This window comes from Nomascus leucogenys, chromosome 16, assembly GCF_006542625.1.
Source record: "Nomascus leucogenys isolate Asia chromosome 16, Asia_NLE_v1, whole genome shotgun sequence".
In the NCBI taxonomy this organism is placed as follows: Eukaryota; Metazoa; Chordata; class Mammalia; order Primates; family Hylobatidae; genus Nomascus; species Nomascus leucogenys.
In genome coordinates, this window is record NC_044396.1 from 70,832,897 (window position 1) to 70,904,985 (window position 72,089).

Below are 72,089 nucleotides of genomic sequence, written 5' to 3' on the forward strand. Positions count from 1 at the left end.
ATAAGTAGATATATCTAGCCAGAAAGGACCACGACAATCTAATCAAGTAGAATATGTTGATGAGGTACCTCAGGTTTATCTAGAAAAGTGAGTTATGCTCAGGGGTATAGGATGAGTAATTTCTTCACCAACAAACTTTAGAAGGGACCTAATGCAGGGTTTTAAAATCTTGCTTGCATGCCAGAATTATCCGGGGAGCATTTGAAAAATTCAGATGGCTAAGCCCAATCCTAGACTTATAGAAACAGGATGTTTTAAAATAAAGTGCAAGAATATGGATTTTTAGGTATTATATGGTTGATTCTAATGATTAGCTAGCAACGGTCAGGAAGTGCTGGTCTATTTTGTGCCAACATTTGCAGAACATTGAGAATATGGACATGAATAAAATACCGTCGATTCTACTCCTGCCTTATAAGACAGGTCTCTATCCTGGAAAACCTGATAGTCAGGTGGAAGGGATAGGCAAGGAAATATACAAAACCAGACAACATCTTAGACAGATAGATGTAAAGCGAGGTTGCAACACAGAGATGGAAAGGACCAACTCACTCTTGGGAAAAGCAGGAAGCTTCTTAGAAGATGGTGCATTTGAGATGAGATATAAAGGACTTGGGGGTTTCTCAAATAAAGGGGGTGAGAAAGGACATTCCAAGTGTAGACTTGAGCCTCCGGTTCCCACTAGACTTAGCCAGCAAGTCTAAGAGGTGCCTGAGTTATAAATATTGGGGCAGTTATACTCTGGGGCCAGGGTTTTAGATGTGTCTGAGGTGGAGACTGTGATGTTCATCATTTATGTCACTAATTTTCACCTGTTTCGTATACCATTTTCTTTTCATTCACACATTTCCTGGGTGCCTTTGTACCTAGGAAACATTCTCAAACAGAATTTGCAATGGGAACACACAAGATGGACAAGAATACTCTCGAATTTGAAGCCCAAGAAAAGCTTCCTGAGAAAGATGATACTAAAGTTAGTCTTAAAAGTTAGAGTTCTCATAAAAATGAGGAAAGGCAGAAAAGGGCTGAATTGTTTTGCAAATATTATACAATGCATGGAGATGAGAATGAATTCTGTACATGCAAGGACCTTCATGTCCTGTGAGGCTGGACCATGGCTTTGGGTAAAAGATGGTGGCTATGAATCAGCCTGGGGAGGAAGGTATGTTTCAGGCTGTTAAAAGGCTTCTTATGCTCTGCTGGAGTCTGGACTTCATGTAGGTGGCACTGGGAAACCCTAGTTATTTAATACAGGGCAGATGAGGTCTGATTTACTTTTCCAAAAGGTCATTCTGAGCACATATATATTTTCTTTCTTCAGCAGAATTGTAAACATCCTCTCAACAGACATCAAATCTTGATTCATTTCTTTTTGTTTCACCAGCAAGTGCTTAGCAGAGTAAGTGGCACACATGTTGAGAGGTCAATAGTTAATGGATTCATTAATTGATTGGGAGGTACAAACCCATACTTGAGTGAAGGCTGTAATATGGATAATATGGACTCTATATCCTATGCTGTGGCTAATAGTTAGATATCTCAAGCAATCTTAAGCTGTGCTTCTTAATTTTAACATGGACACAAATCACCTGGGGATCTTGTTAAAACAGAGTTCTCAATTTATTATATCCTGGGTAGGGCCTACGATTCTGCACTTGTAACAGGCTTTCTGATGTTGCTGTTCCTGCTGCTGATTTGGACTTCCAATTGTGAGTGGCAAGGATCTTAATACTGAGTTGTCTTATTTAGGAAATCTCTGATAGTGGGGTGATTTATGAACTGTGAAAGTTTTTACAGGGATTTTAGAAACGGAGAAGCTCCACCATGAGAGGCTCCTCCTTGACTAAGACGCCATACAGCTCCCTTGGGACTGGTTTTGAAGGCGATGGCAGGTCTTTGATGCCCCTGGGGTAAACATTGATATTATTTGCCTTTAAGGGAATTTCTGATGCTGCTGCCAGTTTCTTCTTTGCTCTGCCAAGTATTGAGTTCCACAAGAAAAATCCATTAGTAACAGCAGAGTTGATAATAGAACAGCAGATAAAGTCAAAGGGCTCTAAAAACAGCATGCTATCAGCGTGTAATTTGTTTAGGCCTATGTAGAATAAAGTCCTTTCTCATGAATTTTCAAGTTTGAAATTCGATTATGAACCAGTTTGTAATTTCTTGATATTTTTCTCTCCTTCCCTGTTCATTTTTACATACTTACTTGTCATATAATGGCATTCTGGATGTCCCTCGGACCTTGCCAGCTTGTAGACACAAAGGCAGCCACATCAGTTAGGCTGAATTCTGCTGGCTTAATGCCACTCATTACTGTGAGCAGGAGCTTGGTTCTCTGACCTCTCTAGTGGCTCTCAGAGAAGCCCCAGGCTATGTTCGATGTTAGTGTAGGTTGTTGCTTACACTTTTTTCATCATCCAGCAATGGACCCCCAATGGCTGCTCCATCTTCATATGGCTTCCAAGAATGCTGCCCTCTCCCTGGCATCCACTCCATGCACGGGTAGGGACATCCCTCCCTTGGACTGAAGCTGACCTTTCTGAGCCTAAGCTGGAAGGCAAATACTGCCCTTTCTGAGCCTAAGCTGGGAGGCACTCAAGGGTAGCAGTAAAAGGAATTGCCTCCGGAGATGGAATGCCACATATCAGCTACGTGATTTCGGCAAGTTGTTGAATCACTCTAAACCGCTGATTTATTACCTGTACAATGAGAATAACTAGAGTTCCATAATCTCAAGATTGCTGAGAAAATCTTGTTGGCACAAGATTATTGTTGGCACATATAAAGCAATACATGCTAACAATTATTCACTGGTTTTCTCTTTATCACTGTGTCCCAGCCTGAGCAAGCTTTATTTTTATTTCACCACAACACAGCTGGGACCAGTTAATAACATCTCATATGACATGGCTGATGGCTCAGGAATAAGAAGCCAAGATTAAAATCAGAGGAAAATGCAGCTGCTATTTAATATGGAGACTCTCAGCTGCAATAGCCCCAGGTGTACGCTTCTCGGGGTGTCTTTCAGGGACCTTTTTGCCTCCCTGCAGGACTGTCTTTCTTTGTCAGAAGACACTTTTGCCATAAGTCAAAAGAATATCCTTGAACTTATATCAACTTCTTGGAGTTCAAGCTTAGAGATGAGAATTGCCATCTTGGGGTTCATTTCCTTTTCTGGCATCATCTCCTTCTCAGGATTTTCTTACCCCACTGCCTCTAAAATGATTTTTCTAAAACACACTTATTACTTCACTTCCTCCTGAAAACCACAGATTGTCCCCCTGGCACTTAGGACAGAAAATTCCTATTAGCACAGGAGGCTCTTTATGTGTGCTGATCTTTCTTCGTGAGATGTACTTTCCTCCTGTTTTTTTTTTTTTTTTTTAATGTCCATTGAATGCTCATGGCCCGGATCAAACCTGACTTCCTCTGTGGATTCTTCCTGGAATTGTCTGGCACCCTATATCCCCAAATCTCAGCCAGGCTTCTTACTCCAGGCCCCCATGACACTCCGCACCTTACTGTGTTAATATCATAACATGTCATAATTTTCTTCCAGTCCTGCCTCTCCCATTAAAGTTGTGCTCTGTGAAAAGGGATGCTTTATCTTATTAATTGTAGTATCCAGTGTGGCGCACAGTATCTGGTCATAAGAGTGGCCGGTGAATAAAGTAATATTTACTGGGCATTTTGTGGGCTTCCCTTTCATCTACTCTGATCTGTACTGTAGATCTATGAGATAAGTAGGGCAAGTATTACTCCGATCTCCAGTTTATATATGAGAAAAGGAGGTTTATATATGAGAAAAGGAGGTTCACAGAGTCAGGTACCTTGTCCACAGTCAACTGGGTCAGCTAAGCCAGGTAAAAGAAGATAAATTTGGACTCAGACCTTTGACTTTAATTCCAGTGTCCCCTTTCACTACTTTGCACTGTTTCCTTTGGACAGAAATTAAATCCTGGTGGATGAAGGGGAAGACTTAAGGAAGACAAGACGAGGGACTGAGGAAATGTTGGGGAAGATGAGAACACCTCAGAAACCACAATTGAAGAATTCCTAGGACCCCCGGGTAAAGCTGCTTGGGTGTGATACATCCTTGGGCATATTGTTGACTGACTTTTAGACTTGAGGGAAGATACTCTTTGTTTTAAACAAGGTGGATGGAAATGAAGGTGGAGAGAAACACCATGAGAAAGATTTTAATGCAAAGCCAATCCAAGTACCATCTCTTAGAGCCTCATTTCTTTTCAGCAGCTCTCTGGATTGTTCTAAGAGGTGGTGGGTAATTTTATAAAAGTCTTAAGCTGTTGTTAAGAGATCTTTTTAAAGCTGAAGGCAAAACAAACAAACATGATGTCCTACAAAGCTGAGAATAAGCTCCAGAGAGAGGGAAGGCAGCAGAAATAGTTACTGGGATGGGGAAAGAGATCGCAATGTACCTTGTCTCAAGCCCTATGAACGCTGTCGCCTCACCCTCTTGCAAAGTCCCGTGGGCAGCCTGAGCTTGGCTGAGAGGGGAGGCAACAGAGACGCCAGGGTGGGAGAGCTCGCAGCTATTTCGGACTCCAGGCCAACATCCACGGAGACCTTGAGTTACGTCATCGGAACTGTCTGGACTTTGGTCCCCTTATGCCAAATGCGGTTTCCAGAAAAAGGATCCGCAGCGTATTTGGAAGCTCATCAACTAAAAGTTGTCTTGTCACTTTCATGCGTGAGATCTTTTCATTTGTGAAGAGCATATTATTTTGCTTAATTATGGGCTGCAAGGAGATGGCATAGAACAGTGGAAAAAGCCTGGGCTCTGGAGTCAGAGAGACATGGGTCTGAATCATGGCTCTGCCATCCACCAGCTACGGGACACTGGCCTGGTGGGCCTGTTTCCTTGTCCACAAACTGAGAATAATCTTGCAATAATTAACTATCTTGGAGGGAGTTTGTTAGGATAAGATGATAAATGCATGTCAAGAATCTTGTTCTGCTGTTCAGATATTTAATCATCAGTCGCTGTTATTAATAAAGTATCTGACTTTTCAGTAACATTTAGCATATGAGATTTCTTGTTCACTCTAACAGTGTATGGGTATAGTGGTATACATAATCTCCTTTTGATTGTGAATACTGCTAATATTAAATTTCCATTTCTCAAAGACATTTTCTTATATGGAGTCTTACTGATGATGATTTTCAGCACCCTGACAATTTGTTGTTTTTAAATACTTACAGTTTATTTTGTAATCATCTATGCCATAACTAATTACACTTTTTTTTCAAGGAAAGGGGCACATCCAGAAAGGAGATAATATCAGAAGCCTTTGTTTCCACTATTCAGCCACTCACTGCCTGAGACTTAACTTCATTTCAAGTAAGGGGATAATATTTGGCCCCTATGTATCTTACAAGGGTTTTGTTTTCCCTAAGAAAAAAAAAATTAGGTGAGATCACAAGTAAGAAAGGATTTTTTGAATTAAAAATATATGCAAATGCAAGTTATAACAATTTTTGTTCTGGATATTTTTACAGTAGATAGAAAAGTTCTTTGTGCTGTGGCCACCTGCCTAATGCTGTTGACTGGCTGGTAATAGATGCCTGGGAGTCATTTTGAGGTTACTTAGAGCCTCTTTCCACCACCAGATGGAAGGAAATTGGGCAACTTCTTGAGTAATTGGCTCTTCTGACTCACGTTTCTTGCATTGTGACCTGGGTGCTACCCAGGATGAGCAAGGAATTTCCTCTCTGGAGTTGTTTAAGGAATAGCCCAAACGTTCAGCTTCATCTTTTTTTAATGCCGCCTCTAACACTACCTGAGCAGCCACAGAAAAGTATTTGCTGCTGCAGTATTTCAAATCAGCTGAACTATATTTTGAGTATGTACTCTGGGAAAGGCACAGAATACTATTTGTTTACTGAGATTCTCTTCGAGGATTTCTGTGCCTCCTTAAAGACCTAGTTGGGATGGAGCAATGTATTTAGAACATGATATGAGTACCAACAAGGAGTCAGGAGACACATTTTAGCTGTACTTCTTTATCTTTCTCTCCTTGCTTCGTCTGTCTCTGGTTTCCCCTTTTGCATCTCTTCTTTTTCCTTTCTTTTCTTGTATTACTTTCCCTTGATCAATAGACCTGCCATAGCCTTCCCAGACATAAATAATCAGCTTCCTTAGAAGTACTTGGAATGTGAACAGCTGTAGCCACTTAGACCAGGTCTTAGATTCTCACCCCTTGTTGTGTATTGTAATTATCCAGGGAGCTTAAAAGGTACCGAGGCGTGGGCCCCAATGGAATCATTATCCCTGGGGGGTGGGGTGGGCCCTAGACCTGGTATTTTCAAAAACTTTCAAAAATGATCCTAACACATACGCAGATTAAACTGGTTGCAGACACTCAGGAAGCAAAAATATGACAAAACTACCCTAAAAGTAAAATAAAATAAGATTTTTGGCTCAAAGTGCAGTAATCCTGTTGTCTGGCCACCTTGTTTGTGTCCTATTCATCAAATAAGTAGGTTTGTTTTGTTTTGTTTTGTTTTTTGAGAACCACAGCAAGAAAAATTGGTCATGCCCAGGCAAATCTTCTAGGTGAGTTCTAAAGATAAGGCAAGTGGCCATAAAACACTTCTACAGCTAATATTTGTGGAGAGCATGTTCTGAGCCATGTGTTATGCAGAATGCGTTTACTATACATTGCCTCACTTAATCCTCTCAACAACTCTGAGGCACTATTATTCTTCTGGGTTTACAAATGAAGAAGGAGAGGCACCAAGCAATTGCTTAACTCACTCAGCCCCTGACCACTAGTTAGAAGTGAAGCTGGGAGATTTGAATACCAGCAGGTAGACTGCAGAATCTCTCTTAATCATCGTGTTATATCTCCTTTACACTGACAGTTAAGATAAAATTACAAAAATTCACGAGAGCAGTAGTTCTCAATCTTGCCTGCATACTAGAATTGTTGGGAGAGCTTTGAAAAAAAATCCTTTGCTCAGGTCATATCATGAACCAATTTAATCCATATCTGATATGGTTTGGCTGAGTGCCCATCGAAATCTCATCTTGAATTGTAGCTCCCATAATTTCCACGTGTTGTGGGAGGGACCCAGTGGGAGACAATTGAATCATAGGGGCAGTTTCCCTCATACTGTTCTGGTGGTAGTGAATAAGTCTCACGAGATCTGATGGTTTTATAAGGGGAAACCCCTTTCACTTGGTTCTTATTCTCTCTGGCCTGCCGCCACGTAAGACATGATATTTCCCTTCTGCCGTAATTGTGAGGCCTCCCCAGCCACATGAAACCGTGAGTCCATTAATCCTCTTTTTTTTCATAAATTACGCATTCTTGGGAATGTCTGTAGCAGCGTGAAAATGGACTAATATATCTCTCAAGAATGAGACCCTTGGGAGACCGAGGAGGGTGGATCACTAGGTCAGGAGTTCAAGACCAGCCTGGCAAACATGGTGAAACCCTGTCTCTACTAAAAATACAAGACTTAGCTGGGCATGGTGGCGTGTGCCTGTAATCCTAGCTACTCGGGAGGCTGAGGCAAGAGAATCACTTGAACCCAGGAGGCGGAGGCTAGAGTGAGCCAAGATTGTGCCACTGCACTCCAGCCTGGGTGACAGAGCGAGACTCAGTCTCAAAACAAAACAAATAAAAAATGAGACCCAAGCATTTTAAGTGTGCCCCAGGTGACTCCATGTTACAATCAAGGTTCAAAACTACTGGATTAGAGGAATGAGAATACAGAGGAGGATCATCAGGGAAAGCTTCATAGGTGAAGTGTTGCCAGAACTTGGCCTGTGGCAGGCAGAATAATGTTCTCTCTGACCCAAGATGTCCACATCCTAATTCTTGTGATCTTTAAGTATGTTAACTTCTATGAGAAATAGAAAGTAAGATTGCAGATAGAATGAAGGCTGTGAATCAGCTGACCTAAACTGGGAAATTAGCTTGGATTATCCAGGTGGACCCAATGTAATCACATGGGCCCTTAATGGAAGAGGGAGACAGAAATGAAAGAATCAGAGTTAGTGGCTTCAGAACGACTTAGCCCAATATTGCTGACTTTGAAAATGGAAAGTGGACTCCAGGAATGCAAGTGGTCTCTAGAAGCTGAAGAAGGTCAGGAATCAGATTATCACCCAGAGAGAGTAAGCAGAATGGACACATTTTGGCCAACATGATTCTAACCCAGTGAGACCCATTTTGGCCTTATGACCTCTAGAATTATATGGTAAAAAAAATTGTAGTGTTTCATAATGTTATTTGACATAGAAAATAAGAAGGTATATTTTTAAGACTTTGTGTGAGATTGTCAGTTTTAATCAAGAATAACTGGTTGAATTAAAGGTAGTGATGATTTTGGAGCAAAAAGTATTGTTAAGGCCACTGTTCATGGAAATTTGTTTCAGCAGGAAATTAGTACAGTGGCTTAATAAAAAGGGAGAATTTAGAGAAAATATATGATGAGAATGAAAAATATGCACTTAGCTACAGATTAGATTTTCTGTTGAAGCACAGTGTGTATTTTGGAGAAGTACATGAAGCCATTGATAGCTAAGCAGAAAAATGTGGTTATAAGAACAGAGGAGGCAAATGTATTGGAGTTTACTAATAACAATTAAGGTATGCTGTGGATCGTATATGTACTAGGCACCTACATACCTGCTCTATGGAATCCTTCTACAATGTAGACATTTGTAACTTGCAGTTGAACCATGATTCAAACTCAAGCCTTCTGGACTCCAGAATCAGTGTTCATTCCAGTTACCACACTGTGTGCTTTTCCTCATCGCTAAGACCATTTGGAACTCTAGTGATTTTTCTTATCTCCCTTAAGCACATGGCAAGGAACTGTGATCTCATAGAGGACCTCATGGTGCAGAGACAAAGGGTTCTTGTACAAATTTCTTAGAGGAATAATAAGTGATAACTACGATGTTTAAAGAAAATTGACCTGATAGTTACGTGCAAGAAGGATTGTAGTAGGTGAAGCTAGAGGCAGGCAGATCAGTCAGGAAGTTGGACAATAACTTAGACTCCTGAGGGTTTGAACTCTGAGTGGCGGTGAAAGTGGGAGTGAAGAGGAGATGAATTCAGGAAACCTTGAAGAAATTCAACTGAAGGGAAAATAACCTGCTTGAGAAGGGCAAAAGAATGGCATAGTCAAAGACAATTCCAGGTTTTCAGGTCTGGCAAGATGAAAAGATATTTGGTGGTGTCCCTGACAGAACTGGGAGTGTTGGAGAAGGGAAGAAGTTTGGGGGGGTCAGATGGTGTAAGGTGGTATTATGTAATAAAAGGTTTGCCTGGCCTCTGTCCCTAGTTTCTGGCATGGAGACTCTAAAGCCTTGGACCATCCCAGGTGATGAAGAGTGTCTTTGTTATGCTAATAAGATAACTTATGATAGACCCGTAGATGATTTTGAACAGGGACTGGTCAGCAGAAAGACCAATAATGTTGATTAGAGTATTGGAACTCTGAATTGTCCTGACTTCTGGGGAAACTGAGGACTGGAAATTGAATTCAGTCATGTGGCCGATGACTTAATCATGCTTGTGTAATGAAACTCCAATAGTAACTAAAAGGTGCAGCTTCCTGGTTGGTGCACACATTATTGATGTTCTGTGAGGGTAAATATGCTGATTCTATAGGAATAGGGTATGGAAGCTTTACATCTGGGAGCCTCCCGGATCTTACCGCTATGGATATCCTTTATAATAGAATTGTAATCACAAGTATAATGCTTTTCTGAGGTCTGTGAGTTGTTCTCATGAATTATCAAACCTGATGGGATTGTGGGAACCCCCAATTTGTGGCCAGTCAGTCAAAACTGTGGTGGCCAAGGGACCTTCTGAAACTTGTGACTGGCATCTGAAGTGCGGGCAGTCCTGTGAAGAATTTTGTCCTTATCTGGGAGATCTGCACTTACTCTGACTAGTTACTGTCAATTAAATTTTAGTTCACTCACTTCGGGGTGGAAACAGAATAGGTGAACGTTAAGATGACATAAATTCCTGTCTGTGGGCAAAACTCAGTTATGTGAAACCGGTTTCCACTTAATACTGAGGCAAAAAGAAAATCAGAGAAAATTAACTGCAACGTTTAAATATTCACTTCTTGATTTCTGATTGACCTCTCTGACTTCCCCAGTGACTTTCTGGGCCAATGTGATGGAATAAAACATCAGGGATTTTAAAGACAGAATTGAGTTCAAATTCTGTCTTTGTCACTTACTTGCTGTGAAATAGCGGGCATGTAACTTATTCTTTTTGGATCATAGACCCTTATCCTAAAATGGGAATATTAATGTCTAATTTGTAAAGCTGTTAAGAGGATGAACATAAAAAGTAAGCTCTTGGGACATGAGAGATGCACAAAGAATGTTATTTTCTGCTGTCCTCTAAGATTATTTCCAATTGGAATGGTTCTTTCTGAGAGAGATTCTTTTATCCCGATTTATCAAAAGGGAGTCAAAGTGATTGATGTGGTTTCACTGAGCTTTCAGCGAACTCTCTGACTTTGGGGGATATGCTAACTCATCCTCTCAAAAGTCAGTGGCTGTTAGAGAGTTTTGTTCTAAGAAGAGTTTTACAGTAATTGCAGAATTTGTAATCTCTGCCATGCATGTGAAGAGAGAACATCTCTGCAATGCCTGCATCAGCTTGGCACCACATTTGTCACTGACTAGCTGAGCTACAGGTGTTTTGTGAATGATCTCAATAGCACCATTGCAATAGTCATACCATATACTTAAGTGATGTTTTCCAAAGAGACCAGACAAGTCTGAAGCCCAGAATGACAGCCAGGCCCTTGGATTTGTCCTTGTATCCTCAGCTGTCCTCTCCTTACTTGCCTTTCTTCCACTTTGTGGTGAGGTGGTTACAGCTGTGAACCAAATAACTGGCATAGTTATCTTGAGGAATGCTCCTGAATCATCACCCTCAAAATGATTACATGAAATGGTTGGGCACCATCTCTTTTGTGAATTTATCTCTTGTGAAGAAATGTTTTTAATACCTGCTGTTACTGTGAAATACTGTGATAGAAACTTGTAGGGAATGTCCAAATAGGCTTTTGAGGTTTTATTCTACCTATTAGGCAGATAGGGAGGCTGAGCCACAAAGTAATCAAGTGACCTGCCCAAGCCACACTATTTAAGAGAAGAGACAGGATTTGAAATCAAATGTCTTACTCCGAAGCCATTTTTGAAAGACTGTAACTTATTTCTAGGTGGAATCTGCTTCTGTTTTCTTTTTATTCTCAGACTCTATCTGAGTTTATTTTTTCTAGACAATTTATTATGACTTTTTAATTCTTTAAATGTAGCTTAGTCAACAGAGCTTATTTTCAAATTGTTTGGAAATAATATAGTACTAGATATACCAAAGTGCCAGTCTGCTGGCTTTAAGGTTTTTTTTGTTATCGTTGCTGTTTAATACCTAGTTTCAAATTCAGGGTTTGGGTTTAACTGAAATTTATTCTGGAGGTTTCAGCAAGGTTTGCTTCTTTTGCCATCTCCTCTTAGTAAGCAAATCCTAGAGATTTTCCTTGCCACAAGAGCTTAATGGCAGAGAATATCTTGTCACCATCCAAGGCATATCCTTTTGAGTGATATATTCTTCTGGCTAGAGAGAGAAATCTGACCCAGACCCCACAAATAGCAGATTTATATTACATTTAAAACCATTACTCCGGGATTCCTGGGTAGGAGATTTCTGTTTTTCAGAATTTTTACTTTTTCTCTTTTGACTCTTGATGTCATCACATTTCAGGGGTTATACTTGACTTCTGAAGCTTAAATCCAAAGGTATAATCAAAATACATAATTGGTAGTATGTATAAAACTTGAGATCATTGGGACTAAGAGATTAGGCAAACGTGGTGCCCAGTCTAAGCAGTAAACAGGTGTACAGGTCCCAATAAATGGGTGGTAGGTGTCAGGGGAAGTCAGCTGCTAAAGCTGTTAGGATTTAATGAAGTGATAATGATGTAATAAATGAGCAGTGGAGGTCAGAGAGAGTCAGCTAATTGGGTCATTGGGATTTAATAAGATGATGTCTATAATTGTCTTAAGTGTAGGTCTGTGCTCCTTGCAATTTCTCAATAAATGACATTTACTATGAGTGCCAAAGTCAATGAGGGAGCAATAGCAAATCCTTACAAGATGAATCAGTAATCTCTTATTTTTTTACTTTATAAACATTGCTTTCTAGGAATCTAGCTGGGCCAGAGTCGGGGGCTAAAAGGAAAGCATTTAATAAATAATGTGATGATGATGATTATTTTCATTACCATACCAAAAGTATAGTAATGGTTATACACCAATGGTAACTTTGGCATTTAATCAAAGTTACATACCATATACTGTTGGTATATTTAACTTTTGGTTAAATACCAAAAGTATGGTAATGGAAATAATATGGTATCAGGCAAACTGATAAGTACAATGTCAGATTATAAAGTGCAACAATAGATGCATACACCCAAATAGGAAAGACTTGTTTTTCACCACCTTTATTAAGAGAAGTGCAAAGTTAAATGAATCTTATTTGGACTGATGGGTTTTAAGTTCTACTGCTAGATGTGTAATTTAATTTCTTGCAGATTTATCTGGATCCTTAAAGATAGTACAAAATGATAGTTCCTAAAATTGCCCAATAAGAATCCCAACAACCCACTTCTGACCCACAGAATCAAAATCAGCTTGGAAGATAAATTAGTAATCTGTTGAACAAAATCCCAAATGATTCATATTATCAGTTAAGTTGAAAAACACTGGGCTAGTTTTAGCTAGAACTGGGCTAAAATCTCCCCTGCCATGCTGTAAAATCTCAAGAGAGGGGAAGTTTTTCTCCCAGTCCCAATTCCAGAGTAAGAGCTATGGGTTCCACTGGCACACACGCTCTGTTTCTTTGTCTCTCTGTCTGTCTGTCTCTCTGTGCATGTGAATGCTTGTGTGTGTGTGTGTGTGTATGTGTAATCAATATAGTAATAAGATATTTAAAATTGTTAAATCCCAAGTTACCACCCTCCAAGATGGTTTTGGGTATGGCTGGAGCAAAGTAGGAGAAATGAACAGATGACCTCATTATCTCTTAGAAACCTATGATTCCATGAAAATGATACAGGTTTTATGCATGATCTGCCCTGTTTACCTCGAAATGTCTGAAGTCAGTGAGTCACAAAAAACCAAAATTGGTATAGAAATGCCAGTTTGGAAGACATCTTTGTTTTAGTTAGAAGGATTTTTGTGGAAATATGACTTAAGCCTTTGTGTCTCAAAAGATGAGGTGTATTTCCCTGGGAAAAGACTCAAGAAAACCCAAGGAAATGGAAGATTTATTTTCTATTAAATACTTGGAAAAAGACAGAAGTCTCAATCCATTAGTCACAACCAAATACCCAGTGATGAAGTTTCTCCTCTTATGACTCTTCTGGAAAGATTAATGGCTGTTTAATCTGACCCTTCCTTTCCACTCTGTGCTTCCACCTCCAGTCTGAGTTGTCTGTTTACTCATGACAGCTCTAACAGTCAACCACCTGTTTTAATTGTCTATAGCTTATTTCTGCTCTGATCCATTCTACATCCCGTGCCAAAAGAATCTTTCAGAAAAGCTGCTTTACAACTAATATCAACTTCAATAGTTCCCATTGTGTTTATAGATAAATATTATAGAATTAAAGATTCTCAGGTGGATAGTACCTCACAAATCACGACAGCTCCTCAAACCCAAGGATCTGTGTCTGACATTCAAGGCCTTCTTATGTACTCCATATATTAGTCAGGACTCTTGTTTACAAGAGAGGGACAGAAACCGGCTTGGGTAAAAAGGCAAATTCAAAATGATTCACAAAACTAAAAATGAGGAAGAAAAGCTATGGCTAGAACCAAGGGCCTGAACATTAGGATTCTTTACCTGTCTCTTCTCCCTAGTTTTAGATTTCTCTCTCTTTGGCTCCGGCATCCTTAGGTTCAACATCTTTACATCTTTTCATTAAACAGAAAAATCATTTTTAAGTAATTCCAAATGTACAGATCCTAAGAAAGGTCTCTGATTGATACACATACACACATACACACAAAATCATCTCTATACCCATGTGTAAATCTTGGGTTAGAGCTGGGGAAAGGTTGGGAATTATCAGTCCCCATTGGAAATATATGGTTAAGTTGAGAGGATGTGAGAGAGCAGTTTATTAAAAGACAAAGGTATTTAGCAAACAGAAATGAATGTTTCTGGAAAGATAAAGCAATTTACTTTTATCGACTACAACCCACAGTATATTATCAATCAGCTTCTATAAGCTTATTTTATACTACTCATTGAATTTTTTTTTTCTTTTTGAGACAGAGTTTTGCTCTTGTCACCCAGGCTGGAGTACAATGGTGTGACCTCGGCTCACTGCAACCTGCGCCTCCTGGGTTCAAGTGAGTCCCCTGCCTCAGACTCCCAAGTAGCTGGAATTACAGGCACCTACCACCACACCCAGCTAATTTTTGTATTTTTAGTAGAGATGGGATTTCACCATGCTGGCCAGGCTGGTTTCCAACTCCTGACCTCGTGATCCACCCGCCTCAGCTTCCCAAAGTGCTGGGATTACAGGCGTGAGCCACCGCGCCCAGCCCTCATTGAATTTTTATACAAACCACATGGATCTAACCAGTGTTTCCCCAACATGTTACATACATTTTTCCTACAAGACTTAGCTGAAGTTACTGCTTCTTGGTCTGTCCTAAGGTTGAGAGATGACATTTGATGACTGTGCCCTGTTTATACAACTCAATTGGCACTAAGCACATACCATCTGGTACTAGTAAACATTCTTTCATGTGTATATCCTGTTTCCCCAACTAGATTATAACGATCTTCAGAACAGATGTATTTAAACTCAGGTAGAGAGAGAATTGCTGCTAGCTATTATTAAGGTTAAATCCCTGTTTTATAATTTCCTAGTTTGGGAAAGAGAAATTTGAAACATAACAGCAAGGAAGTCATAAAAATTGGAGCATAGTTGTATTCAACACCGACAACTGGAATTACAGTAATTGAACAGATAATAGCCATTGGGAACCCTTGATCAAGGTAAGAGAATAGTAAAAGCTTGTCCCTTAGATTGAGTTTAGGCATTAATTAAGGAAACAACTCTGAAGGGACTAAGTGTTTCAGAAAGGAGACATTTCTGGGGCTATTGAGCTCCACATTGGTGAAGGTCTTAGAATTCTCTATCAGAGCATGCGCTCTCTTGCTCTCTCGCTCTCGCATACACACACACACACACACTCGCACACACAAAATCATCTCTATACCCATGTGTAAATAACTTCTGTTTGAGAATAATTTTACACATTACAAATTAAAACAACCTAAAACTCTATGCTCTTGAATGTAGTAGTGGTTTGCAACTGTATCTCTTGCTTAGAACTGGGTTTAAAGTACATTGTCTTGAGTACTCAAAAACCTTTTCAATAACTAACAAATGAGACTTTCAATATATGAATCAAAAACTGAAGATAGTCTATTGAATAAGATAATGAAAATAAAAAAGAGTGGACTTCATAAAATGTTTTGCTAACACATCTAGAATAAAGACTTCAATAGCGTTTCTTAGTTTTGATATTTTAGACTGTAATATTCATAAAATATTTCACAACTTACATAGGTTTCTAGATGAGCAAGAGGACACAGTGGATCTGAACTCATGGAGATAATTTTAGCTCCAAATCAATCTTTTACATCAAGTCTTTAAAAGATGAAATTGACTTGATATGCTCTGGCTCCCACCCTGGCATATATGAAACTGGAAAGTGTAGACAGCAAATATTAGTGATGTTCCCAAACTAACGACAGAAAAGAATCAAATTCAAGTTCAAAATCATGACTTTCAAAAACTCATTGGAGAACTGAGGTCACAGAACGAATAACTGGCCCCAAATCTAAGGGACAGTGACTCTGGAGAGAGAGGACGTACAAATGAGTGCCTATCTGAGATTGATACAACTGGACACGAGTAAGAAGAATTCAGTAGACTAGCTGAAAAAATCAATGTAGGCCTAGTGTGGGTTGGTGGAACAGTGTAGATATCCCTGGGTGTTAGAAAAACTGGGGGAATCTGTAGCCTTTTGCAGGATCTTTCTCCATTAACCCATTAAGTACTCAAAGATCAGAAAGAGCCATGCAATCTTTGAGAGCAGTTGCCCTGCACGAGAGCAGCAAATCTCACTCAAGAGTGTTTAATCTGTGGAGGGAAAGCAAAACTACTGACTTTAGGATATTGGTGACCACTCATTGCAGCTGAGGAAATGGAACAGGTTGGAAGAAATAAAAGTATATTCCTAGGAAGAGAAGCCAGGTTAAGTACAGAGCCCACAAATACAGCCAAGAGAAAAGCAGGAGAGCTGAAAACGCCACACACCCCAGGGAAACAGACATACTTCACACAGTCTTAATGAGAACAACAGAGACTGTACCTAACACCCTTCACCGTGAAGCTAAGAAGCTTCCAATAACAACTAACAGCAGAATACCGTTGAGAGAGGGATAGGAGAAGAACAAGAAATGTACAAAGAGAACCTCTTTGATGCACAGTTCAAAGGTAGATCTAAAACTCAGAATCAAGTAAACATTGCTCTGATATACATCCACCACCCTAGAAATAAGCTATCTATAGGAATTTGAAATCTGCGGTTCACTGAGTATAACCATAGCAACAACAACAAAATCATAAAACCTGTCCAATTTTCACTTGGATTAAGTCAAAACCCTCCATTAAGGTTCTAGCAGGAGGAAAGAAAGGCATGCCCATTGCCAGGTATAAAAACTATCTCCCAGACTTTCCTAACCCACCAGACTTTTAACAACAACAACAAAAATATGAGGCATACTAAAAGGCAAGAGAAAACAACACATTCCCAAGTAACCAAACAACCACCAAATACCTTCAAGACTTACTATAAAGCAAGTGTGACTAAGATAGTGTGGCATTGGTGAAAAGATAGATTTAATAAGTTAGTGGAACAGAATACAGAGCCCAGAAATATACTAGCACAAACATTTCAATCAATTTTTGACAAAAATGCAAAGGCAATTCAATGAAGAAATGCTAACCTTTTCAACAAATCACACTGGAACAATGGGCCATCCATATGCAAAAAGAAAAGAGAAGAATTTCAACATACATTGTATAAAAATTAACTCAAAATGGATCCTAAACCTATATTTGAAATGTGAAGCTATGAAAAAACAGAAGGAAATCTGTGGGTCTGTTGATGAGTATATAGATATGACACCGAAAGCACAATTCATTAAAAGAGAAAGATAAACTGTACCAACATCTAAAACTTTTGCTCTGTAGAACTCACAGTAAGAGTATTAAAAGGTAAGCCCCAGATTAAGCAACTATGTTTGTAAATTGCACACTTGAAAAAGGTCTTGTACCCAGAATATGCAAAGTACTCTTAAAACTCAACAATTAGAAGAAAATAAACAAAATAACTTTAAAAATGCGCAAAAGATCTTGACTGACATTTCATCAAAGAAGATATACAGATGGCAAATAAACATGCAAAGATGCTCAACATTATTAGTATTATGTAATAAACTGTCCCCAAAATTTATATTTAAAGCCCTAACCCCTATCATGTATTTGGAGATGGGGGTTATATGGAGATAATTAATTTTAAGTGAAGTCATAAGGGTGGGACCCTAATCACAGAGTGCTGGTGTTCTTACAAGAAGAGAAAGACACACGAGAGATCTCCCTCTGCATGTGCACAGAGGAAAGGCCATGTGCAGATACAGTGCAAAGGCAGCCATCTATAACCAGTAAAAGAGGTTCTGCCAGAAACCAAGCCTGAAAGAAACTTGACCTTGAACTTCTGGCCTACAGAAATGTGGGAAGTACATTTCTGTTGTTTCAGCACCCAGTCTGTGGTATTTTATTATGGCAGCCCCAGTAAACTAATTCAGTTAGTCATTAGACAAATGCAAATTAGGAGCACAATAAGATCCCACGAAACAATGTAAGAATGGCTAAAAAATAAATAAATAATAAAACTTGACCAAATGAGGTTCTGGCAAGAATGTAAAACAATAAGAACTCTCATTTATTGTTGGAAAAGCAAAATAGTACAGCCAAGTTGGAAAAGAGTTTGGCAGTTTCTTATAATTAAACATAAACTTATCATATAACCCTCCAATCTCATTCCTTGGTATTTACCCAAGTGAGTTGAAAATTTATGTTCACATAAAAATTAGTATGCAAAATTTATAGTAACTTTATTCGTAATCATCTCAAATAGCAAATAACTACGATCTACTTCAACAGGTGAGTGGAAAACTGAAACAATGGTCGTCTAATGGAATGTTACTCAGAAAGATAAAAGAGCAAACTATTAATTCACATAGCAATATGAATGGAATCTCTAATGCATTTCGCTATGTGAAAACAGTCACAAAAAAAGGCAACATTTTGTATGATTCAGTTTATATAACATTTTAGAAAAGGCAAAATTATAAGAATGGGAAACAGTTCAGTGGTTGCTAGGAGGTGATGGAGGGGGCAGAGACTAACTACAAAGGAGCTACCCAGAGATATTGGTACGGTAATGGAACTGTGATATATGACAATATGTTGGTGGATACATGATTTTATGCTGTTGTCAAAACCATTGGTTTGCCACAAAAAGTATGTAATTGTATGCAAATTAAATCATTCAGGATATAGGAGAATTCTCCACGGTAGAATGTAGACTGTAAGAATTAAATGTAGTTATTTCAATATATGATGTAACTTCACAGAAGGGGTGAGGACAAAAGAGTTGGCCCAAGTGACTTTGAAAAATGTTTTGAATGCATACTGTAAAGCTGAAGACGAAAAGAACTGTTAAATAATACTATATTCTAGTTGATAAATTTGTTTCTCACAGGGATACCTGTTAGAAAATCTGAAAATACTTTACATGCATCTGTGGTTAACAAATACATAAATTACATATAATGTGAGCCATGTTTCTCACTCTCAGAAGGATGACACAAATAATCAGGGGGAAGGAGAGTGAAGGCTAGAAATGAACCCAGTGACTTATATAGCTGTGTGTATTACACAGAATATATATGTATATAGATATAGAAATAAGTATGTGTAAACATACATGGGTTAACATACATATTATTTACTAGCTCTGTCTACTCAAATGGCCTAGAAGCAGTGATACCTCAGTAGCAAAGAGTGTACCTAGCACCCGGATTGTGGTTTTTAAATACCATTTTAGAACAAAAAGAAAAATGCCTGGTTCTAGGGTTGGGGAAGAGGAAATGCAAGATGAGCATGGAGAATCTAATAGTGCCAGAAAACACAAAATGCCCAAGAAAATAAGGATGGGGAGGGACATATTGAAGGGGCACAAGAGCCAATGGCCAAAGCTGAAACAATTTGAGCAACATAAATTATGATATTATTGGAATGTAATCCAAAGAATAACATTAATATTCTTGAGTCCATAAGCATATAAATAAATGATTGACACAAATAGGCAGAAGAGAATGAAAGCATTTAAATGTAGGGGGCATCAGGGAAATAGAAAATCCCCATTAGAAACACACAATAACAGTTGCTGCAGGCAAGATTGATTGATGAATGCTAAAATTAATGGAAGAATCTTTAAGGAGAAATGGTTTTTTCGAGCCTCTGAGAATCTCTTCCCTAAAGTGACTAAATCTGTGGTAGTTTTAATATATTACCACAAATTCCTTGATATCTCTTTCTCCAATATGAAGAGTTTGATTTTCCTTTCCTTGAATGTGGGCTAGATCTAACGATCTAACAAATAATTCTAATGAATAGAGTATATAAAGGGAAAAATAGTAACTTTACAGTGGAAAAACCTGGCAAAACCATTTTAATCAAGTCATCACGTTTAAACTAACATTAACAGTAATTAGTCATGCTGATCTGATTGGCCCCCTATCGGATGCAATGAGAAGAGTTATGGATTTCACAATATTCCTTCCCAAACCCATAATCTCAGTCTATTCATGAGAAAACATCACAAAAACAAAAGTTGAAGGATATTTTACAAAACAGCTGACCACTTCTCTTCAAAAAGTGCCAAGTTGAAGAAAGACAACATAGACTGAAAAACTGTCACAGATCACGGGAGACTAAGAGGTGATGACAAAATGCAACATGGGCTCTTCATTTGGTCTTGAAACAGAAGATGAACACCACTGAAAACACTGGGAAAATCTCAGTAAAGCTGGCAGTTTAGTTAATAGTGTTAGACTAAGATTAATTTCTTGCTTTTTTTTTTTTTTTTTTTTTTGAGACACAGTCTCACTCTGTCACCCAGGCTGGAGTGCAGTGGTGCGATCTTGGCTCACTGCAAGCTCCACCTCCCAGGTTCACGCCATTCTCCTGCCTCAGCCTCCCGAGTAGCTGGGACTACAGGCGCCCGCCACCGCACCTGGCTAATTTTTTGTATTTTTAGTAGAGACGGGGTTTCACCATGTTAGCCAGGATGGTCTCGATCTCCTGACCTCGTGATCCGCCTGCCTTGGCCTCCCAAAGTGCTGGGATTACAGGCGTGAGCCACCACACCCAGCCAATTTCTTACTTTTAATAAGTGAATAATGGTTATGAAAAATGATAATTTTAGAGGAGGCCAGGTAAAGGGTATACTAGAAAACTATTTACTGTCTTTTCAGTGATTCTGTACATCCAAAATGAATTCAGAATTAATTTTTTTAAAAAAATAGAGGCCAGGCGTGGTGGTTCACGCCTGTAATCCCAGCACTTTGGGAGGCTGAGGCAGGCAAATCATGAGGTCAGGAGATGGAGACCATCCTGGCCAACATGGTGAAACCCCGTCTCTACTAAAATACAAAAAATTAGCAGGGTGTGGTGGCATATGCCTGTAGTCCCAGCTACTCGGGAGGCTGAGGCAGGGGAATCGCTTGAACCTGGGAGGCGGAGGTTGCAGTGAGCCAAGATCATGCCACTGCATTCACTCTAGCCTGGTGACAGAGCAAAACTCCATCTCAAAAAAAAAACAAAACACACAAAAAAAAGGACTGGCATGATATTTACAAATTTTATCTCCCTTGGAAGAGAAGTTCAAGGTAAACTGAACCCAAAGGAGCAGCCAGGGAGGCCAATCAAATAAGCATTTGAATAATTTAGCCTTGATGCCATAAACTTTCAAACTTTTCTTAAACTTTGCGGAGTTGTGTAGGTCATTTCATTTTCTGCAAAGAACTTTGAGGGAAGAACTGGAGCTGCTGAAGGGAGAATGAAGTGTGTTAGTTAACTCTTGGCCTTCTGCTGCTACTATCAGCATGTATTCATTTTCTGCAAAGAACTTTGAGGGAAGAACTGGAGCTGCTGAAGGGAGAATGAAGTGTGTTAGTTAACTCTTGGCCTTCTGCTGCTACTATCAGCATGTAATTTCCACCACTTTTGTCATGTCCAATATTGCAACATTGGGAGGCCTGTTATGCAGGTTAGAGCCTCTTGACTTCACTTTCACTTTTAATTTTTCCAGGTTTGAGTCTGTGTGATATTTACCTAGATGTACTCTTCTGTCAAGGTGCCATAACTGATCTAATTTCACAAATCTGCTTTCACAGGGATGGTCTGTGTCAACTCTAAATTCTAATTCATAGTAAAGTGAGGAAGGCAATATACACTAGGAAGGGATAGGAAGTAGTTACTGGGCCCCATTCACAATGATATCATCTTCCTGGGAAGTACAACTGATAAACAAGGACAGACCCTCAATGGCCATGTCTTTACATCAATCTCAACCTAAGATCATTAGAATTTCCTTCCTGGGAATTTGGAATTTGGAACTAAAAGATACAAAGATGTTTGACTAGGAGGAAGAGTTGGACCTTCTGTCCCAAAGGACCCAGAGTTCTAGAGAGGCCTGTTTTAGTGCCTACTCATCTCCATCCTCCGGTGCCAGCCTCCTTGCCATAATTGCCTCATTGAGGTGTAGCTAGGTTTTTCTTACAACAGAAGACAGTCTCTCCCCTCTTACCTCAACTTCCTATTCTGGGGGTAAGGGGAACCAGTGATACTGAAGATGATTAATTGCTATGTTATGGGTTTGAATTGTATTTGGCTATAAAACAATCTTGTTTAGAAAAGTATATGGGGGAGAGGACCTCTTCCCACACACTCCTTGAGACAGATCCCAAATGGTCTGTGATCTTGTTTGCAAGAGATTCTGTTGGTCAAATGCCTAAAGATAAAGGTGGAATGGCCTTCAGATTGTATCAGCTTAGCTAGTATTGCTAAGCAACTGTTGCAAGCTCTGAAAATAAAAAAAATTTGAGCCATCACTCCCCCCACCCAAAAAAAAATTGATTCTGCTCTTTTTAAAGCTTGGATGCCATCTTCGTTAGTGTCCTCTGGCTGCTGCAGCAAATTACCACAGACTGCATGGTTTCAAACAATAGAAAGTTATTATCTGACAGTTCTGGTAGCCAGAATTCCAAAATCCGGATGTCAGCAGAGCTCCACTCCCTACAGAGGCTCCAGCAGAGTGGGGGCAGCCTGTTACTGGCTGCTCTTAGCTTCCTTGACTTAACAGCTATATGACTTCCACCTCTGCCTCTGTCTTCACATCATCTTCTCTTCTGTTTGTCTACTCTGTGTGTCTCATAGACACTTGTCATTGGATTTATGGCCCACCTGAATAACCTAAAATGCTTTCTTCATCTAAAGATCCTCAACTTAATTACAATGATACTTTGTTTTTTTAAAGTTGAGGTTTTTATTATTAATTCAGCTTTAGATGTAGTTAAAAATTAGTACAAGTGTGTGACACACTTCAGATAAATTTATGCCAAAAAATTAAGCAGCCTGAAATGGAAAGCTATTTATTTTTTATACTTATATCCTAGTTTATATTTAATTTATGCAATTCCCCAAAACCGGTTTCTTCTTCTTCTTCTTCTTCTTCTTTTTTTTTAAATTTAAGTTCTGGGATACATGTGCAGAATGGGCAGGTTTGTTACATAGATATACGCGTGACATGGTGGTTTGCTGCACCCATCAACCTCTCATCTACATTAGGTATTTCTCCTAACGCTATCCCTCCACTAGCCCCCCAGCCCCCAACAGGCCCCAATGAGCGATGTTTCCCCCCTCCCCCGTGCACAATGACACTTTTTCTAAATAAGGAAATGTTTACAGCTTCTGCGAATTATGAAAATATCTTTTGGGTGACCACCATTCAACTCAATCAGTACACTACTCTTCCAATTATTATTTTTTTATTTTTCTTGAGTGCTAGTTTCTCTTATTTGCTACCAAAATAGCTTACGTAGCTTGGTGTCTCAGAGTTAGTGGCAGCAGTTATAAGTGGCTCGCACTATCTGTAATCTAAGGCTGACTTCAGAAGTTCTCCAATTTTAGTGTAATACGAATTACTTTGGAACTTGTTAAAAATGCAAGTTTCTGCTCTCATTGCCAGAGTTTTTCAACAAATTGGTCCAGGAATCTGCATTTTTAACACTTCCCAGATGTTCCTGGTGATAACAGGGAAATTATGAAAGCTCAGACCCATTAATGTCCCATTCAAATAAAAGCAACAGAAAAAGCAATAAAAAATAATTTGAAAACTTTAATAATGTCATTTATATAGTTATAAAACCACAAAATCTTTTAAATAAGGTACATTCAATTTCTCAGAGCATCTAATATTCAGATAATTTATATTTCATACGTTTTCCAACATTAAACAATTGACTAAATAATGCATGTTCTATAAAATGATATTACAGCTTATGCAGATAAAATTATAAAAATACTCCACACAGAAAAAAATGGCAGTACCTATTAGAAAAATGCTACAAACTTTCCATTAAAAATATATATTTTATCTCTTTCATTTGTCATAGTAAACAGAATATAATTTTTTCTTTCTAAAATTAAGTCATACCATTTCTTTATGGGATGATAATATGTACAAATCTTATATCTGAATGAATATAAATAGCAATACTGTAATAGTGTTACAGATATATTAGTAACTTTTACAGAAAAAAATATGGCTTTCTAATAAAAGCCTCTAGCATAGCTGAAATCTCAAAGCTATTTAAGTTAGACACTCCCATATTTAGTAAGGCACAATGGAGTCTAGTTTTTTGTTTTTTTTTTTAATTTCCAGTTGAATTACTGCAAGCAGTAATAAGGGAAAATATAGTCAGTAGATAACGGACCAGATCTGACAGTTGGATTAACCATTTGGGGTTTATTGGAGGAGATGTTAGTTCTTTCTCCACATCATAGTTTCTTTTAGTACCTTGTGGCAAAATTAGTCATTGGTAATGAGAAAGATATCACTGAACGCCTCAAGTGCCTGAGAAACAGTTTACTCATCCATGGGATCTCGCCAATTGTGAGGAAACAGCTCAATGGCCATTTCCAGTTATAAGCAGCTTATTTTTACTGATTGGACCTGGTTACCTATCATTTCTAAAAATAACTTCTGATACAATTTGTACATTGTGAAGCTGTGAAGGAACCTGATGGTCTTCTTTAGACTCTGAGTGACGGTTTTGGGAAAGTGATACGTCTTCGAGTGCTTTAGTGCGTGCATTAGGCCCTTCAAGGTGTCTTGGTCGCCATTTTTTATTCTCCACAAACTGAGCAGCTTCAGAATCTGGTCACTGGATTTGCATGCCTTTGTTGTTTTTTCAATGTCTTCTGCTCCCACTTTCTTTCCCGGTAAGCTTTCCATCAAGCTACGAAGCTGCTCAAAGGTGAGGTTAGCATGTCCAATGTGCCGCTGCACGCTGTTTTCACAGAGGTCAATATCTGCATAAAGCAAAAGCCCAGATAAGTGCTCACATCATTTATATTCATCCAATGCCATTATAAAAGAAGTGTGAGGCAAAAGGTTCTCGCAGAATTTCATAATTATATTTCAATGATAACCTTTTCTTTTGAGAGGGAGTTAAGTGATACCATTTATTTCTAAGAACTGAGATAAATATTTTTTGTTATAATAAGATAATATGCTATATGTTTTTGACATCCAACAAAACTTTGGAAGAAGCCCCTAATTTTGAAAATTAACAGTAGAAAATAAGACACATCACTCTCAGTTTTCTAGGGAAAAGTTTGAGAAATTAAAACCATAACATTTCGGAAAAAAAGGAAGGTATTCAAATTAGCTACTTTGTAATATAAAGTTTCATTAGTAGGCACTAGTTGATAAGTTCATTGCTCTAACTAGCCTTTAAAGAATAAAAATAGCACCAGAGGACTACCTCCATAAGGAGGATATCTGAAAACCCAAAGACATGAGGTCAAGGAACTAAAGGGAGACACACAGCCTAGAGAATATTTCAGTAATAAGCTAGGGTATAAACCTAGGAGGGAGGAACAAACATTTCTATTAATGACATGAGTCATTTAGTATCTGTGAGCCCTAAGGCAAATCGGTTCATCTTTCTGGGTTAAAATGTCCTCATTTATAAAATAGGGAATTTGGTTGCTTCCAATTCTAACGGTCTCTGATTTTCTCTTTTCTTTTGGCTTCAGGGCTAATTATAAATTCAAAGAATACTTTTGGTTTGCCCAAAACATAATAAAAGTTTACTCTTTGCATAAATAAAAGCGTTCAGCTCTCAAAGACGTTGGTCTCCTAAAATCTGTTGCCTCGGTTTCAGATACTTGAAGTTTTTTAGGGTGGTGCAAGACTATACAGTCATTTAACTACTGGTGAGGACCAGAATGAATTTCTCATTGACCCTGTCTGCATTATGGAAAGCCTCCTTCCTTTTTCTTCTAGCATGTCCTCCCAATGCTTATTGAAGTCAGAACTCTTTCCATCATGTGTTGTAAAGCTTACAGTCCACGCTGGATGAAACTCCTTTGCTTCAGATTCTTTCCCACTTCTCTCCCTATCTCTGTTTCTCTCTCACACCATTTCTAAAGGAGAATCTTTATATAAACTTATAAGATGTGAGAATATTTTGCTGTAACTAGCTTTTTCCTACAAGAGGCTCAAACACTTTTCAGACTTTATCTCATTCATTCTCATAACATATGCCATTAAAATAATTTTAATACAGGCCATATCATGAGGATTAATAAGAGAATATTTGTAAGCTATGAAAAGCCTACCTGGAGAGAATTACCAAGTAAATACAACAGAGCTTCTTGGTAGAGATGCAATGTAAGATACAAAGCGGTTATAGAGCTTCTCCTTGGTGGTCTAGAGGGGCTGCTTACAGAAGAGTTAAGGGATCCGGAAGCGACTCCCTGAGATATAGTCCTGCCTTCAAATGCATTTCTCTTCTGTTAGAGTGTTCAACATACTTTACAAGGAAACTGGGGAGCAGGGGTGAGGACAAAACCTTGCATAACTGTTTTTGGGATCACATCTACATTATCAGTTGGTGGAAACTTTTTCAGTCCAACAATGATTCCAACAGGGAAACAAGATCCACACAACCAAACAGGCATGCAATCTTGTTCCTGGTTTATGATAAATAGGTGTCTTTGATTTCTGATTGATCTTTTTATTTTAGATTATCATACCTTGGATGATCTTCTTGACTATATCTTGGTCTTTGTTTTGATGTTTCCATAACTTCAGTAGCTGGAAAGTCTGTTCCTGTGAGCTGTGTCGCCGTTTTATCCTCTCTACACTCTCTGCGTTTACTTTGGTGCCAGGCAAATTGTCTACCAAGACACTAAGCCAGTTAGGCGTAAACTTTGTAGGAACAGCAAACCTGAAGAATGCCTCCTCACACAGGGTAACATCTAAAGAAAGGTTACAAAACCAAGAAGATTTACTCAACAATTGGATTTCTGAAAGTCTATTCAATACAAACAAAAACAAAAAACCAACACAATTAAATTTTCCAAGATAAAATATGCTAAAATGCAAAGTTTGAATAAAATCAAGCTTCTGTTGGCTGGTCTTAGTGGCAGAGACCAACTGAGCTTATGTGCCTTCTAATGTTCTTTTTTGGCCATTGTTTTCAAGAGAAAGATTAGTAAATGTCTAATTAGAATGAAATATTGCTGTAAATAAGTAACAGCCAAAAATTCTTACAATGAATATAAATATTAACATTCTGTTAAAGGTTTACCTACTACCCACGGGGAACTTCACGATTAATGTCAAAACAAATATTATCACTGACTTAAAGGAATTTGAACAGTAATTTGGAGTAGTATATTATTTTATGCCTGCATCTAGACACATAGTTTACCTTTGGAAACAAGGCAAGCGATAGATACAGATATATAAGTAGGCATTACATGGGAAAATAACCAAACATAAAACTATGTTATTTACATAGGCATTGCAAAGGCCAGAGCATCTGGGTAGAGTAAGTATGTCCCAGAAAATGGGAGTAATGGGGGTTTGTTTTTGGATTCATCAGACCTGGCTTTGAATACTAGTTCTGCCATTCCACTACCTATATTCATCTGAAGCAACTTTCACAGTGTTTTTGTAACTATTAAAGCCTCCATAGCACAGTACCACATAGTAAGTGCACAATAAATGAAAAACAGTGAAATTAAAAATGAATTAAAGGGAATGTTAGAATTTGATCACTCCTTTTAATACCCCTTCCTTCATTTTTTTTTTTTAGATAAGAAAACAAAGGCTAAATAGCTTGTCTATGATTTCGATTACACAATGAAAAAATGTTGGAACTGGAATCTCATAAATATATACATATATATCAATTCACGTTCCTATGCTTTATAAACTTCTTTATAGTACAAAAACCTGTTTGGAGAGAGTCAAGCTGGTTTATACCATTACTTGATTAAACACAAAAAAGCAAATCATCTTTAGTGTGATGCGTCTTTCAGTGAAGGTCTGAGATTAGTCTAGTGGTGGGAGTGACAAGGTGAACACACACACTAGCCTGATGAATTGTCATCACTGCCGTGGAATGCATTTGAATAACCTGAGCTTAATACTAGTGACCTGTACCCAATGAAGAGCTTAACACAACCAGAGTAGCTTGGAACTTCCATGCAACCATTCCACTAATACCATAGGTAACAAAGCCAAGTACACATTTCTAATTTGTCATGGTTTGGTTTGGTTTTTTGTTTTGTTTGTGTTTTTGTTTTTGTTTTTTTTGAGATGAAGTCTCGCTCTGTTGCCCAGACTGGAATGCAGTGGTACAATCTCAGCTCACTGCAACCTCTGCCTCCTGGGTTCAAGCGATTCTCTTGCCTCAGCCCCAAGTAACTAGTACTACAGATGCCCACCACCACGCCCAGCTAATTTTTGTATTTTTAGTAGAGACTGGGTTTCACCATGTTAGTCAGGCTGGTCTCGAACTCCTGACCTCAAGTGATCTGCCCACCTTGGCCCCCTAAAGTCTTGGGATTACACGCCTGGCCTAATTTGTCATCATTTTTATATCACTTTGCTTCTTAGTTGACAATTTATACTTTAGCTAATAATACAGACATTCTTGAAAGTAATAACACATAACTTGAATTCTACAATTTGGATTCTCCTAATTCCATCTCAGTGGGAAACTTGACACTGCCCTTCACCTATGGGTAAGATTTGATTTCAGTGTGAAAGGATCGAGAAAGTCGAGCTTTGAGGTGTTATCTGTGAGAAGATGACTTTTTGAGAGATTCTGAGTTGTAGCTTTAGCAGTGATGCATCCAGAGTAGCCTTAGATGGTTAAGATTCAAGAAAGGGAAAATGTGAGTTTGACCAAGAATGTGGCTGGAGGCCTTGTGTTCAACTCAGAGAGAGATGATACTACAAAATCGTACAAAGACGTATTTTGGAATGTAATTACCTATTCCACATTTTTGAGTTGATTCACTGTTTCCGGAACATATATTGTCGTGTGTTGCATTTCCTTTCTGAGTTAGCAGGAGACCAAAGACACTGCAATTTGTGTGTTTTCTACAGGGTGCTTTAGATGACGTCTCATTTGAGAAGGACCCATCTGGACATCTTTTGCAAACTGTATTTCGCTCTGGGGTTCCTATGGAAAATACCAAGCAATTTAGTACCTTCTCCTCAAATAAGGATTTGATGCCCTCTTAACACAGTTTTGGAAAGACTTTTCACTTGGTTTTTACTGCTACTATTATGTTGCACAAAACTCTAGCATTTTCATTTTTCACTTCATTAGACAGAACAAAACTTCCATCATCATCCCCTTTGGCAGTTTCTTCTCCTTGTAATACAAATGAAAGTCAGTTTTCTCGTTACCTACAAAACGCTCATGAAATGTGGAGGAAAGGAAAGAAGGGTAGGGTGTTCATTCGTCCAGCCTCCGCCGAGTGGCAGTAAGGCCTTGTTGTCAGCCATATTCTTCATACAATTATTCCTAGAAAATCATCAAGATAACTGCTGTGTGTCTGCTGTAATATCATTCTTTGAAATTAGTACCCATTGAATGCTGCATCATTAAACTCCAATCAGTTTTTACTGAAGTTCTTTCTTTCCTGAATCCTAATTGTGAAGCAACTCTTAAGTATGCTAACCTTGAGAAGTAAAAATTTACAACATTATAATAAACTTTTGAAGGTGGCAATAAAGTTGGCCGCTGACTCAAAAGCGTAAGCCTGCAGTTAAGCTACATAGTAAACGGAAGATGATATACTATTTGCTTAAACTGTTTAAAAGAGCAGAGTCATTAAAACTTCAGGAAGGGTGACTGCAAGGGCATTTTACTTCATGATGGAAAGATATTTGATAAATTTGAAGAAATCATTGGCAGAAAAACTTGAACCAGTCAACAACTAAAAACGCTATTAAAAATAAACACCTTCAAACACTTGACTCTATTATGCATGGCTAGATCAAACATTCCAGTGTATCTGAATATGAAAATATCCCCATCTAGTGTAAGCTAGTTGAACAGATTTAGACTTCAATATTCAAATGTAGATTTTACAGGCCAATTCTGGCTTATGCAAGACGACAGATATGAAAGAGAAAAATCAAAGCTACAGAAAGTTATTAAACTTCATTTGTAAAAAATGTCAGCCTCCTACCTCATTGTATCTTTTACCAAAACCAGAAAATAGAGGGGCAAAATGGATTGGTTCTAGTTTCATCTCCTGTCTCTTAGTCCTTTCTACCTGATTCATTGACCTGTAAAAATGACAAAGGGCTGGCAGAAAAAAAGACAGGAGGGGAAAGCACAGCCTAAAACCTTCACATATTAAATGTTATTTCCAGCGTTGCACTGACATTATCTTAGGAACCACCTTACAAAGCAAAGAGGGTTTTTTGTTTGTGTGTTTTTTTAGTACTTTCCTACTACATCCTACTCCTTAAGTGGGATCCAGCTCTACACCAAATTCTACAATATCATAAGCAGAGGTATTTGGGCAGGGATTCCATGGTGTTCTTTCATTGTTAATTTACTGGAAATAAGTGACTTGGACACCTGAACCCAGGTCTCCCTTTGTTGACTGCCGTATGTTCTGCATGAAGAAGAAGCTTTCTGGGGGGTAAGGCGGGGGCGGCAGCGGGGACGGAGTCTCGTCTCTGTCACCCAGGCTGGAGTGCAATAGTGGGATCTCAGCTCACCACAACCTCTGCCTCCAGGGTTCAAGCGATTCTCCTGTCTCCGCCTCCTGAGTAGCTAGGGTTACAGGCATGCACCACCACACCCGGCTAATTTTTGTATTTTTAGTAGAGACACGGTTTCATCATGTTGGCCAGGCTGGTCTTGAACTCCTGACCTCAGGTGATCTGCCCACCTTGACCTCTCAAACTCCTGAGATTACAGGTGTGAGCCACCATGCTGGGCCTAAGAATCTTGTCATTCTTCAGATACATATCTGTGGCTTGGGTCTTCTCATGCATCCTAATGAGAAGTTCATATGTGTCAGATATTTCTTTTAGGTAAGTTAGCTTTTAAAGTTATTTAACAAAAAGAATCTAAGAATGACAGAACTAATGTTTCATAATATATTCAGAAGCTTTATCTAATGACCTTCCTGAACATGACTTCCCTCTTTATAACTGATGGTACTTTTTATGAAAAATATCTATCCATCTAAGTAATGATTTTACCTTATTACTGTCAGTGGAAATATAAAAATTATAACCTGCCAGGCAAAATGTGAAATTATAATGATGGAGAAATTTGGCTTTACAGTTGAGAATTCACCATGCTTGCTATAAGTAATTCCACAGGAATTAACAGAATGAATGAAGTAAATAAAATATGGAGAGGAGACAATCTGATTTCAAAACAGCAACAGCAACAACAAAACTGTTATTAAATACTTTTTAGAGTAACACCACATAGTCTTTCCTTCTCTTTGGGCTGGAAACCTCTTATTTCCCAAGAGGAACCACTGTGTGGGTTTTTAGGAGGGAGAGGTAAATAAATCTCACTGTGCTGCCAGTGTACACAGAGTAAAATGTGTACTTTTGTTCTGAGTCTTCTGGCTGCCTGCTTGCTTCATTCTACAAACAGATTTTCATACTTATTTAAGAAAGATCCTTGTGATTTCCATTATTTTTCAAAACTTTCTAGTTTCCAAGCTGCATAGCCCACGTTTAATTTTTCTACGTATACAACTTACTGAATGAATTACATGGGTTTGCTTTTATCTGATGGGATTCCACACCCCGCACCCCGACGCACACACAATTTAGCTTAGCTTTTGAATCTCAAAGTACCATCCAATAGAAAGTAGGAAATATCACCAATTCCTCCCTCAAATACTCATACTAAGAGGAATTTTAAGGGACTCTGATGCAATTTGCATCTTCTGTGATTAATTTTATAAGATTCACTATTTGAGAAACAATATATTTTGATTTTTAAATGTTTCATTTGTATGCCTTTAAACCTAAAGTATTGGTCATTTAATAATTTAGACTTTGTGTATCATAAGTTTTGAGAGTTAAAATAGTTACAGATACTTAGCATTGATGACCCTATTCTCAACCAGGAGCGATTTTGCCACCTGACGGCATTTGACAATGTCTGAAGACATTTTTGGTTGTCACATGGGGGAAGGACTGCTATTGGTATCTAGTTGCTAGAGTCTAGGGATGCTGCTAAAATTCTACAATGCACAGGACAGCTGCCCACAAAAAGGAGTCCAGCCCAGGAATCCAGATATTTCTTAAAATGTCAGTAGGACTGAAGTTGAGAAACACTGATTCAAACTGAGTCATCAGAATCTATACTGATTACTTCTTCCATCTAAGTAAGTGGATACTCTTAATTTTCTCAAGCTATGAAAAGTTATAGAGTGCACTGAAGCTTCACAAATGTGGCAGAAAAAAATGTGGGTTACTGGTTTAAAAGATTCAATACACATGAGCCCTAACCTATGCTGTTCAAAATGCAAAAGAGAAAGCACTTTGTTTATAGACAAGTGCTTGCTCTTGGCTTGACAATCTGTTTTGTCTAAGATAAAGAACAAGCTCATTGAAGAGACGCTGCTATAGTCTTTGTCCTCCCAGACACTCAGCTCCCATGCTAAAGGAAGAACTAGCCTTGTTTTTCATAATGAAATCCAATTCCCCTCACCATTCTTATTTTTTACATAATTAATTATAACTGCTTATTGTTAGCACTCCAGAGTCTCATTAATATCAGCATAATTACTCTCTTGGTATAAATTAACATTTCTGATGTTTGTGAAAAAGCACTGCAGTTTGAAGGTGTCCATGCCGAAGTGAAACAGAGGTATAGATCAACTATCAACAGTGCAACTTGAGTTTGTTTCTTAAAAGAAAAAAAAAAAAAAAACCCATCATGCATCTCATGAGAGAATAATTTGCTGCATTTGAGATTTGTCACTAAATTGCCCTGTAGTGGCAAAGTATTCCTCTGACCAACGGTCCTTTCGAAGCACTCCAGACACGTAGTACCTACCTGGCAGGTTTCATAACCTTTGCAATTTGCTCTCCTATAATGTCATCAGAAGAAAAGTGTTCTCCTAAACTGTCACAATTATCTGACTTTGCATGATCCTAATTAATTTTGCTGCACATTGACACGTACCAGCTTGCACCACTCCAAATCCAGGAGGGCAGCTCCTATGTTTCAAGCAGAACTCTATCTCAAGGTAGCGCCCTTCCTTGCATTCGCACACGCGGTTGTGGGTGCGATTGCACTCCTGCTTGACGTACTGCAGCTCCTTGCACACAGGGCTGCAGTATAGACACTCGTCACTGGTGTGCCAGCTGTCTGTGTAGTAGTGGTCAGGGCAAGGGGCGCACACGGTCTTCCACTTCGCTGTACAGTGTTGTTTTAGGTAGGTACCAGGAGGACATTTGTCACACAACAGCTGATGAGAGGTTTCTTCGTCATAATGAAGGTACTTTGGAGGAAACGTTTCCTGGGTGGTCCATTTAATGGAGATGTCCAGAAACTAGAAGGAGAAAGGAACACAGTGGCATCTTAGCATGAGAATAGGATTGTTCTTATGTGCAACAGTATCATTTGACTCAAAGTCCTGTATTACCTTAAGCCTAGTGAGATTTGCCACAAAGTAAGCTTAGAAGCCATAATTTTTGCCTCCAGGAGCTTAATCTCAAAGACCAGGAATGCAGATAGCAGTGAACATATTAAGTAAAATCCAGGCTCAAAGACGACTGGAGTAGAAAGCCCATCAAAATAGAACTGTAACACTTAGATGCACTGCTGAATTACCATGTGACCTGAAACACACTTTGTCGTCTTGGGTTTCAGGATTATCTCCAGGTGAGTGAGTTGGATTAACTGGTGGTTCTCAGAACAGCTACACAAATCACCTGTTAAAAATGTAGATTCCTGGGATTCATATCCTTAAGTATTCTTATTCCACTGACGTGGGATTGGGCCCAGGGATTTAAAACACCTGCAGTGCTTCTGACGCCTGGGGTGCATACTAAATAATTATCTTTTCATTTATTCATTTGACAAATAATTAACTGAGCCCTTAGTATGTGCTAGACTTTGTTCTGGGCACTTGGGATACAACTCTGAATAAAACAGCAAGAAATTCTGCCCTTATGGAGTTAATCCAATTAGAGGAGTAAAAATAATACATTATAATAAACTATGCAAGTATTGTTCTTTTAAAAAAGGAGAGGGAGCAGGTAAAGAAGCCTGGAAACGTGGAAGGGAAAATAGGGAGATTAACATTTCTAAGCAGGGTGCTCATATTGGGGACTAAAGGATACCTCTTTCAGTTTTCCTATTCTGAGACTTTTTGATTCCAAGAAACTACTGAAGAGTTGGTGATATGTGAAGGTATATGATTACAACAATCATTCCTATCACTCATTCACACAACAGATATAGGTTGAATGCCTACTAGGTGTCAAGCACCAGGAATATGCTGGTGAGTCAGACATGACCCTTGTTGCCATAAGCTTGCAGTTCACCGAAAAGATTCCTCGAATGTAAGGTTGATATTTTCTCTAAACATCATATTGACCAGCAGTCTTGACTCTCACAGGTGAATGACATCTAAAAACAATATGAAGTAAATTAAACCGCCACATCTCTTCAGGTGTACTGGGATAAATTTCAGGGAGCAGGCAGGGTTCAGAAGTTTCCAAACATAATGGCAGGAAGAGGTCTGTGCAGTAGGGGAAAGAGGATTTCATGGGCAAGGGTGCCACTTGGAAGGAGAGTATCAACTGGGTATTCTATCTTGTATTTTAGATCCCCAAAGGTCTTCCAGGGAGCACTGAAGTAGTTCTTCACACTAATTACAGGAATCACACGCTCAGAAGAAACTGTGTTATTTGTGTGTAGGGGGTGGTTTGTTTGTTTTTGGTACAGGGATCAACACTGACTATTTTCAGGCTTTGGGGAGGTGGTAAACCAAACAATAATTTTTTCCAAACTCTCTTTGCAGAATTCAGGAAATCTCACAGGAACCCCCTGACCTGGAAAAGGCATGCCAAGCTAGGGAAACAGCACACCCTTTTGAGTTAGGGGTGGCAAAGATAAAGAATGGCCTTTTTCATAAGCATTTGAACATTTTAACTGAAGTAACTTCATTCACTTCTTACGGGAACATGGCAAGTGTTTGGGCTGATTTGACCTAATATGAGTTGATAAACCAGAAGAGAAGAATGAAACATCTCATCCAGTCATTGACCTCTTTACAGAGACAATTTTCAAAGACAGTGAGTGCTATAATGTAAGAAGCTCCCAACCAACAATAAGGAAAATTCACTGCAAGCTCAGAGCTGCTTCAGTGGTCTTTTCAGGACATTCCCTTGACCTGAGAGTTTCTAGTGAAAGCATCTTCTTGAATTTTCCTGGGGCTTTTAATTGTCTTAGGTGGAGTGGGTTGACACTAGATTACAGAAATGGACCAGTAGTGAGTGGCAGCTCTGGTTTGTTCTGAATCTTTCAGAAATAGATGGAACCTATTTCTTCATTCAACACACACTCATTGAGCATCCACTATGTACCAGGCATCATGGAGGGAACTTAGCATGTGGCATGCATAAAATGCAAATGGTCCTTGCCTTCAAGTTCATAGCTGAGTGAGCACACAGACAATAATAAGTAAAGAAATAATTACAGCAAATAATTACAAATAATGATCAAAGTAATGCAAGAAAGCAAGATGACATGTCTGACTTTGTTGCTAGTTTGTCATTTGAATATATAATGGGACATCTTTCAGGGCTCCTATAATATAATTAATCCTCCTATAATATATAGGAGAATTATATATGATACATAATTGAGGGCTCCTATAGTATAATCAATTCTCAATATTATAAAATGAGGATTTCCTGATTCAACTTGCAAAAACATGTGAAAGTAATGAGAAATACTATTTTCTCTTGCTGTTCACATTCAGTTTCCTGGAAAGCCACTTTTGAGAGTTGTGTTTGCTTTCAAGAGGCCTGGCTTAGAGATCTAGAGGGATTCCTTTATCTTGAGTGCCACTGCTAAGTGAGTCACATCCTGGTAGGTAGGGGCCCTGAAGTTTTCCCCAGCAGAACTTCCCACTGGTCTCCCTTTCCCATTTCAACATGGTTCAGATGTGCCCATTTGTTCATCAACACGGACTCTTCTCCCTTGCCAAAAAATGATGAGAACAGGATGGGAAAACTCCACAGATGGTGCCTGTGATCTTCATTAGAAGAAGCCGTATAAATACAGATATGACCAAGAACGCTGATGCCATTTATATTTTTCTAGGTATTTGGACATGATATTGCTGGTTTCCCAAAACTATGCTTAAAAAATTTGTTGCTCTTTCTTAAAGATACAGGGAGGTTGAGGTGAAAGGAACCCACAGAGAAAATGAAGAGATAAGGTCAACTTATGAATTAGAGAGTATGTTAATGAAGGTAATTTCTCCAAGGCTATCACGTGGAATAATCATATACATTTTTGAAACTGGGAAAGCCTTGAGAAATTACAAACTTGTTTTCAGCGAGTTCAATTGGGCCTCTGTTTTAGTTGAAGATTTTTCCACTTTGGTAAAAAGACAGGCTCTGTGTGGCCAAAATTGGATGTTTAAGTCTCAATCTTTGGTTAGCCCCAATTCCCACACAGAATTTCTGGACTCAGTTACTGGACAGAGGATGGGCAAGATTAATAGAGCTCTTCATCTCAGTCCTTTCTCTCAGTCTCTTCTGCTTATTTCCTGGAAAAGCAATGAAAAAGATGCCATAGGACAGATCACCTTAACATTGGATACAGCTCCTTTGCCACTTGATAATATTTAAAACCTAATAAGACCTTAAAAATTCATTTCTGTGTAAAATGCAGACCCTTGATGAGCATCTGCCCAAGCTGGGACACATGCATAGGTGTGTCTGCGTAAGCATGAGGTGCTGTCTGTAGAAGAAGCCACTCTGAGATCGCGCCACTGCACTCCAGCCTGGCGACAGAGCGAGACTCTGTCTCAAAACAAAAACAAAACAAAAAGCTTACTCTTTTTTGTTTTATGCTTGACTTTTAAAAAAGAATTAAATGATTTTTTTTTCTGTGTTCTTTCTTTCGTCCTCCTCCCATTCCCTGGCTACCCATCATTTGGTATAGACCACTTATGCTTTAAGAGAATCTGAGGCCGGGCGCAGTGGCGCACACTTGTAAATCTCAGCACTTTGGGAGGCCGAGGTGGGCTGATCACGAGGTCAGGAGATCGAGACCACGGTGAAACCCCGTCTCTACTAAAAAAAAATACCAAAAAATTAGCCAGGCGTGGTGGCGGGCACCTGTATTCCCAGCTACTCGGAGAGGCTGAGGCAGGAGAATGGCGTGAACCCGGGAGGCAGAGCTTGCAGTGAGCCGAGATTGAGCCACTGCACTCCAGCCTGGGCGACAGAGCGAGACTCCGTCTCAAAAAAAAAAAAAAAAAAAAAAAAAGAGAATCTGAAAGTCTTCTAATCTAGTGCTTCTCATCAGTTCAGAATTTCTTCCTGAAGCCTCCATTCCTTTTTTTTGAAAGGACAGTTAAGGTTTCATCTCAGCTAGCTTTGTCCCTCTCCTTGCCTTCCATTTTTAATGTTGAGCAATGTTAAAGAATTTTCCATTTTAAGGATAAGCATCTTTTCTCACATATTAAATGCTAGCAGACGATGGTAGTGGGTGAAGATGGTGGGTGAGTTGAATTAGCTGTTCTCTAATGCCTTTTCTAGCTCTATCATTGTATTACCCTTTGGTTTCATAGTTTGATTACCCAGTGCACTTGGAAAAAAGTCTTGCTCTAATCCTCTTCATACTTCTTGTTCCACCTTGTTTTATTTGTGAAACCCCTCTTTATAGCAGAACTCTTTACCAACCTCCCCTCTTCAGATTCACCAACACCTTCCATTCCTTCTGTAAAATCACCTGATGTCCCAACTTGTCAGTTATGCTTTTCCTCTAGCAAGCCAGCTTATGTTTGATCCTACCAGTGGAGTTGCATGCTTAACAAAAGTCAGTTCTGAATCTGTTTATGCTAGTTGTAACTATAATTAGGAAATTCAATTATTACGTAAACCAACAAACATGAGTGTGAAAAAGAATTATTTTTCTGTGAAAAGTAAATGGAATGTTTTGGAATGACTTGAAAAAAATGAAGCCTTTCCCTTACCCTCAAAATAAAACACACAAACAACCTACTGCAGAATTTGGAATAGGTGAGATAACTGTTAAAACAGGGAAAACATCTGGAAGGATCATTTAATCAATTAGTTTCATAAATATCTTTAAGTTCCAAAGCTGAATGGATGGGTAATACTTACAGAAAAGGGTTTTGTAAGAAAGGCAGCATGAGACTTAGCAAACACTGTCTCTAAGAAGGGGTTTAGTTATATCTCAAAATACAGAGGAATGGATGTTTACTTAAATGTAAGTCAATAAAATATTTAAGATATATGTATATAATTTTTATTAAATGCTCTAATTTTGCAATTAATTATTCAGCTGTTGGTCAGAAATATACAAATTTCTAATAATTCTCCATATTTAAGAAGTAGGAAAGTATCATAATGGTATATGCAAGAAGAAAAGTATTTTGAACATAGAATTTTATTTTGTCTATTTCAATTTTATTTTATTTTTATTGAGACGGGGTCTCACTATGTTGCCCAGGCTGGTCTTGAACTCTGGGCTCAAGTGATCTGCCTGCTTCAGCCTTCCAAAGTGCTGGGATTACAGGTGTGAGCCACCACGCCTGACCTGTTTTGTCTATTTCATTCAAGCATACATGTATTAAAGCAACTCTGTGCCAGACAGTGGAAGAATAAACAATATGTATATTTTAGTTTATACCTACTTAGAATGTTTAATCATTGTTATCATTACGTCTCTACCAACTATAAAAATGAGTCAGGGTAATTAACTTGTTTCACATCATAGTAATTGGTGCAGGCAGAATTCAAACTTAGAGCATGTGCCAGATAAAATGAATTTTTTGGTCAACTCCTTTAACATTTACCAAATGCTTTCCCTTACACTATTCCCTTCATGCATAGTCCAAAAGTAAGCCCTAAAGTGCTTAGTTTTCATTCAGTCTCGAGGACATAGAGTTAGAAGATCACCAATGTTAGGAGATCAATCACAGCCTTCCTGAAGTTCAGATAAACTGACCTTGACTTTTCTTTGTGCTAAGACTAGCTCTTGTCCAAAGCTACTGAGTTGAAAATTTCTCAGATCACAATTGATTTGACTAGAGAATTCTACTGGTGTATGCACCTTCCTAAAAAAACAAAAGAATACACTTGGTCCAGCAAGTTTATTTTTACATTATGCAATGCAGCCAATCCCATACTACTGGACCTGCTTTCTGTATGCAGAACCATGAGTGACACAGTGGGTTTCCATTTATGGAAATTCATTAAAAGAAGCCCACACAAAGTCTGAAATAACCACTTGGTTTGGGAGTTCCTTTTGTGATCCCTCGTCATGATCTTTGCCACAAAGAACTATTTGAGGACTACCCAGAGTTAGCTAAACTTCTGGTCAGTTTGAAAACCATGTCAGTTTACAGTTTGTCTTAGCCAAGAAAGGAAACATCCAGGATATATACTATGGTGAATTTACTAAAGATCCCTTGTAGTATAAGTTATGAAAGTTATCAAAAACTGTCTTCCTGTGAATGTCAGTTTATTTGATTTTTTGTAGTCTTATATTACACCTCCTCTCCCCTTTTCCTCCATTCCTCAAATAATTCATTTATTCATTCAACAAGCACTTATTGAAACAATTGCTATGTTCTGAGAATATGGCTAAGTGGAGTTGAATAAGTTAATGTAAGCATGCATCCAAAAACCCATTCTGATGTAAAATACTCACAAATCACTGCAAAGCAATTGGAAGCATGAAAGGGGAGAAAGAAGAGCAAGAAAAGACTCAACAGAGAAACAGGTTGGAAATTGTGAGGGGCACTGGTAATGAAGAAGGAGAGAAAGGAATAGGTATGACATGCTGGCTGGTTGCATTGGGAGGGAGTGGTGCTAAGAAGCAATTGAAGAGCACGTCCATAAATTCTAGCCAGTAGGTATGTGGTGTTGCTATTAATTACTGACAGCAGGAAGAGCCAACAATTCTGGAGAAAGAGAATGAATTTGGTTTGGAACATCTATTGGCCTTCTATATGAGACTCAAGTGATGATGTCTGGTAGACAATGAAAAGTATGTATTGAGAACTCAGGACAGAAAAGCAGCTGAAGACACAGCTTTCATGGTTATGAGCAAATAAACTGCTCTAGAAGCAGAGAGACTGGAGTAACATTACCCAAGGAAATTGTATACAAGCCAAAAAGGACAGAAGTGTTAACCCTTGAGACTTATAAACATTTGGTGAGGTAGGATGAAAAAGCGAAGGATTTAAAAAAAAAGATAGCACAGAGAATTTTAAAAAGGGTGCTAAATGTATATACACTATGGAATACTATGCAGCCATAAAAAGGATAAGTTCATGTCCTTTGCAGGGACATGGATGAAGCTGGAAACCATCATTCTCAGCAAACTATCACAAGGACAGAAAACCAAACACCGCATGTTCTCACTCATAGGTGGGAACTGAACAATGAGATCACTTGGATGCAGGGCGGGGAACATCACACACTGGGGCCTGTTGGGGGATACGGGGCTGAGGGAGGGATAGCATTAGGAGAAATACCTAATGAAAATGATGAGTTGATGGGTGCAGCAAACCAACATGGCACATGTATACCTATGTATCAAACCTGCACATTGTGCACATGCACCCTAGAACTTAAAGTATTCTTTTTGAAAAAGTGTGCTAAGTGGGTAAGTTCTGAAAAGTGTACAGCGTGGCAATTTGATCAATAAATAAAAGCACTTTCAGCTGGGAAACCTGCATTTAGAATATGCATACCACAATTCCAAATTGAGCTCCACCACTACTTAGTAACCACGATCTCACCTCTACAATGAGAATAAGCCTTATTTGTACCTACCTCAATACGATTATTATACTTCAAATCAATGAAGGGACACAAACTTGGTAAGAAATAAGGGTCAGACCATCATGAGACTTATTACACATACTAATTACAAAGGAGGTAGGAAGTAGAAGACATTCCAAATCAGGCTCATTTCTAGAGACATTTTGAAGGTTCTTGTTCTGCATGAAGTAATACACCTAAATTGTGCCATAAGTTCATTATCTACCCTGTTCTTGTTTCCAGAAGAAAAGCACCTTGGACTTATTGATAAAATTAGTTTCAGTATCTTCCCAATTGGCATCATTTTCTTGGTGTAGAACAAATGATTCAAGGCAGTTCCATGACTTTGTTTAGAAAACTCAGCTAGAAAATAATTTGTCTCCATATTTCTTAAATGCTTAGCATGGTGTCTTACACATGGCACACATGGCAAATATTCAATATATCTAACTTTTCAAATCAATAGACATATTGATTATGTATCATTAGGATCATTGGAATTATACAGATACAAATAAATATTCACCATGTAAAGGATACATTTGCAAGGACAAGCACAAAGCCTGCAGTTTTCTCATTTGTAAAATGATAGTGATGACAGAAGTTGCCTAAAGGAAGAGATTTTTTAAAGCATCTTTCATCTCACATAGTGTTTTGTATGTACTGTTCCATTTGTTCTTAACTTCCATTTTAAAGGTGAATGTGTGAAAAGATCAGACAATTCATGGGAGAGGTTTATCTACTGCTGCCAGTTCCCCGAGTCTACCACTGCTTAATAGTTTTCACAATAGCCAGTTTGGCCGAGGATTATGTCTCTAGGTAAGGCAGGAAGGGCAAATGAATTAAATCTGTTCATCTATACAGACCTGATTTGCTTCCAGCCGCTTTCCTAGGCGAACAGGGGAAAAGAAGCACAAACAATTATGATTTATTAGATGAGTCACTGGGCCAAATTCCACACAATTTTGCTTCCCTTGAGGCTGAAGAATTGTATTCAGGTAAAATTTAACTTTCAGTGTAATTTTTGTTCCCTTCAGAAGCTTCCTTTAATTGTCGGAAGGCTTTTAAATTAATGAGCAATACCTTGTTTCTGTTTGGAATCAATCATAAATGTTAGGTTGAATTTGCTTATGATGTTTTTTGCTTCTTCAGGGGAATTTTATAGACAATTAATATTTGACAGATTAACAAATGAAGGCAAAAAAATCCAAAAAAAAAAAAAAAACAAAACAACAAAATCTCTGAGAAAAGAGAACTTAAAAGAAATGCTTAAAATTTTCCGAAGAAGATATACAGAAATCGCACATATTTTGATTCACAGATCTTAGTGTTTCTTCCTTTGCGCTTCTGTTAATCATCAAATTTGAGAATTAGCATCAAGTTTGAAAGCCAATTCAACAGCAGGGATGGCTGAATTTTTCACTGTAATTATCTCATTCAGGCCCACCTGACAAGCACAAGGGTCGCACCACTACCTCAGAGTCTTCCAGCTACAATCCCTGGCATTCTGGCCCAGAACTGGAAAGATATTTTTGTATGTCGATATTTTTGAACATCAGTTTTTTTATTATACTTTAAGTTCTAGGGTACATGTGCACAACATGCAAGTTTGTTACATATGTATACATGTGCCATGTTGGTGTGCTGCACCTGTTAACTCGTCATTTACATTAGGTATATCTCCTAATGCTATCCCTTCCCCCTCCCCCCACCCCATGACAGGCCCCCGGTGTGTGATGTCCCTCACCCTGTGTCAAAGTTTGAACATCAATTTTTAAATTCCATTTTATTTCTACAGTTGCTTTTCTTTGAAGGTAATGCATTGCTCACATTACCTTAGGAATCCTTTTGGTTATTAATGACCTGTATTGAAGCCCAATCAATATATGACAATGGACAGCTGATGAAAGTTAGATACAAAAAGCCATGCGGTGATGAAATGGAACAGAAACTAGAAGAAATGGACTAAAACAGAATTCAAGCTAAACATGTAGATATTGACTGCATGTCTATGATGTGTGAAACATCATATTGGAAGCCCTGGGTGATATGGCAAATAATAATAGCTTAGTATACTATATTATTATATAGTGGGCTCTATACTCAGCCCTTTGTTTACATGCTATTATCATCCATCCCCTGCAACCATCTTTAATGAGATATGATTATCCCCATTTTACATATAAAGAAACCGAATCTCAAAGAAGTTGAGTGACTTTTCAAAGGTGTCAGAGCTAGCACACATTCAAGCTGGGATTTAAATCCTATCCTGTCTGAACCTAAGCCTTTAACAACTGACTTTTCCCTCTGGGAGCTTGCAGTTATGAAGAAGATAGACACATAAATGATCAACTACAACACAAAATTCAATATGATTTACTATCTATCCATCTACCTACCTACCTACCTATTTGACCATCCGTCTGTCCACCCACCCACCTATTCATCCATCCATCCACCTATCATTCTGGTGAATAAATGCTTCTCCCTTCCTCTCTTGTCCTAAAATACAGTACTTTACACAACCTCTCTGGAAGGTAGTCCTATGAGATTGAGTAATCAGTTGTAATTTATACTAAGCAACAGCTTCTCAGTAATTTGCTCCCTTGAATTTGTTCTCCTTCCTTTTCTATGTTACTCATCATACACTTATTCCTGCATCCCCAGGATAGCACTTTCTAAAAGGTACTAAAACAGAAAGTTTTTTGTTTTATGTTCTGTTACCTAGGGAATCTGGGCTCATGTCCACTAAGGCAAGAGCATTTAAGTGCAAAAGAAAAGAATTATGGTAAACACCTGAAGGTGAAGGAGGAGCTGAAAAAAGGATGAGAAGTATACTGAAATCACTTCACCCAAGGATTTGACCCTCATGAGCCCCATCCTGGGCATTCTTAACCCCTGTGGAAAACTCTGGGTTCAGGGTATCCAGAGTGTTTCCTCTGATTAATGGGTATTTTTCACTGGACTCAGCTAATAGATATATACTAGTATAGAGCAGAAAAATTTCCCAGCTGGGTAACATTAGGGAAAGTTACCTAACTTCTCTGAACCTCAATTTCCTTATCTCTGAGATAGAGATACTAATCTCTGCATCATAAGCTTTTTGTGAAAATTAAGTGACATATGGTATGTAAGGTCCAACTACAGTACCTATTCTAAAAATGATTAGCGTCTTTCTATTTTTTGGCTTCCTCCTTTTGGTTTGGCTTAAATGGGTAAAAGTTGTAGATGAAGATAACTGAACTTCTACAAAGGAAGGGTCAACTGGAAGCAATGAAAAGCATGATCCCTGTTTGGTTACTGTCACATAATAGGGTGTTTGATTTGGAGTCTACTGTTAAGTGTCTGTTGACATTCCCACTTTGCAGCCCAGCTAACCCTTTATGTAATATACATTTTGAATTTTCAAATTTTCAGCAGCAGAAGACAGAAGAGATCCTTCTTCATGAATCCTTCTAACAGTAGCTTTGATGAAGAAGGATTTGGAGAATCTAAAATCACAGATTTAGTCTTTTGGGGTTTGTAAATGTTCTTTGCAGTTGCTTACCCTCAATGATCAGATATAACTGGGATTTGGCTACTGAATAAGTCAAGGCTGGTTGGGTCTTATGTCATGCCAATAAACAACTTCAACCATCTCACTGGCTTAAAAACAACAAAGGTTTATTTCTCAGACATAGTAAAGTCCCTAGTTGGTCTGCTGAAGACTCTTACCATTGTCCTCTGTCCAGGACATAGGATGACATAGCAACCAATACCTGAAATATTGCTGATTTGCTGTCAAGGAGGAAAAGGGAAAAAACAAACAACTTTGGTAGGGCTGTATACATCAACTATTAAGTGCTCTAATTTGGAAGTGACTTACATCATTTTAACTCATGAGTTACTGGCCAGAACTATTCACATTCTCCCCGACCCCATCCTCACCAGGAGGCTAGGATACACAATCCCACCAAGCCTCTGGAAGGCAGACGAACTGGGAACAACTGGCAAAGAGCACTAACAAGTACATCATCCTCATAAACATTGCTCATGCTTTCTATTGGCATTTATTTTAGCACAATCTAGTTTTTTTTTTTTTTTTTACATTTTTTACTGGATATTAAAAGAAGAGACAGGAAACAGAGCGTGGGTGCAGAGGTCTCTGTCTATCAGCCTGGTGTATTATTCAAGTGTAGTTGTTAATGGTCATGCCAACCTACCCATTATCATGCTTATTCTGCCTGAAGGTTTGACATTTATTCCAAAGAATGGTGTGCAGTTGTCAAGTACTTCCTTGTGAATACAAATTCAAAGAAAATTCCACTCAATGCATCTAAGGAGACTGCAAGTGACCATAATTATATCTCTTCAGTAAGTCCTGAGGGGATGTCTTGAACCTGGCTTTTAACTAAATGGGATATGAAAAATACGCACATTCATAACTTCTATGCATACTGGCTAAAGACAAGAAAAATGTGTCTCAGAATGGGAAGATCTTTTTTGGCTTAAAAGAATAATTTTTGACTCTAAAATATATAAGTCATACTACCTAAAGTTAGGTAACATTTCAAAAGCTGCTTCATCTTGTGGTCTCACTGATTTAAATAGAATTTCTTATACATGAACCAACGGGGCAGAATAAACTTTGACAAAGGCAACAAAATAGAATATTTTAAAACATTCCTATAATGTTTTTTATAGACAAGTCTGATATTTGCATGTTTTGAGCAGGAAATAATGCACAATCGTATGTGTGTGTCTGTGTGTTTAATTCAGATGGCAAAATCTTTAAACTACATCAGACCTTCGACATATGACCTATTCTAACCTCTATTTTAGAGATGCTGGAAATAAGACACATAGAAGTGGTGTCACCCATTGGAGCTCAGAGACTAAATAGAACTGAGAACTTTGGAACCTGGCTTTTAACTAAATGAAATATGAAAAATACACACATTCATAACGTCTATGCATGTTGGCTAAAGGCAAGAAGAATGTGTCTCAGAATGAGAAACTCTTGCCTCTCACCATTGCCATTGCAAAAGTATTGTCACCATGACCCACAACTGAATTGTTAAATTACATTTTTTGGTGATGGTGGTGGTGAAATTGATGCAAATTGATGGTCAGGAGAATTTTTTAAGGAATAGAGTGCTGATATTCATATTTCTAAGAATAAAAGAAATCATTTTTTTGGAACAAGAAAGTAGTATTACATGGCAAGAGAACTGAGGTTTCTGGATCAAAGACCAGAGAAGAGAATTGGATTTACTAAAGGCAGCCACAAAGCATAGATGAGTCACTGTCTTGTCTTGAATCTAAATTCATCTTGACACCTATTTTCCTATTTTATTGGTGATTATTGAAGAGGCTGTTATAGAAAAGGTCCAGTCTGAATTGGAGTAAAAAATCTTAAAGCTATCCATTTTATTTTTAAAGATGATGGCTTCAAGGAAATTAAATATTTTAATAGGTATTAAGACTATAGATCTAGAGAGGTGAATTTTTTAAAAAATCACAACAATAAAGTGGTAAATCAAAGCCATTATCAGCACATTACTTTTTTTGGAAGGGCTTTAGAAATGACATTTCATTTCCTCTTGCATCCTCTATCCATTTACGGTGTGGCTGATTCAGGTGCTTCTGAGAAATTGGGGTGAAAAAAACTCAAGCACCTTGGAAATTATGCCAACTTGTAGCTGGAAGGAATCATTTTAGTGTGTCTGTAGACTGTCCTAGCCTCGGAACATTCATTTAGAGAGGCCAGGTAAATGTGAGAGAGAGTGGGTACCACTCAGTTTCTTAGCTAATGTGTTGTAACACTATTCTTATCCCTTACAACTGTCTAAAAGGATTCTTTTTTTAGACTTTCTATGCTAGTTACCCCAAAATATTCTGTGGTAGTGAGTTCCAAAAACTAATTACATGTCACATAAAAACACCGTCCTTGTATCTATTTCAAGTTGGCCATACCTCACTCTTTCTTCTCGCATAGATAGTTTACGGATGTTCCTAGGATTTCCGATTCACTAGTTCCTGCTATTGTGGGTTGCTAAGTTTTATTTTGATTTTTGTTTTCTTTTCTAAACATGGCTGCTACTGCTGTTCATATTTGCATTTTGTTTACCAGACTATCGATATCAGAACTGTGCTCTGGGGGCGGCTTCACACTCTTCTCTCTTGGCATGTGAAGTCATCCTTCTCTATGGCTCCAAAAATCTTCTCTAAGCTGTTGAGACACATTTTTTTTTTTAAATCTCCAGCCTAGGCTTCTCCTGCATTCTGAAATATTTTATATCTAAATGCCTACTTGACATCTCTACTGAGACATGTTACAAACATATAAAATTTATCAAACCAAAAATGAACACTTGATGTCCAAACCCACCATCATTTGTTCCCCACTCAGTAGCTGTGTATACCTGTATTCTCTACTCAGTAGATGGCACACAGCCCCAACTGGACGGGAAGGCCAGAAAACTGGTCCAGCCAGGCTTAGATCACACTCCAAATATCAATATATGAATCTGGTACATTTTTGTTACTTGCTTAAGAATGGGCTTTCGTGAAGGTATTGATATGAACCTTTACAGTAGGAATGTATAAATGTATTTAAAATATTGGTCAGGTGGGTAGGGTGTTATATGTATCTTTTCAAAGAGATCAAAGCCAACATTAGAAGTGAACTATCTGGCAGTAAGCTAAATTCTGTTGGAACATCCATGGAAATTGCCAGTAGACTATCCAACACCCTAGCAAATCTCTTTATAGCTCCTTTAACTCAGGAAACACACCTTATTGTCATGCACTATGGAGACCTTGGGGCTACAAAGGAACAAGATGAAAATCTGTGTTGCAAAGAGCCCATACCTTGCCACAGAGGTGGTGCTGTCCCTTAGGAGAAGTTCTAGGAATCTGCGGGGACATTTCTCTGGTCATAATGACTGTATGCTGCTGGACATCCTGAACAATAAAGAATAATCCCACATCCCACACACATTCATGTCCTATTGACCACTGATAGAAGAAATCTAAGTAAAAAAATCTATTATCTGAGTCTAGATCAGAACTCCATTTTATATACACACAAAGTGCTTTTTGCATAATTGTTATACATACTTAATTTTCAGGAATTTAACAAGATAAAATTTGATAGAAGATTATTAAAATTTGTTCTGTTTAAAACTCTAGCAACATTTGTTCACCATTTCAGAAAATCATAGCACCAAAGCCAATGCTGACCATGTTTTTGAGTCACCAATATTACACATGTTCCCCAGTCTTTATTCCTAGTGGTGTGTTTATGGCAATTTTACAAAAAGATGCCAGCACATCCCTACTTCTTTAAGTCTTCTAGTGAAGCCTATTTTATTATAAATTACTTTCTTTCTATTACTCCTTTATAGTATAGTTATGCCAGTATATTGATTTTTAAAAATTACATGTGTAGGTAAAATATATGCACTCTGAATTTCATTTCAGGAGAGCAAGGAGGTTGTTTCAAAGGATTTATTGTAAAAGTGCATGAAAGAAATCTGATATAATTGAGAACTACTGCCCTACAGGGTAAACCATACAAATATCCTGATAATTTTGGCATCTCTGCTCCATTGTAGCAACATAAGGAGCAGCTAGACAACATCAGTCAAGGCTTTAATGCAAACATAAATTTTTTTAAGATCACTGTTTCCCTTCAATATATTCCTCAGTCTTTTTTTTTTCGCTGCAAAGGAGAAACTCAGACTAAAGGAAATGCTATCAGTTAATGAGATGCTAGAGAAAATAATGCTTTTTACAAAAAGCTTTCACACAAAGGGAACATGCCAGCAGTAGGGGGCTGAGGGTTGCCAAGAGCAAAACCCAGCAGGCAAGTTAGTGGCTACGAGAGCAAAAATACCTGAGTGTGTGTTTAGTTCCTTTTGATCAGCACTGCCATAGCTCTCCTTCTAGAACTAACCGGATAAACCATCTGGTGCAGAACGCTCACTTCCCCAATCAATGGAATTTCACAGCTGTAGTTTCAGTTTACGAAGTAAAATTTGAAACTAGATTGAAATTAGAAATTGTGCTGGAGGTTGCTAGGTGACCCGGGCCAGGAACGTTGCTATGGACAGGGATCAGGACTGTTTTGGATTGAGGGTATGTCAGATTTTCCTAGAAACTTCAGCGTATTCATTCACTTAAAACAAACAAAAAACAAACAAACAACAACAAAAAACCACTAGGGGGAGGGAGAGGAAACCAAAATAACAATAAAACAACAAAAAGCCCCCAAAGGCATTATTCTACAGGAAAACAGACAGACCAGACATTTTTCCTGAGAAAAAAATAAATCTACCCCTCCCTGCCCACTTCTCCACCCCAACTCCTAGTATGTTAACATTAATTCAGAACTTAGCTTTGAGAAGTTCAATGGATGGTTCCGATACTACATGATGGGAAGTTTCAGCCATCAGTTAAAACCTAAGCCTGAGTGAAGCAGAGCAGGCCTCTGCTTAATTACATTAAGGAACATTCCAGAAAGTCTACATCTATGACATTAGTACTAATGACAACATCCCATCCCTACCTCCTTCTCTGCTTGCCTACCAGCATATCCTCTGTGCTCACAAAAAGAATCCAGAATTCTATTTTGCTACACAATCTTGCCTTCTCTCACTTCTTTGGTCTAAGATGCCTGATTTTAAATCTCCAACAATGAAATGTCATACCCCTCCTCCAGGATGACAGTAGATGGCCATCTCTCCCTCCTCTGAGTATCATCAGCACTTCGTTTACATAATTCGCTTGGCTCTAGATTGTCCTAAAGTTAGTTATCTGTGAACATCATGCTAGGAGCTAGTGTTGATATGAAGCAGAAACTTTATGTGGGCATCTTAGATATATGCATATCATTATTATCATTTTATAGAAGACAAAACTAAAACTCAAGAAGTAACTTGGCCACAGTCATTTCTCAGGTAAGTGGTGGTACTGGTATTTGATTTTTGGTCCACATAACACTGCACTAGTAACTTCCCTTATAAAGTGCTATAGGGCAGAATCTTTTACATTCCCAAGTCACCCAGTAGTTTCTTTTTTGCAACTCTATATACACAATTACTTCCCCAATATCTGCTTTCTCCATTAGACTGTGGGTCCATGGTGAAAGGAATAGTGGCCATCTTGCTTTTCACACTGTCCTGATGCCTAGTGCTAGTGGAATGCCCATTATAAAGAAATAAATATCTGTGGTGCTTCTAATTCCTACAATGGCACCTTGGTTTTACAAAAGGGCATCTGGACTCTGTGTAAATACAAAGTGTCCATTTGCAATCATTTCCAAAATAAAGTAAGTCTCAGAAGCTAAAGAAAGGGGAAGGAAAATTCTTCCTATATAAAGTATTTACTGTGTTCAAGACACATACAAAGTCTTCTCTTCTGATAATGCTGTATTGTCTAAAATTAGTATTATCTACACGTTTGTCTATCTTCCTGTACAGATCGCATATACAAAATATTTTACTATTTATCATTTATAGATACTTCTAAGTAGAAACGTATATTATTTAGTGGAAATCCTGAAATTTAACTAATTGCTAGTATGTTTATTATTAATTAAATCTTTGACAAAATAAAAAGGGCTAGGAAGAATAAAAATGTCCCCATATTAACAGCAGGGTTATTTATACTAGCCCAAAACTAGGATGATTAAATCAATTGTGGTGTGTCCATACAATGGAATACCATACAGCAATGAAAATGGACAAATTATTATATATCCTACAGTAGAGATGAATCTCATAACAGAACTTTGAGTGAAAGAAGTCAAATGCAAAAAGTTGAATGAATTCCATTTATAGAAAGTTCAAATACAAGCAAAATTCATCTATGGTGTTCAGATCAGAATACTGATTGTTCTGGCCATGGACATAGTAGTGATGGGAGGTCCTGAGGTGCCGATAATATATTTCTTGATCCGTGTGCTAGCTCACAAGTGCTCACTTAGAAAAACTGCATTAGGCACTTATGACTTGCACAATTCTCTATGTGTTATATTTTAATAAAGGTTCACTTTTTTAAAGCTCTCCATAGTATCTCTAGCAATGAAGTTATACACACACACACATACACACATACATACATACATATATATTTTAACATTTAACATACTTATGGGTAGATTCCTATCCAACTTACCTGTTCTTTCGTGTCTTTACTATTTATTTACTTATTTATGTTTCTGTATCCTAGGAACTAAGTGGAAGACTACCTAGCCTTCTATTCATTATTTGTGGGTTGGAGGTTGAAATTCAGACATTTACTCAAACACATCCAAAACACATATGTGGCTTAAATATGGCTTTTCCTAGCCTTGCATAAATGTCTGATTCATATCTTGATGTACTCTACACTCTAGTGACAGAGAGAAAATAAGTCATTGGTCATAGAAAAACCTACATGCAAATCTTATTAAGTTGATCAAAACCTAAGCTTTGAAAAAAAAAAAAAAAAACTAAGTCACAGAGATTCCTTTCTTTTCCAAATGACATTTTAAAAACAACTTTTAGCCCTATTTAGTGAACTTCAATTATTTAGATATGTTTTAGAACATAACATACTGCCAATATTCTCCACAGTATATTGAAGTTGAGAAGTGAAATAATTTTAACAATAAAATTTTATTAAAACATTAAATTGGACAGTTAAGAAGTGTAAGTGTGTGTGAGAGATCTTTTCTCCTAATTATTCAAAATTTCCCATAATATTTGCATTAGAAAAATCTATCATGTCATATTCAGTGTATCCAAATTATATTCTAATTATAATGGTTTTAAGAAGACTAACGTCTTCTTCCAACTTACTCTGAATCTAAGGGACCACTTCTTTGCCACTAATAATAAAAGTTCAAGTTCATTAAGCAAAGATAGTATGGACTACATGAGGGCGTTAATATTCTGGGATGAAGACAGAAGGTTAATGACTAAAACTCTCAAACAAAAAGTTTCTCTCTCTCTCTGTCTCTCTCCCTCTCTCCCTCTCCCTCTCCCTCTCTCTCGCTGTCTGTCTCTCTCTCGCTGTCTTCCATAAAGTCAGCAGGAACTTTGCAGCGTAAAAGGACACCCTAGGGGAAGCATGGCATAACTTGAAAGCGGTTTCCTGCTCCAGCCTAACCCCAAGCCTCTCCTGGGAGGGAGCGAGTGGAGCCTTCTCCCCGCTGGTCCACTGGGAGGTCGGGAGACCAGGTGGCAGCAGCCTCTCCAGGCGCCGGGCACCCGTCGGCTGGCCCAGGGACTTACCACGAGCGCGCAGCACAGCAACTTGTTCATTGTGGTCCCCGGAAACCTCAGGCGTTTGGAGGCGGCGGCTGGGCGAGCGCTCCGGTGCGTCTCCGCAGCCCGTGCGCTCATCACGTTATATATAGCGTCTCGGCAACAGGAAGTATCGCCTGCCTTTGATCAGTCATTTTTCTATCCTGGACCAAACTTTGCACCTTTCTTTTTTAGGAAGCTTGGGCGGGAGCGGTCGGGGGGGGTGTGCAGAAAGCTCCAGGGTTAACGCTTTCAGGGCTGGGGTGGAAAGGATCCCCCAGGGAGGTGGGGCGTGAGGGGTGGGGCGGTGGTGTCTGGCCCCTGGGAGAGCAGGGGAAAAAAAAAGCCACCGGGCTGAGGAACAAGGCTGCTGCTGTCTCCGCGGGGCTCTGAGGTTTCCCGGCCCCTTCCCGCCAGCGGCCAGCCTCCTGGCAGCCCGGACCAGCGGTGGGAGGGCTGGGCACACGCTGGGCAGCTGCTGTGCTTGTGCCTCCTCCACCCTGAGAGTCCGATTCAGCCAAGATCCGGACGCAGCTGGAGTGTGTCCCAGACCTTTGTCCTCTCGCTGGGCGAAAGCTGTGAGTTTCCGCCGTACCCGGCTGCCTGACCCCTTCACTTCGGGTTCTGAAACCTCAAATTACAGGGCCCCTCTTTATGCATGGCATTGTCTGAGCCCTGTTCGGGGAGTCCGCAATCATTCATCTTCAAGTTTACATAAGCCATGTAGTAGGAATTTTTCTAACTCATGTCTGGCCCTAAAGCCCGTGCTATTCCGCATTCACTCCTTGTTATCTGGGGTGGTTAGAGCCAGAGAGAATCTGCAGAATGAAAATTGGACTGCCTGGGGCAGGGATAACATTGCGGAGCACTATTTCCTTCACCAACACCATCATCATCAAAGGGCTATTGGTATCGGAGCTTCCTACGCGTTGAACTTCTGGAGTTGCCTCCTCGAGGTCTTTCCACTAGCCTCATGCTATTGACAGAAGTTTGGCACTTTGCTCTAGGGTTCGCTGTCACCCCCATCAATTCCCTGGTCTGGAAGTTAGACTTGATGACTTGTAAAGTGTAGTCTCATTCATGGATTATAGCTCGCGGGTTGCCACTGAAACTGTTTACTGATGGCTGAAAAAGTCCCTGCAGAGCTGTTTCCCCATCAGGGCCAAGTGTTCAAGTTATGTGTCTCCAGAGAAGGGCGAATACTGCCTTTCACCAGATTCGAGGAAAGGAAGGTGAAGAATCAGGAGAGGGGACCCCCGGCGAGCAAGGATGGCCCGCCGGGATCAGATCATCTGCCCCTTCCAAGGGACTTCCTTCCACCACGAGTTCAAAGTGGATCCATAGACTGTTCCATGCTGCAAATTACAGAAGACGGGGTTTCATTCAGCTTTGTCCTTCAAGGGCCAGAATATAACAGCATGCTGGTTTCTTAAGTGAACTAGTGAATAAATGTAGCTCAGTGAGTGTGGACAAAATTGTACGACTCCAAATCATTCCTCGTATTTTGAATTGTAGTTTTGACATCTACAACCTGGGATATCAACACTTAGACTTGCCATGGGACTCAAGTCAATCCAAGTGTTAGTAGTGAAACACAATATAAATAGCAGTATTATTGTTTTTGTTAATGTTTGTCTAGGATATTATTTGAAGGTGTTTTTCTCAGAACATAAAATGATGCCAATATGTGGGTGTCAGATCTTGGAGAAAACTAATTAAGAATTGAGTCCTTCAGTGTTAACCCTGGGAAAGGTTTATGTCTCCCTAAGCCTCATCTATAAGATAAAAATATACTGATATTGCAGAAATGTAAGAGAAAGCAAATGAAAGTGTTTAAAAAACGATTACATAAATGATGGTAATCACTAATTATGAGCATTAAATAAAGTAATGCATGTAAAATAACTCAGCACAATGCCTGGACCAGAGGAAATATTTCCTATAGTTATGATTATTCTAGGGGAATACCTAAGATACTGGCCTTTGTAACCTAGATTTGAGCCCCAACTCCAATTTTTCCTAGCTCTGTGACCTGAGACTAGTTGCCTAACCTATTTGTGTTTCCATTTTTTGTTATTCCTGTAATGAGGATAATAATCACATCTACCTCAAAGTATCATAATGGTTATTGTAAAGGTTGAATTAGATAAAAGATGTAAAACACTAAAAATAGTGTCCAGCACATAGTACTCATTAAGCGTTATTATCATCTGAGTTTCTCATGGGGACGTTTGTATGAGCACAAGGCAAATCTAGATTGTAAGCTCCTGAGGGCAGGAACTACATATTTTTCTATGGTATTCACTGAAGATTTTAGCTCAAATTCTGGCTCTCCTGTAAAGGAGCAATGGTGGTGATTTGGGGATTCAGGGGATTGGTAATTAGCTGTAATCTGGAGACAGGTTGGGGCACCATTTATATAGAATCACAGAATAGACTGTGTATTGATTGTGCATCTCAGGGCCTAACTGTGGGCCCTTTATTCATCACCCACTGACAGGAAACTGACAGAGACCATGAGTTATCAGTCATTTCATTTGTTATATTCTTGGAGCAATCTGGCCAATCCCCTAGGGTATTCCTAAGTAATCCACTACTGTGGGCTGCAGGCTCTGAACTCTCTGAGCTGGAGTTCATTTTAAGATTTAATTGGAATGGACCCAGGGATTCCAGACTGAACCCAAAGGGGGACATTCGAACAGTAACTGGAAGACTACATTCATCTTCCTATGACAGATCCCTCATTGGCAGAGGCCATTGGCGACATTAAGCAGAATGTTCCATAAATTTAACCTTCTGTTTCTAGGCACCAGATATATGTGACGCTAACTTTCTAGGGGACACCTCATCAGATATTCCTCATCTCTTCTTTCCTAAACTCTTCTGAATTAGGTCCCACATTGAACAGATTTTGGATTGACCCCCAATGACATACCATCTACTTCCCCAAAACCCCATTCCAGCCACTTCTAAAGCTTAGAGAAATGGTGCCTGAATATTAGGAGTTCCTACAGGGAAAACACTTTATCTCTTTAGCACAGTAGCACAGCCACTGATCCAGATGGTCATTTATAATCATCATCATAATGGAAATACCTGAGACTCAGGAAAGCAATTGACTTAGGTGATTTGGGAGACAAGGCATGCAGCTCTAAGGTAACTGAAAAGTGTCTAAAATATCTTGTGCCTATGCTTCCTCACCTGAAAATTGCAAATACTAGTTCTGGTTATGCAGACAAAAGGATATTAACTTGAAGAACAAGAACAAATTCCTTGTTATTTCATTGTTATTAAAAAGAAGTTTTATTCTGATTTTATAAAAGGAACAGAGAAAAAGGAGGACAAAAACAGCAGATAGCCCATTGATTTGATTTATTAATGTTTATCAATTTCTTCCTTAAAAAACACAATTTTAACCATATTAATATTTGAGACACAAACTATTTGCCTTTATAGGTCATCTAGACTATGTTTTAAGATGTATATGTACGTATGTCTTTTAAAAAATAACGTACAGAAAGGTAAAGGTAACATTATCTACGTGACTCACTTTCTGATGAAGCAAGTCACCAGTTGTTTAAGGGTTTGCCTGAACATGTTGGACTAGGGGTCAGTAGTCACTACTTATGGTTCACTACTCACCTATAATGTGATTCTGGCATTGCTAATCATTCATTAACATAGCCCTTTCTTTGAAAATTGGCCTTAATCAATCACACAAATATATAAATATAAACAAGACTGTGTATTACATGAAAAGAAATAAGTGACATGACCCCATGTGACTTTTAACAAGAACTCTGAAAACTGCATATATTAACAAATGATGAGCACATGGTGAAGAGGTGGGGTGGGAGAGACTTTGGGCAAGGAGGACAGGGTGTCAGTAGGTCTCCCAGTGGGAGGAAGCAAGGTGGGATTTCAAGGAACTAGAAATATTCCAGTATGGTTGCTGCATGGAGAGCAAGGCATTGTGTAGACCAAGAGGGACTGAAGAAGTGAGTGGACAGTGGCTAGGTTGCAGGTGGAAGTGATTCCAGTCTTTCTTCAAAGAACCATACAAAGCAGTAGAGAGTTTTAAGCATGCGAATGTGTCTTAATCACTTGGACTATTACAACAAACTATCATAAACTGGGTGGCAAATTTAAGCAACAAAAATTTATTTCTCACAGTTTTGGAGGCTAGAAGTTGGAGGTCCAGAAACCATCACGGTTGAGTTCTGATGAGGGCCTTCTTCTGGTTTGCAGACTGCCAACTTTGCCTTGCAACCTCACATGGCAGAAAGGGTTAGAGAGTTCTATGGGGTCTCTTTTATAAGGGTACTAATCCTATTTGTTAAGGCTCCACCTGCATGACATAATCACCACCCAAAGGCCCCCTCTCCTAATAGCATCACCTTGAGGGTTAGGATTTCAACATCTGAATTTTTGAGGAACACAACATTCAGTCCATAACAAAATGACATGATCATTTAAGCTGTTGAAGGGTGTAATTCTCTGAACCTTACCCTGCTAGTGGCCATAAATACAAATAAAGACATGTAAGAGAAAACTCTCTTAAACTGCAAATCACAGTCAAATTGATGACACCTCTGGGTAGGGAAGTTGGGAAATAAGGAAAAATGACCTCAGCAGTCCATAACAGGGATCTGTTGTTCTGATCAGCTCAAGGAAGAGATACAACCTCTTGCTTATAAAGCTTTTGCCAGTCACTCTAGTCACTGCAACTGGAGTTTCCAGAAACTCAGATAGTCATCTAGTGCCTACTCAGTCCCAAGAAATCAGTTTCTTAGTTAACTGATGCATATTCCAAATAACTACTCATCAGATGGCTTCTGAACAAATAAATGTTTATATCAACAGAGTATTAAAGAATACTGTACACCCACTCAGCGTTCCTCCTCAAAAATTATTGATGTAATTTGATGATCTCTAATATTCAGAAATGCTCCCCACTTCCCTGATGCCCATATAATTTGTCTGTACCTGGCTAATGAAGATATCTTCATTAGATAAAAACTTTTAAAATGATTTTCTTAATAGTCAATGAGGTGCTTCTATCTGGGAAAGTCCCCATCTGGAACTAAAATAAATTTTTAGAAACCGATAAGATAGTTTTCAGAGAAACTAGCCTACGAGAGTGAATTGCTTCCTGAAACAAGGGTTTGCCTATAAAACCTTACCCTAAGGGAACCTTTTCAAATAAGTATTAAACCAAAGAGGGGAGTGAAGTGCCTTAACATTTAATGAAGGGATACCATTAACAAATCAGGAAAGAAAGTATGTCTCAGCATCAAAAACATATTCGTTTATTCAGCAAATACTTATTATCTACTAGTGCCAAGCACTGTGTAAGTACCCTGATACAGATCAAAAGTCCCCATACTCCTGAAGCTTACAGTCAAGCTGGAGAGAAAGAGTCACCAACTAAACCTAGAAATAAACTCTTCAGATGGTGATAGGTCAATTTTAGAGTGGTGATGTCTATGACACAAGATAATGTAATGGTGACGGCTATGAAGGCCTACTTTAGTTGAGCTTTTTAAGGAAGGGCTTTCTGAAGAAGCCCCTTTTGATCAGACAATGGAGGTAGAGAAAAGAGCACGTGAGGTCGCCCAAGGGAGTAAAGTCAATGAGGCTAGGGCCAAGGGAACTGGAGAGGGATATACCTTATGTGTCCAGAGAGGTGAGAAGGGCCAGTCCATGCAGTGTCTAGAGACTCAGGGTAAGGACTTCTCAGCTGAATCTATGGACAGTAGGAAGCCATTGGCATGTCTTAAATGTGAGTGAAGTGATTTGACATATGTGCTATCAGGTAATGTGGCTAGAGTGGAAGCAGGAGGAACACTGGGTCATTGTCTCCAGGACAATCATCACTGAATGCTTAGAATACATTAAGAATGAATTCTCTAGCCAATCCTGCACCTCACCTACCCATAATTTCACCCAAAGGAGCTCATTTTACCACCATTATGCTAGGTAACAAAGCCTCTGGTGTTGCTGAGAAATGGACAGGGCTGAATCCCTGGAATGGGAACCTTCTGATGAAATACTAGTTCCCCTCCTGGAAAGTGGGAATCCCAGTGAAGTTAATTGCCTGCCTGGAGAGAGTAGCTCAACCTGAAGAATGTGTACATAAGGTCACACTGCCTGTGCTGAAATATTTTGAAATAAGTTACAGATACAATAACAGCAATCCAGAGCAAGCGAGTAGGCAGAGGAAAGAGTTGTGTGCAGTGAATAACCCAGACTACAGTGGGAGAGAAAGAACGTGACTTGGCTCCAGAGGAATATGAACAATGCATAAACAAAAAGCAGCCCTACTTTCACCACTGCAGTTTCTTCTCAGGTGCATGAAATGGCCTTTAAGGGTTCATATTTCTGTAGGCTTCACAGGGCATTTGGTCAGAATTAGGGAGGCAAGAGCAGTGGAACTTGAAAACAGTCGAAGTCATCCTTTTCGTTTGGGTAGGAAAGACATTGTCTGTGCTTTAGGTTCTTCTCTCAAAAGTCACACTGCTTCTGCTGGGAGGAGTTCCACTAAAGCCTAAGGCACACTTGTATTTATAAACCAGACCACTTGTCAGGGTTTTACACAGTGCCACCAGAGGCTGCATCTAGAAATGATGACTTACTTGTTCTAACTCCAGTAAATGTATGGCAGGAATGCCTCCTTGGCAAGAAAAAGCCTCACGCCTGAAGCTTTCAAATTCATGAACGCTATGGGCCTTCTGCCCAAGAAAAAAAAAAGTGTATCTAGGTTTACACAAATTTAGCATTCAATTTCAAAAAGTTCAAGGCCTATGGCTCCAGTGGGGAAATTGATTTGGAATACGATGAGACATTTTGCTGCTCGGTTTCAAAGAGATGTTTGTACCTTGGTTAATAATAATATTGTTATATCATCATTTGTCTTATTTCAATATTTATCTTTCCAGGGTACTTGACCAGGATACCAATTCTGAATTTTCAAAGAGGGTTATATAAATGAGGATTTTCTCCTCACTAGTGCATCATTATACTAACCAAGTCTATAAATGGGCTTGTCCTTTGAAATTATGTACCCTCAACAGCTCAGATCTCAAGGCAGCTGATTCTGCCTGGCAGGTGTGGGATGTGAGATTGAGTCATTCTAGAATCTCAAAGAGATATTTGTTGGAGGTAGCAGCAAACAGTGACTGATTCAGTAGCTCCTTGGCTTCCAAACAACCTGGTACTTACCACAGTTTACATTTGAAGGAAGCTCTGCCCCTCTTTTAGTGGTTGTTAGATGTAGGGAGATGAAAGGAAGACAAAAGCAGAAGTTCCAACAGGCAAGCACAGTGGGAAGTGTGAAAGAGGGGATTTCTTTTCACGGTCTTTTTAAAGAGCAACAAAAAAATACCAGTGTCAGATAAGGCTTAGAGAGCATAGGGTGAAGATCTGGAAGTTCAGTAGCAAATGTGGTCAAGTCATTTGGGGCCTTTGTAGACTGAAAACAATAGAGCACAGTGATTAGAGCTCAGGCTCTGAGGCTAGACTCTGGTATTTGAATCCTTATTCATTTGCTAGTTTTGTCTTTTCATTGCTCTGTGCCTCGGTTTCTCTAGGCAATAAAGAGCCGAATAATAGTATCCACCTCCTAGGATTGTTCTGAGTATTCAACGAGAAAATATATACAAGGCACTTAGAATAATGCCTGGCAAGCCATAAGCTCTCCACAAACATTAGCTCCTATTTGCAATCAAATTCACTGCTGAGTTACTTGAGAGTGATTGTACCTTGTGCTGTGTGGAGACGGCTATTAGGTCATCGCACGAGGAGATTTTATTTCAAAGAATGTTCATGCTACAGCTACTACCTACTTGAAACTATAAACTAGTATACAAAACTGAAAACCTGGCAGTCATGTCAGCTGGGACATGTGTCCTCAAGTTCCCACAATGTGTTCAGCCCCATGCCAGACACTGTGAAACCTACTGAAATTGGCTATTTATGTGTCTTCCTTGACTTCTATCTAGTCTCTTGATCAAAGCTTGTTCTATACTTTTTCACATGGATTTTAAAAAGCTTCAGTAAAGAAGTGATGCAGAAAGTCAGAAGGCATAATGATGTGAGTATGGTATGAAGTCCTTAGAAATTTAAAGATAGGAAGGATATATTTGAAAGGAGATGTAAATGGTATTTGGAAAGGCTTCTTGAAAGAAAAGGTGTTTCAAACATTAGCAATGCACTGAGAGGCAGATATGAGAAGGGAATGGATCCCAGGCAGGAGAAACAAGGCTACTGAAGACCCAGAGGTGGATAATAGTGGGGGGTAGGGGGTGTTGGTGGTAGTGGTAGAACACGTACTATAGTATGTGTGGCTCCAGCAGAGGGAATCTGAGCAGCAACGGTGAAAGAGGACCTAGTTCCAGTGCTAAAGCTGCAGAGAAGGAAAGGGCTAAGAAAAAGCATGGATAATTTTGAATTCCAGGTACTATTGTTTTACAGGCAGTAGAGGCTAAAAAGATTATTGAGCATGATCAGACCTAAGCTTCTTTTGTACTTATTCTCTTTAAAGTACTTTTGCATACTTTATTTCACTTTGTCCTGATAACAAGGTTATGCAATGTGTAAGGGAGCCATCCTAAGTCTCATTTTACCTAGTTGTGTCATACCCATTGCTCATAAAGCAGAATGGTCAAGAGATTGTGCTGTAATCCCAGCACTTTGGGAGACTGAGGCGGGTGGATCACGAGGTCAAGAGATCGAGACTATCCTGGCTAACACAGTGAAACCCCGTCTCTACTAAAAATACAAAAAAAAATATCCTGGTGTGTTGGCACGTGCCTGTAGTCCCAGCTACTCGGGAGGCTGAGGCAGGAGAATCTCTTGAACCGGGGGGCAGGTCGAGGTTGCACTGAGCCGAGATTGTGCCACTGCACTCCAGCCTGGGGGAACATAATGAGATTCCATTAAAAAAAAAAAAAAAAAAAGATTGTGCTGTTTGCATGCAGTAGAAGGATTAGGAGGAAGGGGACCAGACAATATGGATCACCTGTGAACCAGGACGTCTTCCACTTACAGAGCTACTTGTTTGGAAACAGAATCTGCTTCTGTTCCAAACTGTGCCAAAAGTTTAAATAAGAATAATGTCCTTATTCATAAAACATATATATTGTCATGTCATGATATCTTTAAGTAGGCACTATCAACTTATATTTTAAGCCATACAGCAAAATATAACATTTGTATGGTGCTTTTAACCAACAAAAAATTATTTGATCCTTTAATTATTTGACCTTCTCAATAACTAAAATGTAGATGAGCTAAAATATGATTAATATTCCTACTATTGTGATAAGGAAACTAAAACTCAGAGAGGACTAGTGACCAGTCCAAGGTGGCACAGTTAGAAAGAGATAGAATCAAAATTAAAGCAAGAACTTGAACTCTAGATTCTTTCAAAAATCCCATGGTTCATCGTATTTTGTTAGCTGTTTCTGTTTAATGCAATTCAAACCATTATCCATTATTTATTTGACAGTAAGCTTCAGCAGGCTAACTGGTATTTTTGACTATTAGTAGAACTCTTTCTTTCCTACGCCTGATGTATTTGAAACCTGTGGGTGGGTGCCAAGATGGAAGACTACAAGTGGCTCATATGATTCAGGGGCTGGCCCTCTCTGCATGGTGCAGAAACTGGTCAACAGCACTAAGGGACCCTGCCACACTGACTTTGCTATGAGACATGTTGCACTTTGTTGATTTCTTGGCCTGCCTCCCTCTCCACCCATCTCTTACTCCTTTCACTCAGGCCAGAGGAGCAGGGAGAGTCTAACACTGGAGTCCTACCTTTTCTGGCCAGCTACCCATCTGCGTCAAAGTGGTGTTGGCTTTGGCGCCTGGGTGGTTGGATTGGAGACCATTCTTGGGCAGCTATTATTTCTTTCTAATGGTTTCTTGACCTTTAAAGTCAAGGAAGGTTATTTTTGCTTAGAAAGACCTTAAGATTTCAATGGGAATTTTGGTTTTGGATATTTTTTAATGCCCTACTCTGTTCCTAAGAAATGAAAAGAGGCTAAATCACTTTCAAAGAAGTATTTTGCAAGTTGGCATGCCAGCTAGTGGGCCTACAGCTGAGCTCATATTCTCCAAGGCCTACTTGTCTAAATGAGTCAGGGAAACCAATCAGCCCCCTGTTGTTTTGCATGACCTAAAAGCCAACACTCCCACAGGGCAGTGGTGGATGTAATTTCTGGCACCTGTATAAAAATGTTGTGAAACATTTGCAGTCTCTTTAGAATCTTGTAAACAGCATACCATGGTCTGCTGGGGCAGCACGTTGAAGTCCAACTGAGAGGAATAGCTGACTGGGGTAGAGGTTTATTAGTATGATGAGGAAAATCCAAGGTGAGTACCAACCTATGCATTCTATAGAATATTCCTGTGTATTCCAGGGAGCAATAGTGTTCTCCTCTGAATCTATTGCCAGTTAGTGTTTAAAGGAAGTTTTGTTGAGTGCGTAGATAAACGTCTAGTGTATTTATCACCAAGGTTTAACGAAAACATTCCCTTTACCTGGAAGGTCCTTTATCCAACAAATGCATTATTTTTTACAGCTTTATTGAGGTATAATTGATAGTCCATGAACAATAAATATGTAAGCTGTACAATTTGATGACTTTGGACATATGTGAACACCTGTGATACCGTCACTACAATCGAGGTAATAGGCATATTCAATACCTCCCAACCATTCCTTGCATTTCTTTGTTTTTGTTTCTGTGGCAAGAACACTTAACATGAGATCTACTCTCTTAAAAAATTTTGAGCTTATTTGAATTTATAGTATTGTTAATGATAAATACTGTGTTATACAGTAAATTTCTAGAATTTATTAATCTAGCATAATTGGAACTTAAGACCAATTGAACAACACCTTCCCATTTTCCACACCCCTCAGCCCTCAGCAAACACTATTGTATTCTCTGCTTTTATGATTTTGACTATTATAGATATCTCATAAGAGTGGAATCTTCAATATTTTTTTTCCTGTGACTGGCTTACCCAAATTCATTCTCATATTCAATTAAGAAATATTGTAAGAACCTTCTAAGTGCCAGGCACTGGATATGAGTAAATCTGGGTTTTCATGTTCAAGGGATTAATAATCTAGTCGGAGAGACAGATTATTGATAAGCTGAAACTGAGGGTGTGAAAGAAAAACATAGAGTGCTATGGAAGTATGCAGAGGGGGAAGGGAGCCGGGGTCTGGCAAGTCAAGGTGGAAAGTCTAACAGTTACAACAAACAACCAAACAAATCAGCTAAAGTTCAGTTCAGGAGTTACCAAATAAAGTGATAAAGGTAATAACAACTACCATTTATAGAATATCCATTAAGTTTAGTCTTTTGCCTACATTACCCATTTTCCAAATTAGGAAATGAGACTCAGTAACTTGCTCAAGTTCACTAAAAAATAATTATCAGGGCTGAGGTTAGGATATATCTGCCACTAGTGTTACTATATAACGTGAATACAAACTTGGTTCTTGATTAATATTTCTATTCTTTATGACCAGTCACTTGTCTGATATTACACTCTCCCTCCATACCTAATTCCAGCTTCATTCAACTCCAGGAGCTCTCTCTTCACACAACCTGTCTACTTTTATATTTTACTTTAGCACTTGTCATCATCTAATGTGAAATATCCTATTTCATCAATTCTAAGATGCCCATTTATTCATATTTTTACATCTCTAAAGTTAGGATGCATTAAGACATCAATGGCATAGAAGAGTTTGAAATATCTTTTTCATAGTCTACACATAAAAACAACAGAGCATGCTTGAATTGATAGCTCTAAAATTCCTCAAATATGTAGTATTTTATTTATGTTATATTGCTTTTTTTTCCTGTCTTTCCACAGAGTATAAGCTCCAAGAGGTTAGGGCTTTTGTCTGCCTTTTTCACCTTTGTATTCCCTATCACATGGAATGTTGTTGAACAAATTAATAACTGGATAGTTACAGAGTGACTACTACATGTTGTAAGCTGTGTGAGGTGCTGGACATGGAGTGAGCAATGAAATGGATATGAGCCTTGCCCTCCTTGGGGGGATGCATGTTGAACAAACAGAAAGACAAATGAATACATACACCAATGTGCAATTTAATGTGGGGAGATGGAAAAAGTGAAGATATTAAAAGTGCTATGGAGCAAATAAATGGGGACTGAGGTGTTTTCCAAATTTCTATTAAAAAGTCAGGGAGGACCTCTTTAAGGAAATGACATCAAAGCTGACACCAGGGGGATGAAAGTAGTAAGTCTAGGAAGCCAGACTATTTTGTTGCCTGGCACACCTAATAGCCAATCTTGACCATCCTATTCCAAAATATTTTCTACCTTCTTGCCACAATGTCTGACACTTGTATCTGCATGCACTTTTAATTATATTTTTGCAGATGTCCTTTGTATCCACCTAGATGACAAATATATTGATCCCTTCTCATAGAATAGAGCACTAAATTAGGAGACAGTAGGCCTGGGTGGTAGTTCCAACTTTGCTCCTCCTTTACAAATTGAGGAAGTTAGATAAACTCTCCAGTCCTCAGTATCTTGCCTGTACAATTAAGTTACATTAGAGAATCTCTAAGGTGTCAATGAGCTTTAACATTTAAATTCTGTATTATTAGTCCACTTTAACAAACAGTTTTGAGGAACTACTATGTACTAAGCTGGTAAAGTTTCTGTAGGGCACTGAAGAAATTAAGATGAAAGAAAAGGGAAGGATATGACCTGTTTATTTAAGGTGCTTATGATCTTGAGAAGGATACTGATATTTTGATGACTTCAATATAATGTAGCATAGAATCTCCTCTGCTTCTGAATTTTCAACTATTATAATTGTCTTTCCAAGGAGTGAACAAAGTCAGCCCTGTACCCTGAACTTCTAAGTAAAGACATTTAACTCTGCTTGCCACCAACAGATGGTACAAGTGGTCACATCGACTAGACACTGTTGCATACGTTTTAGAACTAATAGATGAGAGGCAGGTCTGATAACCTAAGTTATTTGTAGGAGAATAAGTGTAAGCTGGGGTAACATGGGAATTGAAAGCAAAGGGTCACTTTGTTCCACGTAGGTGAAGGTGGCAGTGCTGTAGGGAGGTCAAAGAGAGAGACTTCATAGGGCATTGATGTCAGCTGAATGTTGAGGGAAGAGAATGGATTAACCAGATATCTTTCTTGGGATACTTTCAACTTCAAAATACAACCCAACTAAAGTTGGATTTGATAAGAAGTGCAATGACTGTTCTATTATTTAAGACTATTCTATTATTATAAGATACAGATGTAGGGAAATTCTCTGTACTATAAGATACAGAGTCAGGGAAATCCCAAGCTCAAATGGAATCTCAATAGCTCAAAATATCATAGAGAACTCAGGCTCTTTCTACCTTTCTTTTGTCACCTAAAAATGTTGGGTTTTGTCCTTAAGTTTTTCCCTAGTGGTTGCAAGATGACTGTCAAATCTCTTGGCATAGTACTTTTTACACTTTATTTTTTAAAAGGCTCAAAGGTGGCAACTTTTCTCAAAATTATCTTTACCAAAAAGAACCATGCTCTTCTTGCCACATTTTCCCCATTTCTCACCCCAGTCTTGACAAGATTCCTGGTAGGTTCTGGCGACCAGGGCTGAGCCACACACCCAGGCTCTAAATGCAAAGGAGGTTGGGAAAGTGTGTGCCTGGCATTTCCAGTCTCCATATGAGATGGTAGAGTCTGTCTGCTAGGAGGAAGTGTGGGTGCAAAGCCGGGAAGAAGTAAGTGGAGTGATTGCTGGGTAGGCCTCCAACATGGTCTTTCAAAACAAGAAAAGAAAAGGGGAGTTATTCATGGATCTCATGTTCAGGACCTGGCACAGTGCTTTCCTTTCTGCACTGCAGGCATTCAATTGATATTTTTTGATTATGGAATCATTATCATGGAAATAGAAAATCAATGTCAGGTCAGGCGAGTGAGTAGTGAAATTAATTATTCTTTCCAGGCCATGACTAGATGACAAAAAATTAATTCTGTTATTTGAATGGGTGGCTGTTGGTATTTCTAGTGAGGGGTTAAACTGAAATACTAATTCAGCATCAAGAGAAGTAGTGGTGGCATTTTTTTAAACCATGTCTAATTTGGCAATGGTTTTATAAACTAAAAGCAAATCAGGGGAAAATCTAAGTTAAATGGAAAAAGACTAGATCTTAGGAGATGAAAGTTTACTGAAAATACCAGGTGGAGGGCTTTAATGGAAACAATAGAGTTTAAAATGGTCCCAAGAATATGGAAAAAAATTTAGTAGATCCTTATAAAGTACTTACTGTTTGTTGATTATACATGGAAACTCACAAGAAGGAAGCAAAAGAGGATATCATATTAGTTCATTTTTTAAAAAATCAACTATATACAAAGCAGACATTAACATTTTTTGGAAAAATTTCCTTTGCCTTTTCCACAACTACAAACAAAACAGAAAGCTGTGAAGTTTTTTTTTCCTACTGTAACAACAACGAAATGAATATTACATTCAGAAAGAAGAAATGAGTCTTTCAGAAGGGGTGAATTATTTTAAATAATTTGTATGAAGTAATGCAAGGAGATTTCAGTAACAGTATGAACTTGTCATAGCACACTGATCCTTTGAAATATCTTTTCTCCATGTCTTTTAAGCCTGTCAAGTCCTTTTGCAGAACTGTGAGAGCTTGCCTAAAGAGTTGAAAACAATACAGATGAATAAAAGTTATAGATTAATTCCCACTGCTCTTTCTTGGATGAAAATGTTCCATGTTTTTTTTTTAAATGACTGGGACTATTTAACTCCAACCATAATGTATTTTCTGTGGTTTCTTAATTTGGAATTTTACTCTTCAGCTCCATTTCATCCTGTCTTTCTTCTTATTGAATGCCAAGGCATACCGTAACACAGGAAAAGGGGCCACGAAGGATCACAGGAGGTTGGCTTACATTTAAGCCTTTCTAATTTCATAGCATCTGCTGTGATGTGTCAAGCCAGGTACCATATTTCTATTGTAAATCAGTCTTTCCTCCTGGACTAGATCCACAATCTTTTTGGAGTTATTATGTACTTTTGTTGATCAACTTTTTAAACATCACTTAGAGTCCCTAGATTGCTCCAATTCCTTAAAGATAATAATGCAGTTTCTGCACCTCTTTCAGTATTTATTAAGACACAGGGAAATGGTTTTACCCCAGGAATCCGTATTAGAGTAACACAGGGAGATTTTATATCTATACCGGGTCTACTTGGCTTGGCATGCCAAATTAAAATCTCTAGGGTAGGGGTCTGGCAAAAGTGTTTGGAAACACTTGATTTATTCTGATGTACAAGTCTGGTTCAGAACCATTGGCATATTTGAAATCATAAATTTACCAACAGAAAAGAAAAGAAATGGAAAGAAAACCAAAGTCTGCATAGGCAGCTCTTGCCTCTAATATGCCACCTTCATAGTATGGTAATACTGAAAATTGACACAGTATAATGCTTAGGATACAAATGCCCTGGATTAATTTCCGCTCTGCTATGTCACCTGAATCAAAGTAAACTTGTAGCTGTTCTATGCCTTAGTTTACTTACTTGTATAATAAGTACAATAATAATGTCTGAAGTAATTTTGGAATCAAGTTATATATTATGTATAAGATTAAATACTTATAAAGTACCTTCTGACTGGCATAAATTAATTGCTCAAACAATATCAATTGTTATTTCAGGCTACTCAGAGGCTCAGATTGGAAGTTAAATAATATGTTTTATTAGAAAATAACATAAATAATTGTAAACAAAGAAATTTTGTTTAGTAGCTGGAACATTCAGAAACCTAAGATCCATATGGGATTTTGTTTTAGGTCCTTGGTATTATAAATGTTAAATCCATGTTTTCATTAATCATATTAGCATTGAGAATGCCACAGCCGTCCCCTTTAATGGCAGTAAAACCCTAAAGTATCACAACATGACAGAAATTACTGGGGTGGATAATTAAGGATGGTGTTATTTCCTGCAGCCTAGGGGTATTTTGGACTGGATTATCCAATAAGAAGATTAAGAATGCATTTAGTGCAAGAAGAGGACATGACAAGAAAATGACAGTTGTTTAAATGAAATTATTCAATATAGATATTTCAAAAATGCATTTAATTCATCATCAAAATAAAATTAGATATTTGTTTTAGCTATTTATATTTTGTGTTGAGTTTTTTTTTTTTTTAATACAAGTAAGAGTAGGACACAAAATGTTTTTTCAGTTCTTGGGGGTCTCTGATGGTTTTTAGTCTGGGCCTGATTCCGATTCACTTCTAGGAATTCTGAGTGTGAATTCCTTGTAAGCAATTTCTTTAGACAGTGTTTTCTTGCAGTGATGTCATTTGGGAGTGAAGTTAGTAGAAACTCTGTAACTAAAATCTTTGCTCTTATCCCTAAATGTATGGCATAGATGCTAAACCATCTGGTTATGCAATAGACAGGAGTCACCTGACAAAATTTCTCTTTCAGCAACTCTGATTTGCCATAGAACTCCTTTACTAATTTTATAATAGAGTGTAAGCTCCACAGCAACAGGACCAGGCACTCTCCATAGTCCCTAGGCTCCACATCAGCAGTGGGAGCATCCCAGAATTTCAGAATCAAAGGAGTCTTTATATATATACACATATATATGTGTATATATATATATATGTGTGTATACACATATATATGTGTATACACATATATATGTGTATATATATATATATGTGTATACACATATATATGTGTATATATATATATGTGTATACACATATATATGTGTATATATATATATATGTGTATACACACACACACACATTAAATTCTGGGGTACATGTGCAGAATGTGCAGGTTTGTTACATAGTTATACATGTGCCATGGTGGTTTACTGCACCCATCAACCCGTCATCTGCGTTAGGTATTACTCCTAATGCTATCCCTCCCTGGCCCCCTACCCCCAACAGGCCCCAGTGTGTCATGTTCCCCTCCCTGTGTCCATGTGTTCTCATTGTTCAACTCCTACTTATGAGTGAGAACACGCGGTGTTTGGTTTTCTGCTCTTGTGTTAGTTTCCTGAGAATGAATGGTTTTGAACGAATACTGTTCCCTCAAAGATGTCCACATTCTAATACCAGAAACCATGAATGTGTTAACTTACATAGCAAAAGAGGTTTCACATAATTGATTACATTAAGGATCTTAAGTTAGAGGCATTATCCTGAATTATCTGGCAGGCTCAATTCAATTACAAGGATCTCTGTAAGAGGAAGGCAAGAGGATCAGTCACTAGAAGGAATTGTGACAATGGAAGTAGAGTTTGGAGATATGGGGTCAAGAGCCAAGAAATGCCAACAACCTCTGGAAGCGAATAAAGGAGGGAACAGATTTTCCCCTGAAGTCTCCAGAAGGAACCAGCGCTGACAGTACTTTGTAGCCCCATAAGACTTATTTTGGACTTGTGGCCTCCAGAATGATAATAAATTCATGTTTGTTTAAGCCACTAGATGTGTGATAATATTGCAGCAAACATAGGCAACTAATGGAGACACATGGATCATTAAATTGAATCTCCTCATTTTTGATTAAGTGATATAAGGCCCAGAGAGTTTGGGTGTGCATTTATTCACTCATTCAACAATTTATTCAGTTGCTAACATCTGCCAGGCACTGTTAGCAGTAAACATCTGATCTATACTACGCCTTTTTCTGAATCTTTCCTTCAGGACCTTGGGAATTAGAATCTGGAATGGAGAGTCCCCCAGAAGCAAGATTGTTTGGAGCTGGTGAATTCTAATGGTGGTACACCCAATCCCCAGGGCTGTACTCTTTCCATTTCCTTCCAGAGGCTGGATAATTGGCTTCTTTCTTTTTGTTTTTTTTTTAAATTCAGCTCCTTATAATAAATTCCTTCATTTATGCAAGTTAGATAGAGTGGGTTTCTGTATTTATTATACCCACTGTAGCAAATTATCTAAATAATCGGTTAATGGTGTCCTCTGATCACTTCAAAGGTTTATGAGAGTTTTAGATCAATGATTTCTTTTTACAAAGGGCATTTTATTCCACAGAAATAATTGGCAGGTCACTAACCAACTGATGTTGTCATCCCCAACAAACCAAGTCCACACCCTCATTTCAGCATTTGGGAAACATTTTTCTCTGTCTATGTGGAAAGAAGAATGTGAGCCACAGACTGCATTTGCAATCCTCTAATGTCTGAGCTGCTAAAATATGTTATGGATAGAATCGTTTTATTATAAATATGAATTTCTTAATAATTTCAATGAGCATTACCTATCATCTAAAAATAAGAAGATTGTTTTTATTGGATAACTTTTAAAAATAGCTAAGGAAGGGGTGATGGCAGATGTATCTTGAGTTTAATAAGTAGCCATAATCCTATTTAAGGAGTAGCAAATTATTGTAAGAAAGAGGAAGGAGAAATCAGAGAGCAGAGCCCGCCTGCATGGGCACAGGTCTGTGGGGGTACATTCAATGACTCCACAAATAGGCTCTCGATGACTCTAGTTCCAGACACACTTGAGACTTTACTCTGTCTCTCTCTTTCTGACTTTGACAGTCTCTGATAGTAGCAAGAGTCAACAGGTTGGTAAAAAGATTAAAACTGAATCCAGGTTCCACTATTTGATTTCCTTGATCAACTTAACTCTAAATGGTAGTATTGACATCTATTTTCTAGGTGGTATTCAAAGAATCAAATGAGATCATATCTGTCAAGTATTTAGCAGTGTCTGATGCATAGTGGAATCTCAATATATTTTTATGCCTTTTTTTTTTTTCAAATGCAAGTGTGACTAAGAACATGCTTTTGCTTTTGTATCTCTGGGAGATCATTAGAAAGCATTGTGGCTCTTTGAATGATATAATACCCTTTCACACACATCATACTTTTTTGTCATACCAATAATTTAGTGAGTAAGTACTATAATTATGTCCATTTTATAGATAAGGAACATGAGGCTGAAAGAGATTAGGCAACTTGATCAATGAGCACAAGCATAATACTTGTCACAAATATGACTTGCACTCAAGTCATTAGAATCAGCCCCTTCATTTTACAGTCCGTGCTTTTTCTTTGAAATTTACAAGGAGGCTGTCTTTGTAATGGCCAAAGATCAAGCCAGGTTAGGACTATCTCTGTCTACTAGTCTTCCTATTTTCACTGTCAGTAAAAACACACGACTTAAGGTCAACCCTAGGTATACTGGATCTTCACCAAGGAAGGGGGAGTTGGGTTAGTGTTAATTTGAGTGTGGCCTCCTCATTATGTAGGAGGGGGAAACCATATTTTAATCTTGGTGGGGTTTCAGACAAGCAACCAAAAGGAGAAGAAAAAAAACTGTGCTTGCTATCTTTCCATCCTTCACTCCCAAACCCAACCCCATCCTTGGCATGCTAGTTGGCATAGACTACACTCTTCCTTGCAAGGTCACCTCTGGATGATTGAGTTTCTATGCTGAAAGTCATAAGTTGCTTTAAGTAACCATATCATCTCAGTTTTTGGAAGGTAGCAGGGGGAATTAGGAGTGGTAACACACTCAGGGTACCACACACCATTGAAAACAATAGCTTATTAAATCTTCCTCAATTTAGCCTAATTTTTTAATGGGAAAATGAGTGATAAAATAGGTAGCTCCAAATAGTTCTAGGAAGACCTACCCTAGGTAGGTAATGGCTGTTTATATCCGTTTCTTTCCTTGTCTCCAAATCAAATTGCACAGTGTCCTTTTATGACTGTTTTCTCTTTCAAGGGTATGCTATGCAGTCATTTTAATCTGGTTTTCTTTATACATAAAAAAATGTTGAAGTCTGGTTATGTGGACATTGTGAGGAATATTTAATACACAACCTCATAAAGGAGTCTAGTTGGATTTCAGAGGTAGCAGAAGATA

General features: G+C 38.5%; 1 protein-coding gene across 1 annotated transcript; it reads right to left on the minus strand.

Moving 5' to 3' along the window:
• Nucleotides 1–23,609: 23,609 nt before the first annotated feature.
• TNFRSF11B (TNF receptor superfamily member 11b) lies at nt 23,610–52,536 on the minus strand. Its single transcript, XM_003256154.1, has 5 exons — nt 52,123–52,536; nt 33,003–33,372; nt 28,809–29,000; nt 26,557–26,781; nt 23,610–24,825 (listed from the first exon to the last, which is right to left on the minus strand). The coding sequence occupies exons 1-5, from the start codon at nt 52,231–52,233 to the stop codon at nt 24,437–24,439; spliced, it is 1,287 nt and encodes a 428-aa protein (XP_003256202.1). The 5' UTR covers nt 52,234–52,536; the 3' UTR covers nt 23,610–24,436.
• Nucleotides 52,537–72,089: the final 19,553 nt, after the last annotated feature.

Coding starts and splice junctions, on each gene's coding strand:
- TNFRSF11B (XM_003256154.1), bottom strand. CDS start 52,233: ATGAGCGCACGGGCTGCGGAGACGCACCGGAGCGCTCGCCCAGCCGCC. Junction 33,373..52,122: donor TGCTGTGCTGCGCGCTCGTG/GTAAGTCCCTGG, acceptor TTCTCCTTCTAG/TTTCTGGACATCTCCATTAA. Junction 29,001..33,002: donor ATTTGGAGTGGTGCAAGCTG/GTACGTGTCAAT, acceptor TATTTTCCATAG/GAACCCCAGAGCGAAATACA.